A 72,089-nucleotide genomic window follows, 5' to 3' on the forward strand; every position below is an offset into this window, starting at 1 on the left:
ATGGGGAGAGTGTGGGATTCTACAATGGGGAGAGTGTGGGATTCAACAATGGGGAGAGTGTGGGATTCTACAATGGGGAGAGTGTGGGATTCTACAATGGGGAGAGTGTAGGATTCTGTAATGGGGAGAGTGTAGGAATCTACAATGTGGAAAGTGTAGGAGTCTACAATGGGGAGAGTGTGGGATTCAACAATGGGGAGAGTGTGGGATTCTACAATGGGGAGAGTGTGGGATTCTACAATGGGGAGAGTGTGGGATTCAACAATGGGGAGAGTGTGGGATTCTACAATGGGGAGAGTGTAGGATTCTGTAATGGGGAGAGTGTGGGATTCAACAATGGGGAGAGTGTGGGATTCTGTAATGGGGAGAGTGTAGGAATCTACAATGGGGAGAGTGTGGGATTCTACAATGGGGAGAGTGTAGGATTCTACAATGGGGAGAGTGTGGGATTCAACAATGGGGAGAGTGTGGGATTCTGTAATCGGGAGAGTGTAGGAATCTACAATGGGGAGAGTGTAGGATTCTGTAATGGGGAGAGTATAGCATTCGACAATGGGGAGAGTGTAGGATTCTACAATGGGGAGAGTGTAGGATTCTACAATGGGGAGAGTGTAGGATTCTGTAATGGGGAGAGTGTGGGATTCTGTAATGGGGAGAGTATAGCATTCTGCAATGGGGAGAGTGTAGGAATCTACAATGGGGAGAGTGTGGGATTCTACAATGGGGAGAGTGTAGGAATCTACAATGGGGAGAGTCTGGGATTCTACAATGGGGAGAGTGTAGGATTCGACAATGGGGAGAGTGTAGGATTCTACAATGGGGAGAGTGTATGATTCCACAATGGGGAGAGTGTAGGATTCTGTAATGGGGAGAGTGTAGGAATCTCAATGGGGAGAGTGTAGGATTCTGCAATGGGGAGAGTGTAGGATTCTGCAATGGGGAGAGTGTATGATTCTACAATGGGGAGAGTGTAGGATTCTGTAATGGGGAGAGTGTAGGATTCTACAATGGGGAGAGTGTGGGATTCTACAATGGGGAGAGTGTGGGATTCTGTAATGGGGAGAGTGTAGGAATCTACAATGGGGAGAGTGTGGGATTCTACAATGGGGAGAGTGTGGGATTCAACAATGGGGAGAGTGTGGGATTCTACAATGGGGAGAGTGTGGGATTCTACAATGGGGAGAGTGTAGGATTCTGTAATGGGGAGAGTGTAGGAATCTACAATGGGGAGAGTGTAGGATTCTACAATGGGGAGAGTGTGGGATTCAACAATGGGGAGAGTGTGGGATTCTACAATGGGGAGAGTGTAGGATTCTACAATGGGGAGAGTGTGGGATTCAACAATGGGGAGAGTGTAGGATTCAACAGTGGGGAGAGTGTGGGATTCTGTAATGGGGAGAGTGTAGGAATCTACAATGGGGAGAGTGTGGGATTCTACAATGGGGAGAGTGTGGGATTCAACAATGGGGAGAGTGTGGGATTCTACAATGGGGAGAGTGTGGGATTCTACAATGGGGAGAGTGTAGGATTCTGTAATGGGGAGAGTGTAGGAATCTACAATGTGGAAAGTGTAGGAGTCTACAATGGGGAGAGTGTGGGATTCAACAATGGGGAGAGTGTGGGATTCTACAATGGGGAGAGTGTGGGATTCTACAATGGGGAGAGTGTGGGATTCAACAATGGGGAGAGTGTGGGATTCTACAATGGGGAGAGTGTAGGATTCTGTAATGGGGAGAGTGTGGGATTCAACAATGGGGAGAGTGTGGGATTCTGTAATGGGGAGAGTGTAGGAATCTACAATGGGGAGAGTGTGGGATTCTACAATGGGGAGAGTGTAGGATTCTACAATGGGGAGAGTGTGGGATTCAACAATGGGGAGAGTGTGGGATTCTGTAATCGGGAGAGTGTAGGAATCTACAATGGGGAGAGTGTAGGATTCTGTAATGGGGAGAGTATAGCATTCGACAATGGGGAGAGTGTAGGATTCTACAATGGGGAGAGTGTAGGATTCTACAATGGGGAGAGTGTAGGATTCTGTAATGGGGAGAGTGTGGGATTCTGTAATGGGGAGAGTATAGCATTCTGCAATGGGGAGAGTGTAGGAATCTACAATGGGGAGAGTGTGGGATTCTACAATGGGGAGAGTGTAGGATTCTACAATGGGGAGAGTGAGGGATTCAACAATGGGGAGAGTGTGGGATTCTACAATGGGGAGAGTGTGGGATTCTGTAATGGGGAGAGTGTAGGATTCTGCAATGGGAAGAGTGTAGGAATCTACAATGGGGAGAGTGTGGGATTCTACAATGGGGAGAGTGTAGGATTCTGCAATGGGGAGTGTGTGGGATTCTGTAATGGGGAGAGTATAGCATTCTGCAATGGGGAGAGTGTAGGATTCTACAATGGGGAGAGTGTAGGATTCTACAATGGGGAGAGTGTGGGATTCTACAATGGGGAGAGTGTTGGAATCTACAATGGGGAGAGTGTAAGATTCTACAATGGGGAGAGTGTGGGATTCTAAAATGGGGAGAGTGTAAGATTCTACAATGGGGAGAGTGTGGGATTCTGTAATGGGGAGAGTGTAGGAATCTGCAATGGGGAGAGTGTGGGATTCTGTAATGGGGAGAGTGTGGGAATCTACAATGGGGAGAGTGTGGGATTCTACAATGGGGACAGTGTGGGATTCTACAATGGGGAGAGTGTGGGATTCTACAATGGGGAGAGTGTAAGATTCTACAATGGGGAGAGTGTGGGATTCTGTAATGGGGAGAGTGTAGGAATCTACAATGGGGAGAGTGTGGGATTCTGTAATGGGGAGAGTGTGGGATTCTACAATGGGGAGAGTGTTGGATTCTGTAATGGGGAGAGTGTGGGATTCTACAATGGGGAGAGTATAGCATTCTGCAATGGGGAGAGTGTAGGAATCTCAATGGGGAGAGTGTGGGATTCTGTAATGGGGAGAGTGTGGGATTCTACAATGGGGAGAGTATAGCATTCTGCAATGGGGAGAGTGTAGGAATCTCAATGGGGAGAGTGTGGGATTCTGTAATGGCGAGAGTATAGCATTCTGCAATGGGGAGAGTGTAGGAATCTACAATGGGGAGAGTGTGGGATTCTACAATGGGGAGAGTGTAGGATTCTACAATGGGGAGAGTGTGGGATTCTGTATTGGGGAGAGTGTAGGATTCTGTAATGGGGAGAGTGTGGGATTCTACAATGGGGAGAGTGTAGGATTCTACAATGGGGAGAGTGTAGGATTCTGTAATGGGGAGAGTGTAGGATTCTACAATGGGGAGAGTGTGGGATTCTACAATGGGGAGAGTGTAGGATTCTACAATGGGGAGAGTGTAGGATTCTACAATGGGGAGAGTGTGGGATTCTACAATGGGGAGAGTGTGGGATTCTACAATGGGGAGAGTGTGGGATTCTACAATGGGGAGAGTGTAGGATTCTACAAAGGGGAGAGTGTGGGATTCTGTAATGGGGAGAGTGTAGGATTCTACAATGGGGAGAGTGTAGGATTCTACAATGGGGAGAGTGTGGGATTCTGTAATGGGGAGAGTGTAGGATTCTACAATGGGGAGAGTGTGGGATTCTGTAATGGGGAGAGTGTAGGAATCTACAATGGGGAGAGTGTAGGATTCTACAATGGGGAGAGTGTGGGATTCTACAATGGGGAGAGTGTGGGATTCTGTATTGGGGAGAGTGTAGGATTCTACAATGGGGAGAGTGTAGGATTCTACAATGGGGAGAGTGTAGGATTCTACAATGGGGAGAGTGTAGGATTCTACAATGGGGAGAGTGTGGGATTCTGTATTGGGGAGAGTGTCGGATTCTACAATGGGGAGAGTGTCGGATTCTACAATGGGGAGAGTGTGGGATTCTACAATGGGGAGAGTGTAGGATTCTACAATGGGGAGAGTGTAGGATTCTACAATGGGGAGAGTGTGGGATTCTACAATGGGGAGAGTGTGGGATTCAACAATGGGGAGAGTGTAGGATTCAACAATGGGGAGAGTGTAGGATTCTACAATGGGGAGAGTGTGGGATTCTACAATGGGGAGAGTGTGGGATTCAACAATGGGGAGAGTGTGGGATTCTACAATGGGGAGAGTGTGGGATTCAACAATGGGGAGAGTGTAGGATTCAACAATGGGGAGAGTGTGGGATTCTGTAATGGGGAGAGTGTAGGAATCTACAATGGGGAGAGTGTAGGATTCTACAATGGGGAGAGTGTAGGATTCTACAATGGGGAGAGTGTAGGATTCTACAATGGGGAGAGTGTAGGATTCTACAATGGGGAGAGTGTGGGATTCTACAATGTGTGGAGTGTAGGATTCTACAATGGGGAGAGTGTGGGATTCAACAATGGGGAGAGTGTAGGATTCAACAATGGGGAGAGTGTGGGATTCTGTAATGGGGAGAGTGTAGGAATCTACAATGGGGAGAGTGTGGGATTCTACAATGGGGAGAGTGTGGGATTCAACAATGGGGAGAGTGTGGGATTCTACAATGGGGAGAGTGTGGGATTCTACAATGGGGAGAGTGTAGGATTCTGTAATGGGGAGAGTGTAGGAATCTACAATGGGGAGAGTGTGGGATTCAACAATGGGGAGAGTGTAGGATTCAACAGTAGGGAGAGTGTGGGATTCTGTAATGGGGAGAGTGTAGGAATCTACAATGGGGAGAGTGTGGGATTCTACAATGGGGAGAGTGTGGGATTCAACAATGGGGAGAGTGTGGGATTCTACAATGGGGAGAGTGTGGGATTCTACAATGGGGAGAGTGTAGGATTCTGTAATGGGGAGAGTGTAGGAATCTACAATGGGGAGAGTGTAGGATTCTACAATGGGGAGAGTGTGGGATTCAACAATGGGGAGAGTGTGGGATTCTACAATGGGGAGAGTGTGGGATTCTACAATGGGGAGAGTGTGGGATTCAACAATGGGGAGAGTGTGGGATTCTACAATGGGGAGAGTGTAGGATTCTGTAATGGGGAGAGTGTGGGATTCAACAATGGGGAGAGTGTGGGATTCTGTAATGGGGAGAGTGTAGGAATCTACAATGGGGAGAGTGTGGGATTCTACAATGGGGAGAGTGTAGGATTCTACAATGGGGAGAGTGTGGGATTCAACAATGGGGAGCGTGTGGGGTTCTGTAATGGGGAGAGTGTAGGAATCTACAATGGGGAGAGTGTAGGATTCTGTAATGGGGAGAGTATAGCATTCGACAATGGGGAGAGTGTAGGATTCTACAATGGGGAGAGTGTAGGATTCTACAAAGGGGAGAGTGTAGGATTCTGTAATGGGGAGAGTGTGGGATTCTGTAATGGGGAAAGTATAGCATTCTGCAATGGGGAGAGTGTAGGAATCTACAATGGGGAGAGTGTGGGATTCTACAATGGGGAGAGTGTAGGAATCTACAATGGGGAGAGTCTGGGATTCTACAATGGGGAGAGTGTAGGATTCGACAATGGGGAGAGTGTAGGATTCTACAATGGGGAGAGTGTATGATTCCACAATGGGGAGAGTGTAGGATTCTGTAATGGGGAGAGTGTAGGAATCTCAATGGGGAGAGTGTAGGAATCTCAATGGGGAGAGTGTAGGATTCTGTAATGGGGAGAGTGCAGGAATCTCAATGCGGAGAGTGTAGGATTCTGCAATGGGGAGAGTGTAGGATTCTACAATGGGGAGAGTGTAGGATTCTACAATGGGGAGAGTGTAGGATTCTGTAATGGGGAGAGTGTAGGATTCTGTAATGGGGAGAGTGTAGGATTCTACAATGGGGAGAGTGTGGGATTCAACAATGGGGAGAGTGTGGGATTCTGCAATGGGGAGTGTGTGGGATTCTGTAATGGGGAGAGTATAGCATTCTGCAATGGGGTGAGTGTAGGATTCTACAATGGGGAGAGTGTAGGATTCTACAATGGGGAGAGTGTGGGATTCTACAATGGGGAGAGTGTTGGAATCTACAATGGGGAGAGTGTGGGATTCTACAATGGGGAGAGTGTAAGATTCTACAATGGGGAGAGTGTGGGATTCTGTAATGGGGAGAGTGTCGGAATCTGCAATGGGGAGAGTGTGGGATTCTGTAATGGGGAGAGTGTAGGAATCTACAATGGGGAGAGTGTGGGATTCTACAATGGGGACAGTGTGGGATTCTACAATGGGGAGAGTGTGGGATTCTACAATGGGGAGAGTGTAAGATTCTACAATGGGGAGAGTGTGGGATTCTGTAATGGGGAGAGTGCAGGAATCTACAATGGGGAGAGTGTGGGATTCTGTAATGGGGAGAGTGTGGGATTCTACAATGGGGAGAGTGTAGGATTCTGTAATGGGGAGAGTGTGGGATTCTACAATGGGGAGAGTATAGCATTCTGCAATGGGGAGAGTGTGGGATTCTGTAATGGGGAGAGTGTGGGATTCTACAATGGGGAGAGTATAGCATTCTGCAATGGGGAGAGTGTAGGAATCTCAATGGGGATAGTGTGGGATTCTGTAATGGCGAGAGTATAGCATTCTGCAATTGGGAGAGTGTAGGAATCTACAATGGGGAGAGTGTGGGATTCTACAATGGGGAGAGTGTAGGATTCTACAATGGGGAGAGTGTGGGATTCTGTATTGGGGAGAGTGTAGGATTCTGTAATGGGGAGAGTGTGGGATTCTACAATGGGGAGAGTGTAGGATTCTACAATGGGGAGAGTGTAGGATTCTGTAATGGGGAGAGTGTAGGATTCTACAATGGGGAGAGTGTGGGATTCTACAATGGGGAGAGTGTAGGATTCTACAATGGGGAGAGTGTAGGATTCTACAATGGGGAGAGTGTGGGATTCGACAATGGGGAGAGTGTGGGATTCTACAATGGGGAGAGTGTAGGAATCTACAATGGGGAGAGTGTGGGATTCTACAATGGGGAGAGTGTAGGATTCTACAATGGGGAGAGTGTGGGATTCTGTAATGGGGAGAGTGTAGGATTCTACAATGGGGAGAGTGTAGGATTCTACAATGGGGAGAGTGTGGGATTCTGTAATGGGGAGAGTGTAGGATTCTACAATGGGGAGAGTGTGGGATTCTGTAATGGGGAGAGTGTAGGATTCTACAATGGGGAGAGTGTAGGATTCTACAATGGGGAGAGTGTGGGATTCTACAATGGGGAGAGTGTGGGATTCTGTATTGGGGAGAGTGTAGGATTCTACAATGGGGAGAGTGTAGGATTCTACAATGGGGAGAGTTTAGGATTCTACAATGGGGAGAATGTAGGATTCTGCAATGGGGAGAGTGTGGGATTCTGTATTGGGAAGAGTGTAGGATTCTACAATGGGGAGAGTGTAGGATTCTACAATGGGGAGAGTGTGGGATTCTACAATGGGGAGAGTGTCGGATTCTACAATGGGGAGAGTGTAGGATTCTACAATGGGGAGAGTGTGGGATTCTACAATGGGGAGAGTGTAGGATTCTACAATGGGGAGAGTGTGGGATTCTGTATTGGGGAGAGTGTAGGATTCTACAATGGGGAGAGTGTAGGATTCTACAATGGGGAGAGTGTAGGATTCTACAATGGGGACAGTGTAGGATTCTACAATGTGGAGAGTGTGGGATTCTGTAATGGGGAGAGTGTCGGATTCTCCAATGGGGAGAGTGTAGGATTCTACAATGGGGAGAGTGTGGGATTCTACAATGGGGAGAGTGTGGGATTCTGTATTGGGGAGAGTGTAGGATTCTACAATGGGGAGAGTGTAGGATTCTACAATGGGGAGAGTGTGGGATTCTACAATGGGGAGAGTGTAGGATTCTACAATGGGGAGAGTGTAGGATTCTACAATGGGGAGAGTGTGGGATTCTGTATTGGGGAGAGTGTAGGATTATGTAATGGGGAGAGTGTAGGATTCTACAATGGGGAGAGTGTAGGATTCTACAATGGGGAGAGTGTAGGATTCTGTAATGGGGAGAGTGTGGGATTCTACAATGGGGAGAGTGTGGGATTCTGTATTTGGGAGAGTGTAGGATTCTGTAATGGGGAGAGTGTAGGATTCTACAATGGGGAGAGTGTAGGATTCTGTAATGGGGAGAGTGTGGGATTCTACAATGGGGAGAGTGTAGGATTCTACAATGGGGAGAGTGTAGGATTCTGTAATGGGGAGAGTGTGGGATTCTACAATGGGGAGAGTGTGGGATTCTACAATGGGGAGAGTGTAGGATTCTACAATGGGGAGAGTGTGGGATTCTGTAATGGGGAGAGTGTCGGAATCTACAATGGGGAGAGTGTGGGATTCTGTAATGGGGAGAGTGTCGGAATCTGCAATGGGAAGAGTGTAGGATTCTACAATGGGGAGAGTGTGGGATTCTGTAATGGGGAGAGTGTAGCATTCTGCAATGGGGAGAGTGTAGGAATCTACAATGGGGAGAGTGTGGGATTCTACAATGGGGAGAGTGTGGGATTCTGTAATGGGGAGAGTGTCGGAATCTACAATGGGGAGAGTGTGGGATTCTGTAATGGGGAGAGTGTAGGAATCTACAATGGGGAGAGTGTAAGATTCTACAATGGGGAGAGTGTGGGATTCTGTAATGGGGAGAGTGTGGGATTCTACAATGGGGAGAGTGTGGGATTCTACAATGGGGAGAGTGTGGGATTCTACAATGGGGCGAGTGTGGGATTCTTCAATGGGGAGAATGTAGGAATCTACAATGGGGAGAGTGTGGGATTCTGTAATGGGGAGAGTGTGGGATTCTACAATGGGGAGAGTGTGGGATTCTACAATGGGGAGTGTGTGGGATTCTACAATGGGGAGAGTGTGGGATTCTGTAATGGGGAGAGTGTGGGATTCTGTAATGGCGAGAGTATAGCATTCTGCAATGGGGAGAGTGTGGGATTCTACAATGGGGAGAGTGTGGGATTCTGCAATGGGGAGAGTGTGGGATTCTACAATGGGGAGAGTGTGGGATTCTGTCATGGGGAGAGTGTGGGATTCTGTAATGGGGAGAGTGTAGGATTCTCCAATGGTGAGAGTGTAGGATTCTACAATGGGGAGAGTGTGGGATTCTACAATGGGGAGAGTGTGGGATTCTACAATGGGGAGAGCGTGGGATTCTACAATGGGGAGAGTGTGGGATTCTACAATGGGGAGAGTGTGGGATTCTACAATGGGGAGAGTGTAGGAATCTACAATGGGGAGAGTGTGGGATTCTACAATTGTGAGAGTGTGGGATTCGACAATGGGGAGAGTGTGGGATTCTCCAATGGGGAGAGTGTGGGATTCTACAATGGGGAGAGTGTAGGATTCTACAATGGGGAGAGTGTATGATTCTGTAATGTTGAGAGTGTAGGATTCTGTAATAGGGAGAGTGTGGGATTCTGTAATGGGGAGAGTGTAGGATTCTACAATGGGGAGAGTGTGGGATTCCACAATGGGGAGAGTGTAGGATGTTTCTGTCAGGAAGAACTACGAAGGACCAAATGACCTTCCTCACCTGTAATAATCTTGTGATCTCAGGGTCCATTGTGCTTCAGTTGCATTTTCTGTTTTTGTTTCATATTTAGTGCTTTTACAATGGTTTTCTCTTTCTTGTTTATTTCACCTGTGTTTGCTGTACATGGACCTGTGTTTGCTGTACATGGTCCTGTGTTTGCTGTATATGGACTTGTGTTTGCTGTACATGGTCCTGTGTTTGCTGTACATGGTCCTGTGTTTGCTGTACATGAACCTATGTTTGCTGTATATGGACCTGTGTTTGCTGTACATGGACCTGTGTTTGCTCTACATGGACCTGTGTTTGCTGTACATGGACCTGTGTTTGCTGTACATGGACCTGTGTTTGCTCTACATGGACTTGTGTTTGCTGTACATGGACCTGTGTTTGCTGTACATGGACCTGTGTTTGCTGTGCATGGACCTGTGTTTGCTGTACATGGACCTGTGTTCGCTGTACATGGTCCTGTGTTCGCTGTACATGGACTTGTGTTTGCTCTACATGGACCTGTGTTTGCTGTACATGGACCTGTGTTTGCTGTACATGGACCTGTGTTTGCTGTACATGGTCCTGTGTTTGCTGTACATTGACCTGTGTTTGCTGTACATGGACCTGTGTTTGCTCTACATGGACCTGTGTTTGCTCTACATGGACCTGTGTTTGCTCTACATGGACCTGTGTTTGCTCTACATGGACCTGTGTTTGCTGTACATGGACCTGTGTTTGCTGTACTTGGTCCTGTGTTTGCTGTACATTGACCTGTGTTTGCTGTACATGGACCTGTGTTTGCTCCACATGGACCTGTGTTTGCTCTACATGGACCTGTGTTTGCTCTACATGGACCTGTGTTTGCTCTACATGGACCTGTGTTTGCTGTACATGGACCTGTGTTTGCTGTACATGGACCTGTGTTTGCTGTACTTGGTCCTGTGTTTGCTGTACATTGACCTGTGTTTGCTGTACATGGACCTGTGTTTGCTCCACATGGACCTGTGTTTGCTCTACATGGACCTGTGTTTGCTCTACATGGACCTGTGTTTGCTCTACATGGACCTGTGTTTGCTCTACATGGACCTGTGTTTGCTCTACATGGACCTGTGTTTGCTCTACATGGACCTGTGTTTGCTCTACATGGACCTGTGTTTGCTCTACATGGACCTGTGTTTGCTCTACATGGACCTGTGTTTGCTCTACATGGACCTGTGTTTGCTCTACATGGACCTGTGTTTGCTCTACATGGACCTGTTTCTTTTCACCTCCCCATTTGACTGTTCTTTTTATTCTCTCTCTATGCCTCCATTATTTCACTGATGATCGTTTATATCACCTGCTTTCCATCAAACAGTTTGCAGGTCATTTAACGCATTAATTCCCTCTCTGTGATTGGTGTATCTCTCCCCCACCCTCTTTATCTCTCTATTTTTCCAACCTTAGCCTTCTGCCTGATGAAGGTGCACACCTGAAAGATCATAATCTATCTTTTCTCGTCACTGATGCTGACTGACTTGCTGTGCATCTCCAGCATTTTCTGCTTTTTGTACCACATTTTATACCAAGTCCTGCTCATCCACCACCCCTGTGCTCGCTGACCTACATTGGCTCTCGGGCAGGAATGCCTCGATTTTAAAATTCTCAATCTTGTGTTCAAATCCCTCCACGGCCTCGCCTCTCCCTATCTCTGTGGCCTTCTCCAGCCCTGCAACCCTCTGAGATCTCTGCACTACTCCAATTCTGGCCTCTTACGCATCTCCAATTTTCATCGCCCCACCATTGGCGGATGTGCCTTCAGCTGTCTGGACCCTAAGCTCTGGAATTCCCTTCCTAAACCTCTCTGCCTCTCTCTCCTCTTTTAAGACGCTCCTTAAAACCTACCTCTTTGACCAAGCTTTTGGACACGTCCTAATATGTGACTCGGAGTCAAATTTTGATTGATAAGCGCTCCTGTGAAATGCCTTGGGGCGTTTTACTACATTAAAGGGGCTATAGAAATGCAAGTTGTTGTTTACAATTACTCTGCATTTTTTAAAACTGCATTGTTTTTAGACTGCACGCAATATATAGTTAGGAGTCACACAGGAGCTTATATTGATTTCAAAAGATCTGTTCCATTGTCCCCCTGAGATTAGATTACCAGAATTTTCCAGGGGTAACAGTATTCTTAACTCTTGAGAGTTGTCAACACTGGAGAAAGGTTAGGACAGAGGGATATTAAAATCTGAAAGAGTGAGGTAGATTCTCCACCCACTTAAACATTGAGAGTTCCTTTTTCTTTAAAGTGTGAGATTCATCAAAAATTAGGGGCTTTTAAAAACCCAGAAATGAGTGAGACGTGACAGTTAACAAGTCTGCTCTCTCTCTTCCTTCCCAGTGCTGCAGGAAGTCCCGCCCCAAATGATCTTGTGACGAAGGGTTACTATCGGACAAACTCTGAGAGTCAGGTTGCGAGCCAACTGCGAACATGTAGGAATCAGAGAGCACAATATGGCTTTTGATTACAAAGATCAAAGTGAATGGCAGCACATTGCTCCCGTCCCTCTGCTACGTGTTAACACATAATTAAACCTGTGCGTCGAATTTGGACCTTAGCTGCAGCGTTTAGGGGAATTTATGGTTAGCATGATTCACGCACGACACGTGCATCGTGTGCCTTAGATCACAGAGCGATCCACATGTTTGATTTAAGTGGTACAACATAATGAATACAAAAATAATCCAGCCGGATTTAAAGTCGTGAACTATCAGGATTAAAAAATATATAAACAATTGTTTTCCAGACAGTTTACTCTTTACAACGGTGATAAATTAAATTAAATGCATCGCAGATTTATATGCAAAATATTCTCTCTCTCCAGATATATTACACGGGATGAGGTTCAGAATGCTGGACTGTCACTTCAACCTCATAATTTTCTCAAAATGCCATGAAACCATCGCTGAAAATCCAGACAATCCTCAGAATTATATCACAAATGAATTATAATAATTAAAGCAACAGTATTGTAACATGCAACTCAATAAAATAATGTGGAGATGCCGGTGATGGACTGGGGTTGACAATTGTAAACAATTTTACAACACCAAATTATAGTCCAGCAATTTCAAATTATGAAATTCAAATAAAATTGCTGGACTATAACTTGGTGTTGTAAAATTGTTTACAATCATTAAAATAAAACCAGGGTATATTATGATTTAATTTTATCCCGCGTGTTTACATAACTTAATTTCATATGGAGGGGAGAAATATAAAGAAGCAACATTTAAAAAAATAATAATTAAGGGGGAGGGTGGGCGCTAGGACCTACAGGAAATCCTGGCACAATGACCTACATTTTCCTTGGGTTACTGCAGGCCATTGACTCAGGTGATGAGATATTTACTTGCCTGGAACCAGAAAGGCACGTTGCATTTTAAGCAAAAAAAAAATAGGGAGCAGCAGCGACGCTGCGTGAAATTGCAAAAAAAAAAAATTGCTGTGTGTGTGTTTTTTTTTAAAAAATGGACTTAAATATTTTATTGTGAAAGGGGGGGGGGGAGTGAGTCACTGCCCCCTTTTTAATGCACGGTGCAAAAATTGCATTGCGTTGCGCATATATTAGAAATATAATTGCATCTATGAGAGAGTGTTGCAAGCATAACATGCCACCAATGTAGAGCCAATCAGGGCTGGGGTGTGGTGGTACCAAACCCAGCCGGGCCAATGAATGCAATGCAGTTCCGTCTTCCGAAAAGTATCAGCCGGTTGCTTTATTGATCATCTTCGAGCTCCTTTAACAACAGCCTCCTGTCGCCCAGCATCCAGCGAGCAGTGCAGTGCAGTGCATCGCAGCGCAGCGCAGCGGTGCTCCCGGACTTAGGAATCTGCACTCTTTTTTCCAGCATGACCTCCACCTCGACCATCGTCACCGCCCGCAGCCAGAAGCCGGCACCGGCCTCCTCCGCCGCCGAGCCCGCAGCCCCGCCGGAGTTCGTGGATGACCGGCCGCCGGTCGACGATATTTTCGACACCACGTACGCGGAGAAGGAAGGGGCCAAGCCGCCCATGAGGCTGGTGTGGAGGAACATTGTCCTGATGGCGGCCCTCCACCTCTCCGCTGTCTACGCCGTCATTCTGGTGCCTTTCGCCAAACCTTTAACCTGGCTTTGGGGTGAGTGTAATCCTTCCTTCCTTCCTTCCTTTTTTGCAAAAATAAAAAAAATGCAAATTTTTTTTTTTGTTTGTTTGTTTTTCATTCGTTTATTATTCAATTGCATTTAAATCGATGGTGCGTCAACATTTGAAAATGGGTGCAGCGCTTTATATTTTAAAATTAAAAAGGTAAAAATGAAACCTTTTTTTAAAAAAAAAATGAACATGCTTTTTTAAGGCCATTAGATTTAGTTTAGTTTTATTTATGTGAATTATTCTGCATGCAGATCTCTCCAGTGGTGCAGGGTTTTTAATGTAAATGGTTGCTGCGTGTTTAAAGGCCGTGGATGGTGCCTTTGTTCTCCTTCAGGAACGGAATGGACTCCAGGCTGACACAAGAAGGCTGTTTGAACAAGGCTTTAACCGGCTCCTTTTAACACTGTTTGTTTTATATATATATATATATGTGTGTGTGTTTCTGTGCAGCCGCCTTCTGCTTCTTACTCAGCGCCCTTGGGGTGACGGCTGGAGCTCACCGACTCTGGAGCCACCGATCCTACACTGCCTCCACGCCGCTCAAGGTGTTCCTGGCCATCTCCAATTCAATGGCTTTTCAGGTAAAGACACGGAGCTCTGGCTGTGGCCTCGCTTTGTATAACCAGTTGTTGGCTTTGTGGGGTGGGGTGGGGGAAATCAGAGGCTATTCTAGGATTTGAGGAGAGGGGGGGGGGTGTAACACATGGCAAAAAAAAAATTGAAGGTGAGTGGGGGAGGGTTTAGGTGAATCTGTTCCATGTATTCTCCTTCCTCCCTCCAGTGTTTGTTTCTGTAGCATCTCTCTCTCTCTCTCACACACACACACACACACTTAAGACTGCAGGCTTACTGTGATGGAGGATTTTATTTACAGTGATGAGGTGTTTCATTTCCACTGGTGGTTCACAAAGTTTCTGTGTGTGCTGTTATAACAGTCATTAACCCATGTAAAATAAAGTGTTAAAAGATACATAATGGAATTTTACACAAACACATTAACTGGCACACTGCTAGAGGAAATTAAACTCCCATATGTCAAACAAGTGCAGACTTTTATCCATTGTGTTAAACCTATTTTATTTATTACTTATTGCAGAATACCAGTAGTTTATAATACATTGGCTCTTGGTCCAGCAATGCCTCCATTTTAAAATTCTCATTCTTGTATTCAAATCCCTCTGTGGCCTCTCCTCCCTATCTCTGTAACCTCCCCCAACCCTATAACCCTCCAAGATCTCTGGCCTCTTGCTGATCCCTCACATCTAGGCCCTAAGCTCTGAAATTCCCTCTCCTTTTAAGATGCTCCTTAAAACCTAGCTCTTTCCTAATGTCTCTTTCTTTCTATAGCTCGTGTCAGATTTTGTCTGATAAAGCTCCTGTGAAGCACCTTGGGATTTTTTTACTTTGTTAAAGGTGCTATATAGTTGCAAGTTGTTTCTTTGTTTCCCATGAATAATGCAACATAATGTTTTGAGGTGCACATGACCGCCAAGCACCTTAGGAACCGTGATGCCATGTGGCACCCCCAAACAATCTGTTCTCCACAATCTGTACTCAGGTTACAGCGCACACTATCAGTTGATTGATCCAGGAATCCCAAAAACTTTTCTTAAACTGTTTGAAGGATACTAATCTTGCATTCTGTGTTTATAAACAGGATACATAAAATACCCCTTTCATTTCACATACAATATCACTATCTGGCATGATTTGATTTATTCTGTAAATGTGTACAAAAAGCAAAAAAAAACTGCAGCTACTGGAAATCTGAAACAGAAACAAAAAATGGCCTGGAGACAGTTAGCTGGTCAATCAGCATCTGTGGAGAGAGGAGACCACTTCTCATGTGGAAGGGTTGATGTCTGAAACATTAACTTGTCTATTCTCTTGACTGACCTGGTCATTTTCTGTTTTTTGTTTCAGGTTCCCAATGTGTCCTCTGCATAATGGTACAGCATGCCCTGTAATACAGTTTCCCTGTGAAATATACACAGGATTGTGTATTGACTGTATAACATGTATATGATGTACAATATCTCAATATATAATTACAGTATCCCATTATCAGTTAGTCAAATGACAGGACCCCTTGTACAATATTCCTTTTAATATATAGTACAGCACCCCATTTAATGTGTCCTGTATATTGTATACATGGTACTGTAACCTAGTAATAAATTAAAAGCACTGTATACTTGTAAAACATATACAAGAGTACTATATTGCAAGATAGAGGGCATAAATTGGCAATTTGCTGACAGGCTGCAGAGATGAAAAGCAGAAGAATTTATGCTGGTGCAATAGGGATGCTTTCCTGAAGTTAGGGTTAAAGCATATTGTTGGAGCAGAGCTTTAGTCTGGTGTCCAGCCCATGCTGCACCTGTCCTGGGACCGATCATTGGGGAAGCATTGGGAGAGCTTTACTGTGTCTAACCCATAATGTACCTCGGCTGTATGCCATGAAGTCTTGGGAGCCATGTATAATAGGATCATAGAAGTTTACAACATGGAAACAGGCCCTTTGGCCCAACATGTCCATGTCGCCCAGTTTATACCACTAAGCTAGCCCCAATTGCCTGCACTTGGCCCATATCCCTCTATACCCATCTTACCCATGAAACTGTCCAAATGCTTTTTAAAAGACAAAATTGTACCTGCCTCTACTACTGCCTCTGGCAGCTCGTTCCAGACACTCACCACCCTTTGAGTGAAAAAATTGCCCCTCTGGACCCTTTTGTATCTCTCCCCTCTCACCTTAAATCTATGCCCCCTCATTATAAACTCCCCTACCTTTGGGAAAAGATTTTGACTATCTACCTTATCTATGCCCCTCATTATTTTATAGACTTCTATAAGATCACCCTTAAACCTCCTACTCTCCAGGGAAAAAAGTCTCAGTCTATCCAACCTCTCCCTATAAGTCAAACCATCAAGTCCCGGTAGCATCCTAGTAAATCTTTTCTGCACTCTTTCTAGTTTAATGATATCCTTTCTATAATAGGGTGACCAGAACTGTACACAGTATTCCAAGTGTGGCCTTATTAATGCCTTGTACAACTTCAACAAGACATCCCAACTCCTGTATTCAATGTTCTGACCAATGAAACCAAGCATGCTGAATGCCTTCTTCACCACCCTATCCACCTGTGACTCCACTTTCAAGGAACTATGAACCTGTACTCCTAGATCTTTGTTCTATAACTCTCCCCAACGCCCTACCATTAACGGAGTAGGTCCTGGCCCGATTCGATCTACCAAAATGCATCACCTCACATTTATCTAAATTAAACTTCATTGGCCCACTGGCCCAATTTATCAAGATCCCGTTGCAATCCTAGATAACCTTCTTCACTGTCCACAATGCCACCAATCTTGGTGTCATCTGCAAACTTACTAACCATGCCTCCTAAATTCTCATCCAAATCATTAATACAAATAACAGCGGACCCAGCACCGATCCCTGAGGCACACCGCTGGCCACAGGCCTCCAGTTTGAAAAACCACCCTCTGTCTTCTGTCGTCAATCCAATTTTGTATCCAATTGGCTACCTCACCTTGGATCCCGTGAGATTTAACCTTATGTAACAACCTACCATGCAGTACCTTGTCAAAGGCTTTGCTAAAGTCCGTGTAGACCACGTCCACTGCACAGCCCTCATCTATCTTCTTGGTTACCCCTTCAAAAAACTCAATCAAATTCGTGAGACATTATTTTCCTCTCACAAAACCATGCTGACTGTTCCTAATCAGTCCCTGCCTCTCCAAATGCCTGTAGATCCTGTCTCTCAGAATACCCTCTAACAACTTACCCACTACAGATGTCAGGCTCACCGGTCTGTAGTTCCCAGGCTTTTCCCTGCCGCCCTTCTTAAACAAAGGCACAACATTTGCTCCCCTCCAATCTTCAGGCACCTCACCTGTAGCTGTCGATGATTCAAATATCTCTGCTAGGGGACCCGCAATTTCCTCCCTAAGCTCCCATAACGTCCTGGGATACATTTCATCAGGTCCCGGAGATTTATCTACCTTGATGCGCGTTAAGACTTCCAGCACCTCCCTCTCTGTAATATGTACACTCCTCAAGACATCACTATTTATTTCCCCAAGTTCCCTAACATCCATGCCTTTCTCAACCGTAAATACTGATGTGAAATATTCATTCAGGATCTCACCCATCTCTTGTGGTTCCGCACATAGATGACCTTGTTGATCCTTAAGAGGCCCTACTCTCTCCCTAGTTACTCTCTTGCCCTTTATGTATTTGTAGAAGCTCTTTGGATTCTCCTTTGCCTTATCTGCCAAAGCAATCTCATGTCCCCTTTTTGCCCTCCTGATTTCTCTCTTAACTCTACTCCGGCAATCTCTATACTCTTCAAGGGATCCACTTGATCCCAGCTGCCTATGCATGTCATATGCCTCCTTTTTGACTAGGGCCTCAATCTCCCGAGTCATCCAAGGTTCCCTACTTCTACCAGCCTTGTCCTTCACTTCAACAATTAAATCCCTGTGTCCATTAATCAGCATATATCTCGGGTCGCTGCTATTCAGTGATCCAGGTGTATTGTTTCAGAAGTTATTCACCAGTGAGGCAAGAGCATTAAAAATATCCCTTTTCAAAACTAGAGGACAGACCAAATCAGAAATGTGTCTGCTAATAGAACTAATTGGCCTGGAGTTTATGGGTGAGAAGATGAGGTACTTGAGAGCTGTATGTAATTCTATGTATGGGGGACCTGGGGTCACAGTTTGAAGACCTCTGCTATACCTGACCTGAAAGCACTTCATTGACCTCACAATAATGTCCCATACTGCACCAATGTAACATGTAACATTACTCTCGCCAGCACTGCCAGTTTTGTATGTCAGTTTAGATTCATGCCCACTGCAAACTTGGCTTGAGACTGCCCAAAGTCCATTTCACATGTAAGACCATTACAGCTGGCAGAGAGAGGAGTCTTTCATCCTATCAGTCTGGGCTGGATTCAAGCTCAGCTCTCAGCACTGAAAGGGCGCTGTTCTAACCAACTACACAATTCTGGCAGACATTTCAATGCTTAGACCACATTATGAATGTGCTACATACAGAGTGTGTCAGCCAGCGTGATAGGGGCCGGTGAAGAATGATGCACTGTGGGCAGGAATGGCATGTGGGAATGATGTGAGGAGAGATGGCTGCCCCACCCCTGAAGAGCACCATTACTGACACTTTTCCCTTTTTTTTTAGAATCATATTTACGAATGGGCGCGGGACCATCGGGTTCATCACAAGTTTTCCGAGACAGATGCCGATCCTCACAATGCCAAGCGTGGCTTTTTCTTTTCACATGTCGGATGGTTAATGGTCCGGAAGCATCCGGATGTGATAGAGAAGGGGAAGAAGCTGGACCTCAGTGACCTGAAGGCAGACCCTGTTGTCATGTTTCAAAGAAAGTTAGTTAGTACTTGCTTCTTCCAGTATCTTGCAATTTCTTAACATACTGTTAACACTGAACATTTTAGCCACTTCAATCTATGGCCTGGCTTCAAAATCAGCCCAGACTAATGGGACGAAAGTCACCCTCTTGTCTGCTGGCTGCAAGGGTCCTATGTGAAATGGGTTTGGCCCAGTTCCTAGTAGGCACAGGCCTTTGAAACAAAGCTGCCCCTAGTTTGGTGCAGTCAGAGAGGCCACAGGATGGCTGGTGTGGGAAATGGAAGAACCATCACAATGGTGCAGTGGAAGGGGCACTCTTCTGAGTTTAGGGCTGAGGCACATTGTTGGGGTAGAGGGAGCTTTAGTCTACATCCAGATGTGCTATACGTAACCCGGGAGTGCTTGACGCTGATACCGGGTGCCTGAAATGGGTAGCGTTCCGTTCCCTAGGACTAACATTCCTTACTCGATGAGCGCAAAAATAAAGTTAAAATGGCAACCGCATGTTGCCATTGACCCAGCGATGAATCCCAATGTCATATGGAATTGTCACAGTTAAATGCTGAAAAAAGTGATCTATTCTTGGTCATTGGATTAACTGGAACTGATTTGTTAAACTGGATGGATACGGAGCAGCACAGACCAGTATCATATCTGTGTCACACTGGATGGAGTCATAGAGTTATACAGCACGGATAGAGGCCCTTCGGCCCATCGTGTCCGCGCCAGCCATCAAGCCCAGTCTAATCTAATCCCATATTCCAGCATTTGGTCTGTAGCCTTGTATGCTATGGCAATTCAAGTGCTCATCCAAATGCTTCTTGAATGTTGAGGGTTCCTGCCTCCACAACCCTCTCAGGCAGTGAGTTCCAGACTCCAACCACCCTCTGGGTGAAAAAGTTCTTTCTCAAATCCCCTCTAAACCTCCCGCCTTTTACCTTGAATCTATGCCCCCTTGTTATAGAACCCTCAACGAAGGGAAAAAGCTCCTTAGTATCCATCCTATCTGTGCCCCTCATAATTTTGTACACCTCAATCATGTCCCCCCTCAGCCTCCTCTGCTCCAAGGAAAACAAACCCAATCTTCCCAGTCTCTCTTCATAGCTGAAGCGCTCCAGTCCTGGTAACATCCTGGTGAATCTCCTCTGCACCCTCTCCAAAGCGATCACATCCTTCCTGTAGTGTGGCGACCAGAACTGCACACAGTACTCCAGCTGTGGCCTAACCAGTGTTTTATACAGCTCCATCATAACCTCCTTGCTCTTATATTCTATGCCTCGGCTAATAAAGGCAAGTATCCCATATGCCTTCTTTACCACCTTATCTACCTGTTCCGCCGCCTTCAGGGATCTGTGAACTTGCACACCAAGATCCCTCTGACCCTCTGTCTTGCCTAGGGTCTTCCCATTCATTGTATATTCCCTTGCCTTGTTAGTCCCTCCAAAGTGCATCACCTCGCACTTTTCCGGTTTAAATTCCATTTGCCACTGTTCCGCCCATCTGACCAACCCATCTATATCGTCCTGCAGACTGAGGCTATCCTCCTCGCTATTTACCACTCTACCAATTTTTGTATCATCAGCGAACTTACTGATCATACCTTTTACATTCATATCCAAGTCGTTAATGTAGACCACAAACAGCAAGGGCCCCAGCACAGATCCCTGTGGTACCCCACTGGCCACAGGCTTCCAGTCACAAAAACAACCTTCGACCATCACCCTCTGCCTTCTGCCACTAAGCCAGTTTTGTATCCAAAGTGCCAAGGCACCCTGGATTCCATGGGCTCGTACCTTCTTGACCAGTCTCCTGTGCGGGACTTTATCGAAGGCCTTACTGAAATCCATGTATACCACATCCACTGCGTTACCCTCATCCACGCGCCTAGTCACCCCCTCAAAAAATTCAATCAAATTAGTCAGACATGATCTTCCCTTGACAAAGCCATGTTGACTATCCCTGATTAATCCTTGCTTCTCCAAGTGGAGACTAATTTTGTCCTTCAGAATTTTTTCCAATAATTTTCCTACCACTGATGTTAGGCTCACTGGCCTGTAGTTCCCTGGTTTTTCCCTACTCCCCTTCTTGAATAATGGTACTACATTAGTGGTTCTCCAGTCCTCTGGCACATCCCCTGTGGCCAGAGAGGTTCTGAATATGTGTTCGAGCCCCCACAATCTCCTCATTTGCCTCACACAGTAGCCTGGGATACATTTCGTCCGGGCCTGGGGATTTATCCATTTTAAGGCCTGCTAAAACCGTAAATACCTCCTCCCGCTCGATGTTAATATGTTCGAGTATATCACAGTCCCCCTGTCGTATTTCTATGTCGACGTTGTCCTTCTCCATAGTGAAAACAGATGCAAAAAATTCATTTAGAACCCCTCCCACATCTTCCGGCTCCACACACAGATTGCCATTTTTGTCCCTAATGGGCCCTATTTTTTCCCTAGTTATCCTCTTGCCCTTAATATACTTATAAAACATCTTAGGATTTTCCTTTATTTTGCTCGCCAATGTTATTTCATGGCCCCTCCTTGATCTCCTAATTTCTTTTTTAAGTATCCCCCTGCACTTTTTGTACTCCTCTAGGGCTTCCTCCGTCCTTAGCCTTTTGTATCTGCCAAAAGCCCTCCTTTTTTTCCTAATCCATTCTCGTATATCCCCTGACATCCAAGGTTCCCTGGAGTTCTTGGAACCACCCTTGACCTTTACGGGAACATGTTGCCATTGTATGGTCTCAATCTCCCTTCTGAAAGACTCCCATTGCTCCGATGCGGATTTTCCTACAAGCAGCTGATCCCAGTCCATTTTGGCCAGATCCTGCCTTATCCTATTAAAATCGGCCTTCCCCCAATTTAGAACCTTTATTTCCGGCCCCTCCCTGTCCTTTTCCATGACCACCTTAAATCTCACTGAATTATGGTCACTCTCACCAAAGTGCTCACCTACTAGCACTTCTTCCACTTGGCCGGCCACATTCCCTAGAATTAGGTCCAGTACCGCCCCCTCTCTTGTAGGACTTTCTACATGCTGGCTCAAAAAGCTCTCCTGAATGCACGTTAAGAATTTTGTACCCTCGAAGCCTTTTACACTCTGAGTATCCCAGTTAATATTGGGGAAGTTGAAATCCCCCACTATTATTACCCTATTATTTGCACAATTTTCTGAGATTTGCCTACATATCTGTTCCTCTATCTCCCCCTGACTGTTTGGGGGCCTATAGTACACTCCCATCAAAGTGCTTGCCCCCTTTTTGTTTTTAAGCTCCACCCATATGGCCTCATTTGAGGAACCTGCTAATATATCATCCCTCCTTATGGCAGTAATTGATTCTTTAATTAATATTGCGACCCCCCCCCCCCCTCCTCTTATACCTCCCCCTCTGTCTCGCCTGAAGATTCTGTACCCTGGAATATTGAGCTGCCAGTCTTGCCCCTCCCTCAACCATGTCTCTGTGACAGCAACGATATCATACTCCCATGTGTTTATCAACACCTTCAGTTCATCCACCTTATTTGCAAGACTCCTTGCATTAAAATAGATGCCATCCAGCCTTGCTCTTACATATTTGCCCTGTCTTCCAAGCTGACTTTTTTTCTCAATATTTGGCTGCACATCACCCCCTATTGTAGCTCCACTCTGTATCCCATCCCCCTGCCAAGTTAGTTTAAACCCCCCCCAACAGTGCTAGCAAACCTCCCCGCAAGGATATTTGTCCCGCTCTGGTTCAGATGCAACCCGTCCGACTTGTACAAGTCCCACCTTCCCCAGAAGCAGGCCCAGTGATCCAGGAAACTGAAACCCTCCCTCCTGCACCAACTCTTTAGCCACGCATTCATCTGCTCTATCCTCCTATTTCTATACTCACTGGCCCGTGGCACTGGGAGTAATCCAGAGATTACAACCTTTGAGGTCCTGCTCTTTAATCTGCTACCTAGCTCCCTAAATTCTTGATGCAGGACCTCATCTCCCTTCCTACCTATGTCGTTGGTCCCAATGTGGACCACGACCTCTGCCTGCTCACCCTCCCCCTTGAGAATGCCCTGAAGCCGCTCAGTGACATCCATGACCCTGGCACCAGGGAGGCAACAAACCATCCTGGAGTCACGTTTACGGCCACAAACGCCTGTCTGTTCCCCTTACGATAGAATCCCCTACCACTATAGCTCTTCCACTCTTTTTCCTCCCAGCCTGTGCAGCAGAGCTACCCCTGGTGCCAGGAAGTTGGCTGCTGCTACCTTCCCCTGATAAGTCATCCCCCTCAACAATATCCAAAGCGGTATATTTGTTTGAGAGGGGGACGGCCACAGAGGACCCCTGCACTGCCTGCCTGCTCCTCTTACTCTGCCTGGAGGTCACCCACTTACTTCCTGCCTGTGCAACCTTTACCTGCAGTGTGACCATCTCTCTAAACGTGCTAGCCACGACGTTTTCAGCATCGCGAATGCTCCATAATGAATCCATCCGCAGCTCCAGTGCCGCAATGCGGCTTGTCAGTAGCTGCAGCTGGATACATTTCCCGCACACATGGTCGTCAGGGACACCGGAAGGGTCCCTGATTTCCCACATAGAGCAGGAAGAGCATAACACGAGGCTGGGCTGTCCTGACATGACTTACCCTTTAACTAATTAATTCAAATTAAATGAATCCCACCAATTTCTCTTCAATTAAAAGGTCTACACAAGGGCCCTTGCTAAACAGTAGTCCCCCACTACACAACAGAGACCCGAGAATCCACAAACTCTAACCTTAGACAAATTCAGCAGGAAAATACTCACCAACCAATCACTTACCTCTTCCTTGGTGACGTCCCACTTTGGATAAGATGATACTGGTCTCTGCTGAGTTGACCTCCGTATCGTCAGACGAGGGAAAGAGGTGATTCCACCCTTGATCAGTGTTCAGTGACTGCTACTGGAAAGTGCGCGAGTGCAGATGTCTCGTGAATACAGGAGCCTGTCAGATAACCGAAGATAAATGGGCAAAGTAGTGGGAGGGAGGGGGGAGTCTCAGTTACTGAGCCATCTCAACAAGGGTGAGCACCTTCAGAAAAGAGAGAACTTGCATTTCTATAGTGCCTTTCACAGCCTCCGGATATTCCAAATCGCTTTACAGCCGCAAAGTACTTTGGAAGTCCAGTCACTGTTGTAATGTAGGAAACGCTGCAGTCAATTTGCATGCTGCAAGGTCCCACAATGAGATAATGACCAGGTAATCTGGGGTTTTAAACTGATGCTAGTTGAGGGATAAATGTTGGGTACGTTTTTGCATTTGACGCTGTTGAGTTGACACAGTTTTCATTTTAAACCCAACGTCAGCATTGAGGTGTCGAGGTTAGAAATACTGCGCTGGCTGGATGCAAAGTAATGTTCTGGCTGCTGTACCTCATCAAACGCCCCCAGGTCAGGTATAACCTGGATTAGGTGCAGAGTAAAACTTCCCCAGTGTGGCCCAATTAGGTATAACATGGATTAAAAACCCTAGAGTGAAGCCAACCTATCCTAACTCAACATCATGTAGAGAGAGCTAACTCTTATTGCAATATTCTGAGTTGGATTCAAACTCCAGTCGCGAATGTGCACCAACCAGTCTTCTGCATAAAGTAAACCCTTTTTGTGGCCCACTGAACATGGCATTGCGTTTCCTTGAGGGTTATTAAGTGATGCTTTAGAATTTAGTACAATGCATGATTCAGTGCACAGTATCTACGTTTACTTGTGGCCCACTTAAAGAAGGTCCTATCACTGATTAAGACAAGCACCAAATGACTGCAATACACTGGCAGAAACGGGGCGGTAGCAAAGTTAAAATTGAGATGGTTGAGTGACTTGCCTGCCCCGCTGTCATATTCCTGGGGACTTCTGTGGGTTGAACCCAGGCACCCGGCTTGAGCCTTGGGAATCCGTTGCATCTCTGAGGGCCGATATGTGATGCCTCCTGCTTTTAGAATTTAGCACGAGCCATGATTCAGCCCTAGGGCCACACACCGCGGACTCTCCGCACAGTTAAAACCTGGCGGGCAAGAGGAAGAGGCTGGAAATGGTAAGGATTAAAATTAATTTTGTGATGGGAGACAGGAGGAGCAGGAGTGCCTCTCCAGCCTCCACAAGAATATGGTGGGCAGCTGCTGCCCTGGGCTCGCCCCGGCGGGAGGTCTAGTTCCAATTTCCCTCTACAGTTGAGTTTCAGCTGCACTCGGTTACTTTACGGCTGAGTTTTTCTTGCTCTCGGGATGAGGCCATATTTAATGCCGATCCCTAGTCACCCCGATGCCTGTGGCTGGAAGTCTGGGCCATTTTGAGGATCCGTTTGCATGGATTCCTGAGGCTTCCTCTAAAACGCAAAATTTAGACTATTCAAACTTGAATCTAGAGTTCCAGCTGATAGAATTCCCCCCTTGCCCAAATTTCCTTCCACATTCGAGTTTCAGCTGCTCTGTTACTTTATGGGTGAGTTTTTCTTAATGTTCTCAGGATGAGGCCATGTTTATTGCCCATCCCTAGTTCCCCTGAGAAGATGGTGACAACTACCTTGTTAGGCTGCTTCAGAAAGAAAGCCTTCCATGACCTCGGGACGTCCCAAAGTTTACTTGTAGGAAACGCGGCAGCCAATTTGCACACAACAGGGTTCCACAAACAGCGATGTGATAATCAGATAATCTGTTTTTGTAACATTGGTTGAGGGATAAATATTGGTCAGGACACCTGGAGCACTCCTCTGCTCGTCTTGAAAATAGTGGGATCTTTTCCGCCCACCTGAGGGGGCAGACGGAGCTTCAGTTTAACGTCTCATCTCAAAGGCAGCACCACCGACAGTGTAGCACTCCCTCAATGCTACACTGGATAGCCTGGATTTTGTGCTCAAGTCTCTGGAGTGGGACTTGAACCCACAATCATCTGATTCCAAGGCGAGAGTGCTACCAAGTGAGCCACGAGCACATTGAGTCAACCACAATAGTATGAGATGAGAATCAGTGACAGCTGGTAGGACGTTAGTGAACCTGTTGGGTTTTTAAAACAAACCAGCAGCTTTAATGCAAATTTTTTTCTTTGCTACTGCACAAATTACCAGATTTATTAAATTCAACTTTATAACCTTAGTGGGATTTGAACTTATGACCGCTGGGATACTAGTCCAATATCATAACCAATACGTTACCGTACATAAGTTCTGGCTCTATAGCGATGCAACACTCTGTTCAGAAGAGTAGGAAGAACAAATTAAGCAGGAAATTATGAAAGATTGGACAGGGTAGATAGAAGCAGACTGTGTCCAGTAGGTGAGGGGTCAAAAACAAAGATACAAGATTAAATGTAAGAGATTTAGAACAGGAGGGTAGGAGAAGCTTCTTTACACAGAGAGCTGAGACTGTGGAATTCACTACTAGGGTTAGTGGTTGAGACAGAAACTCTGTCAACATTGAATAGGTGGATGAAGGGGTATGGGAACAAGGCAAGTAAATGTGATTCAAACTATTTGCCCATATGGAGGGTAACGGGCGACATGTGCATTTCTATATATGAATAAAGTTTAATGCTCTGTTGGCTGAATGGGGAAAGGCAGGTTCAACATTGGCCGACGGGAAGCGTGGCTATGCCCCCAACTATGGCATTGCCGCAATAGTCAACATGTAGTTCCTTGAACCAATAATTGAACCGTGTCTGTTAATCTTCTTTTTCATTTCCTTGTAACTGTTGCTTTTCTCTTTTTTTTCTTTCAGATACTATAAACCCTCCGTGGTGCTAATGTGCTTCGTCCTCCCCACATTTGTTCCCTGGTATTACTGGGGTGAGACATTCTGGACTGCGTACTTTGTTGCTGCCATCCTGCGATACACATTGGTTTTGAACGCCACCTGGTTGGTGAACAGCGCAGCCCACATGTTCGGCAACCGGCCATACGACATATTTATCAATCCCCGGGAGAACCGGTTCGTCGCATTCGGGGCGATAGGTGAGAGCCCTGTTTTAAGCCTGATGTTACGTTGACGCATCTGGTCCCATAAGGAGGGCAATGCCTATGTTCCCATCTTAATGCGAGCTTTATTTCAGCTCTTTGCAAATCCAGTTTCTGCTGAGGTTCACCCGCCCCCATTTCTAACCAGTTGTTCTTTTCATTCCTGTTTTCCCTTTTTCCGTCAACAACAACTTGCATTTATATGGCGCCTTAAAACGTCCCAAGGCGCTTTACAGGGGTGTTATCAAACAAAATTTGATACCAAGCCACGTAAGGAGGTATTTGGACAAGTAGTCAAAAAGGTAGCTTGAACGAAGGGGGAGAGAGAAGTCGAGAGGCGAAGAGGTTTCGGGAGGGAATTCCAGAGCTTGGGCCCTAAGCAGCTGAAGAAATGGCTACCAATGGTGGAGCAATGAAAATCGGGGATGTGCAAGAGGCCAGAATTGGAGAAGCACAGAGATCTCGGTGGGTTTAGGGCTAGAGGAGGTTAGAGATGGGGGCGAGGCCATGGACCGATTTGAAAACAAGGATGAGAATTTTAAAATGGTGGCGTCGCCGGACTGGGAGCACAGGGGCGATGGATGAACTGTACTTGGGGTGCATGTTAGGATACGGACAGCAGAGTTTTGGATGAGCTCAAGTTTGAGGGTTCAAGGTGGAGGCCAGCCAGGAGATCATTGGAATAGTCGCATTATGAACCAATTCCATTCGGAGTCTGGCAAGCAGACAGCCTTATCCCAGGCCTCTGGCAGGTTGGAGTGGCTTGACAGCAACGACTGATTGCATTCTTTCGACTTCCTTCCTTAGGAAAACAGATTTTGCTCATACCCTTCCCTCACAATGCAGCCAAGGTTAAAGATTTGCCATGTAGGTGAAAGGTGACATGCCTGTAACTGCGTGTCGCAGTGTCACCTCCATTAAACCCACTGTTGAGTATCAGGTCTGTGAAGGTTGCAAGAAGGAGGGAAATGGAATGTGAGAAGCCCATTTTATTGTTCAAGCTTGCTCCTTCCACAGTCGGTGTTCTCTGTCATACATTCTATACCACCCAGTTAAATCTCTTGAGGAACGATCTGCATAAATATTCCCTCAGCCCCCAAGGTAATCCAGCAAAACTCTAGCATATTCATCTATTATTGCATCTTAACTGACGTTGGCCTCTGCTTGAATAGACCAATGTTTCTCCACTTTTTTTCTCTCTCTCTTTCTCTTTTTTTTTTCCCCCCCCCCCCCACCAGCTGTTGTGCCCATGGCCAGTAACACAAAAGTCCCTTTATTGTTCAAGGCAAACTACTTGCGTTTAAAAGCTGGATTGATTTGATTTTACTCTTAATTGAGTAACCTTGCCTGTGGAATGTAGCTGCCCCTCCTCCGCTTTACCAAGAGACGACAACAACTACTTGCATTTGTATAGCGCCTTTAACATTGTAAGGCGCTTCACAGGAGCGCCTTCAGACAAAATTTGATACCGAGCCTCGTAAGAAGATAATAGAACAGGTGGCCAAAAGCTTGGGCAAAAAGATAGGTTTTAAGGACCATAAAGGCAGAGAGGTTTAGGGAAGGAATTCCAGACCTTAGGGTCTAGACAGCTGATGGCACGCCAATGGTTGGGTGAAGGAAATTGGAGGAACGGAGAGTTGAGGGTTGTAGGGGCTGGATTTACTTACCAAAAGACAATTTTTAAGAATCCAATAATGTAAACCGTAATTGATAGGCTCATTGGTAGGAAGCTTAATCCTTCACACAGCTGTATCCCAGTCAAAATATTTGAACTAGGAAATTATTAACCATCAAACCATTGACCGTGAGTCTGAACGACTCCCTCTGAAATGACTGTACCTCAAGGTTAGGCCAGCCCTGAGCCCTTTCACTTATTTACTCTTCCATTGGCTAAATCTTGTTTTTATGGGCCAGGCCCTGAGCCCATTAACCAGTTGTGCTAGGATTTTATGTATACATAAGGGGTGGGGGAGTAGTTGTCAGGTTGCGTGTAAAATGCAGTTTCCCTAATGAGTACAAACACCAACGCCTGGTGTTGCCCTAGGCAATACAGACCTCAAGTACCTGAGTCCCTTATCTGTGCTCAAGTCACTGATCTTGTCTGGGATAGTGGTGACAATAGTATTGACAAGCAATTAGCAAAATACTTCTTCCTCCAATTGGTTGTGAGTGTCCTTTTTTTTGAAAGCGTGTTGGGTCGTAATCAGTGAACGATGCATCAGGCTGAAATAATGTGTCCATTGTCCCATTGTTGATCACTGAAGAGTGCAAGAAGGGACATGTTATCAACAGTATCACTGCTCTCATCTCCCTTTGTTACTCAGAGTATGAGAGCAGGCTTGTTATAAACAGTATTCATTGTCTGTACAGTGCAGTTAGTTTAAAGTTTAGTCGGTGGTATCAGTCAACGGTTGCTGTGCTTCAACACATTTTCTGTCACATAGCGGGCTTCCCGCTGGTCTAGTGCTTTTTCACTAGTGCAGTACTGTGGGACCTGAGCACATAATCCAGGCTGACACTCCAGTGCAGTGTTGAGGGGGTGCTGCAGTTTCGGAGGTGCCGTCTTTCAGATGGGACGTTAAAACTGAGGCTCCTGTCAGTTGGATGTAAAAGATCCCAGGACACTATCCAAAGAAGAACAGGGGAGTTCTCCTGGAGTCCTAGCCAGTAATTTATCCCTCAACCAGCACCTGAAAACAGATTATCTGATCATTGCCTGTTTGTGGGACCTTTTTGCTGTGCAGAAATTGGCTGCTGCATTTCCTACATAACACTGACTACACTTCGAAAAGTACTTAGTTGCCTGTAAAGCGCTTTGGGACATCCTGAGGTTGTGAAAGGCTATTTGGAAATGCAAGTCTTTTCTCGACTCTGAAAGATTCTAATTCTGAGATGTTCGAACGTTCCTGTTTGGGTTTTTTTTTTAATTGGTGTAAATTATGTCGCCCATCGTTGGCATAGTGGTGACCGATTTCCCATCGTACTTTATTGCAGGAGAAGGGTTCCACAACTACCACCACACGTTCCCGTACGACTATTCGACCAGCGAGTACGGCTGGCGAGGAAACCTTACCACCTTCTTCATCGACACCATGTGTTGGCTCGGGCTGGCCAGTAACTGTAAGAAAGTGTCCCAGGAGGTGATCCTGGCCCGCAGGAGGAGAACTGGAGATGGCAGCATCAGGAGTGGCTGAGCCCGCCAGACTGTCAACTCACTCTGATGCTCCCCTAATGCCAAAGACGCCACCGGTCATGAAGGCAGTTTTGTCAGCAGCTGTACGATTTTTAAGGTGGAATCTTTTTTAAGATAATAAAGTCTCGTCTGTCCACGTACCAGTAAAGCAATGAAAGACTGAGAATAGCGGGACAGCTTTTAATATAACAATTGTGCTTCATTGTTGACTGTAGACATGGTTCATTCTGAATTTTGGAATTAACATTTTGCTGAATGGTAATCTTTGGGGTCACTTAGTGTAAACCCTCCCTTACTGTTGTTTTTACTGGAGTTGTTTAGTACCAGTGTTAGTGTTCTGAATCCGTGGAGTAACCCCCACTCCCATACACACACACACCTACCCCAAAGATTCCTTACACCAGTAAAGATTCCACCTTAAACGATTCCATCTTAACTCTCGCCTCAGCCAAGCACTAAGATATAAATAAACACCAGAACCCTGAATGAGAGGGAAGTGCTTTTGCAGATATTTGGCGCTATATGCAGACACCAGTGATGCAGGAATAATTAAATCAAGACAGCGGGGCCACTCAATTCTGGCTATTCCTCCTTGAAATTTTTTTTTTGTTTAAAGGAAAGTCAATTGGCAACGCCACGCATTCTAGTCCGTCGCCCGTTTCAAATGCGAGGTTGGGTACGATAGCCGCACAGTATACAGTCTGCCCGTTGCCTTCCGTAAATTAATAAGCCAATGGATTTTAAGTTGAGTCACTATAAACTGCGCGCCCTGGATCGACAGCCTTGTGCCTTTTTTCCTCGGTGTTCAAGTCATGTATTGGCAGCAACCAGGACCCCAACAAGCTCATCTCCTTCCAAACCACAGCCTCAATCCATCTCAAGTGCTGACCAGTAATATTCTATACTTCTTTCCACTCATAAAAGATTTAAAAAATGCCTAGTGACTAATTTTGTGCATAATAATTTGTTTCAATGTTTAACATATTAGTGTTTCCCTCGCCCCCTCCACTGTAACCTCTCATTAACACAAGTAACTACTCTTAACATAACTGAAAATCAGAAACTAGCCTCCTTTTATGTGGGGGGGGGAGAGGAGAATCATTTGTTAGCACACGTTGTGCTCCTTTAAACTGCTGAATATTGACTGATTAAGTTACACGATCAGCAAGCACGAGACTATACCTACACCAATCAAGGTCCTTATTTCAAATAATTGAATGGATTTGTCTATCGTTGTACAAGGTTGCCGACAGAATTTTTCTGGAGGTGGCATTTTAGATGATTGGGACTGTACCGTATGTGAAGTTTGCATTGAAAGCCTCTTATTCTGAGGTTTTTCAGTTTTCAAAATTTCTGTTTTGGTGTACGGTGTGATGCCATTGTTGTATTGGTGTGACTGAATGTCCCTGTCGTGCTTCAATAATCATGCTGAAAATTAATAGTAATATAATTAAACACACTACAAGAGAAAACTGTATCAAACTATCGCCATTGAGACTGTCCCGAGTATCGGTCCGATTTAGCTTGTCCAAAACCACCTTGCGACTCTGCACTGCTAAAGCAACACTTCAGAAACTTGGATAGACTTAAAATGAAACGGCTAAACTGGGGTCTTGCCTTCTCCCCGACTACATTGTGCTCAAAAGGTGAGCTACCGTCTATACAAACCGGCCTTTTTTTCATCCAAATCCCAGAAGCCAGGTAAACGGGTGACTTCCGGTGAAAGCTTGCCCTCCGTGAAGAGTTATAATGTTGTCTCGGTGATTAGATTTTACCGTGTGCTTCGAGTCTCTCTTGCTGGAGGTCGCAGGGTGGGTGTTCCTGCATTACGTGGGGCCCCTTTGACACTCTTGTGCTCCTTTGACACTCTTGTGCGCCGAAGGAATGACCCAACAAGGTCGATCCGCTGACAATATTCCCTCACCCCTTGGCCGTGGATCAGAACACGCGTCAACTCTCAAAAGCTTCAAACCCAGCTCGCTGCTCACCGGATTACTGTAAATTGAACTCCCGAAAGCAGGCCTTGCTAAACGGAGGTTTGCGGCAGATAATGTCGGCATTTGATCCGCAGCACGTTTTACGTTCAAAACCGTTGGGAACTTTTGTATTTCAAAATGGCTTCACCTGAGGGAGGGGGCATGACCTTTGCCCCTTTCTCCCTTCCCCCCCCCCCCCCCCCCCAAAATGAAGTCTCACAATAAACTTGGTTTGAGTTCACACCACTTGAGCCCAAACTAACTGTTGTATGTGGGTCAGGAGTTGCTATATCCTATGGCTGATTTAAAATGTCCACCTGATTAGTGAAGACTGCCAGCCCTATTTATTAATGTCACCTGCACGCCTTAATGATTGACATCTGAATCCTAATTCAATTAAGGGGGGGGGGGGGGATTAAAGGTTCCAGATCATTACTCGCCAAATCCCAGCGACGTTGACGTGTGCCACCCTAGCTCAGTCACGGGTTCTACTTTATTTAAAGAAAATTGTTTCCACTTAACTTTCCCTCCCTTTCCTGCACCCCCCACCCCCCCCCCACCTCCTGAAAGCACTGAGTCACGTTTGAAACGGGTCTGCAGGTGTCCTTCTGCCACTTTTTTGGCCAAATGGCCCTTGTCCGAGCCTAGACAGTGAGTCGGGCCAGCTGTTGAACTATGGGAGGAATCAGGCCCTTGCCTGATGTGCGCACTTAGCCAGGAGCCTGAACAGTGACTGATTTCACCCCACTGCTTGTCCAGCTGAGATCAGCTAACTCCGAACACAATTGTCTGCGCTTTATAACGATCGGTGTCAGTAATCTGTAGAAAAATCCTGTTCACCAACACTGTAGTCTGGAATGTGCTGTGAGTCATGTTATTGTACAGATCCTTGATGCACTTGTACCAATGTCCGCTGTCGCCTATTTTAACAGAGGCATTGGCCCATTTAAAATAAACAGTTTAACTTTCTCTCTTTCTCCATCTTTCTCTTTCTTCCTGTTTTTTTTTTCTCTTTCTCTCCTCCACTCTCTCTCTCTCTCTCTGTATAGCATTGCTCATAATAACATCTAGATCTCTAGGTTGGGGAATGTGACTGGGCCCTGAGAACAGGAACGCAGGGTTAGTTTAGCCTTTTAATGGGCTGTGTTCTGCCAGAGCATTGTGCTGGGGCTGGGAGGAGCAGGCGTTTGGAGCAAACAGTGCTCAATCTCAAGCACACCTTATGGCATGGTGTTGGAGTAGATCTGTCCTCTTAAACGCTTCAGCAAACAGGAATTTGAATGTTTTATTTTCTGACTTTCTTCCCCCCCGGGCCGCGGTGATGCTGCTCTTGTCAGGCACCCCTGTGGGTTTTGTTAACCACCCTCGTGAGCCTTTACTCGTATGAAAGCTGAGCATGCCTGTAAATCAGCTAAGAGGCAGTAAATTTGCCATGACTTGCTGCAGTAAATTGAGCCTGACGCAAAGGTGATTCTGTTCAGTGTAGTTCTGGAAACAGCGAGCACCGTGCCTTGGAGCAGTGTAATCTTTGGAGCTGCGGTGAGAGTAATTACAGTGAACTCTGCTGCCAGGCAACCTACTTTTACTTTCAAAAAGATCCAGTTTTGATAATGGGCAGATGTTTGGGTGGTGACTCCACTTTCTCTCTCTCTCGTGCGCATGTGCACACACACACACACACACACACACACGTGTTCTTCTCTGTTTATATTACAGGATATAAATGTCTAAATTCCCTTGGAAAGGAGTATGTTCACTTGAGCAGACTAACTAGTCGAACGACATCCCTAATAACCTTGATCCCACAAGCAGGTGCTCCTGAAGTTTAGATCAGCACACTTTCATTTTATGCCTGAGACCAAGTTTCAACAAGAAGTTTAGGACTATACACGTAACAGGATTTTTTTCTTTTAATATATCAGGATATTTCTAACAGAAAGCAGTATTGTGCTTGTTGGGCAATGTTTCCACGTCTAGGTAGCGGCGAGTGCATGCCAGGGCAGGGACTGCAGACGTAGGCTGGCGATGTTACATCCTGGGAAAGCGGGAGAAGCCCAGCGTAGACTGGAGAACGTAGATGGGGCATTGGAAAGTCTGCTGTTTCCCTCACAAAAGCAAACTGTAAGGGAAATGATGATGATAGCTGTCTGGCTGACTACAAAAAGACAGTGTGGACAGGGTGACTAAAGGCCCGGGCTGTCCATTGGACCATTCTGTAACACGTGAGGGGAAATAGTCTCACTGAAGGCACTCAAGCCAGCTGGGCCCCATGAGTCCTAAGAGACGATTCTGATGCTAGCATCACACGTGGAGCATGTGAGAAGGCAGAAATGTAGGTTTAATTTTTTTTCCCCTCTCCACTAGAACCTTCCAGCCTAGTCCTAGGGATAGTTTCAAAATAACCTTTAACTACTAAAAAAAAACTCGGCATTTTTCTTTCCCGCTGCAGCCAGGTGAGAAAGGCATCAAGCCAAGTTTGAGCATCAAGTGGCAACGTTTCCCTGAGCTGCCCTTTCATCTTTATTTACTACAGCCAAAATAACGAAAAATCTGAAAGAAACTACTGAGGGGGTCAGTGAGCTGGACTTTGCTCAAAGTTTCTTTTTCTTTTGATTTGACATAGTACGTACAGGTCTATGTCTGTGTTTATGCTCCACAGGAGCCTCTGCCCACCCTACTTCATCTAACCCTGTCGATATATCCTTCTAGTCCCTTCTCCCTCATGTACTTATCTAGCTTCCTCTTACATGCATAAAGATAACGTCTAATTCCTTTTAACAGACTGGGAGGGCTGGGTTCGTTCACATTTACAATGGCAGTGCCCAGGCTGGGACTCACACTTGCTATCCATTCAGCGACTGGCTCACCCTTTATGGGGATGGAGTTTGTGGAATGCTTTTATTTTAGAATTATTTAACAGTGTAATTGGTACCTCCTGACCTGCAGATCCCTGTTAGCACTCGTTTTTAGAAATGAAAGAGGTGTATTTTACTGGAAGACATTGATCTAAGAATTGTAAGCCCTGAATGGAGTGGACAGGATATACTAATACCAAAGCACTCAAAGTGTTTTGATCATTTTCACCCTTTATTCTAATCTAATGGTTTACCTCAGGCTTTCGACACGGAAGATCGGACTATGGCTTGTTCAGAAGCTACGGGGAAAGATTAGTGCTTTGCACCAATTCAGATTAATCGCCCCTCCCCCCCAACCGTTCTTTCCCTTCCCCCACCCACAAACCCCACCCCCCTCCAAACACCGTCCCAAAGGTTTCTTGAAACTTTAACTGAGCCAGATCGACCTAACCGGCCCATTAGAATGAAAGGATATACTATTTATAATATTATTTAATGATGCACAGTAAGTCAGCAAGTTTTTAAGTGAAACAGCCACAAACACGCATACTACGATGTGTGCTCGAGTTCGTTGTATATTCGGGGCACGACCTAAGGGCTTTATAAGAATATACAGCTGTAGCAAAAGCCAAACCAGGCACCATATAAGAAAAATGGGATCAGCTGATCCCTGGAAACAAAGAATACATAAAATCAAGGTCCACACTCGACAACACATTCCGGACCCAATTTAGAAGCAAATCCATGGAGTAATCGATTAATGGATTGCAGAAAATTGAGTGAGCAAAGCATGTTCTTTGATGTGAATGGGCTTCTCTCTATGCATTGTGTGCAGCAGTGTTCCCATGACAGCAGTGTTCCCATGACATGATACATGAGTAACTACGCAGTTACTCGACACTGCTGCTCTTGGCCGTAAGCCACTGTTTTGTAATATTTTATGTGGTGCTTTTAATTTTGTTTAAGTGTTGCTAAATTTCACTTTGTTGCCAACGTTACTGAGGGGGACACCTCTGCCCTGGACTAGCGCTAGGTTCAGACCTGCGGTCGGCCAGCCAGCGCGGAGATGGCGGTAACGGTGCGCTCGCGAACGCAGGCGGCTACTTGGGGCCGAAATTGAACGCGGGGCGAGGGGCGCAAAACAAGCGGAATCGCATCTGTACACGAGGGAGAAAGGAATAGAAGGATAGGGTGAGATGAAGTAAGACAGGAGGTGGCTCATGTGGAGCATAAATACCAGCATAGACCAGTTGGGCCGAACGGCCTGTAAATTCTATGTTATGCGACACGCCCGATATTGAAGTCAGCGCAACGGGCGAGCGATGCAACTACCGCACGTTTTACATCCCCCCGCCCGTGTCCAATTCCACCCGTGCGTCGCACGGGCCAGCTCGGCAGAAGTCGCTCATTGGCGGTAACGGAAAGATTTCAGCCCAAACGAATATTGTTAAACAAAAGAAAAACCCCATGAAAATAATACAAATAAAAATTAAAACAATTCACATCAAACCCACCAGTGGTGGAAACAGACTCCACCCAGCTGAAGCCTTTCAAAGAAGAGATTTTGGCGCCGGTGAGGAAGGCCCATCGAACTCGTGTTTGTTGCCCGTGGGAATTTTACTGTCAGCCTCACCCGCGGATGGAAATTACATCCAATGCCACCGTGTGTTGGGAACACTTTTTAAATATAGCCCAAGAATCCTGCTTCGAAATGTTTTTGCCATTTTGCGTGTGATATGAACTGAAAAAATAAAATTATAGAGGGGAAAATTCAGTCGAGTCTTCATTTACTGCCCTCTCTCACCCGAAGCACATCCCATTTGTTAGTTTATTTATGGAACATTATCCTGTTTCATCCCTGGGGAGCGGGAGGAATTTGCTCTACACTAGCTCCAGGAAAATCACAAACCCATTCCTTATAAACTGATCCATGATTTCACTGCAGCTCCCGCATAGAGGAAATTTTACCTAAGGTGTCGGCATCAAGCATTTCCAGGTCAGGTGTAGTATGGGCGTCAGCTGTGGCTCAGTGGTAGCGCCCTCACCTCTGAGTCAGACGATTGCAGGTTCAAGCCCTACTCCAGAGACTTGAGCACATAATCTAGGCTGACACTTCAGTGCAGTACTGAGGGGGTGCTGTCATTTAGATGAGACATTAAACGGAGGCCTCATCTGCCCTCTCAGGTGACTGTAAAAGATCCCACAGAAGAACAGGGGAATTCTCCCCGGTGTCCTGGCCAATATTTATCTCTCAATCAACATCACTAAAACAAATTATCTGGTCATTATCACATTGCTGTTTGTGGGAGCTTGCTGTGCCCTAAACTGGCTGCCACGTTTCCTACATCACAACAGTGTCGACACTTCAAAAAGTACTTCATCGGCCATAAAGCGCTTTGGGATGTCCTGAGGTCGTGAAGGGTGCCATATAAATGCAAGTCTCGATGCAGAGAAAAGGCCTCTCCGGCCCAACCCTTCGACAGAGCTCTCCGATTGCACCAGTGTGATGATTCCATTCTCAAACCAGCCATCCTTGTCTTCTCTCTGAGTGCGATTGCCAATTTAAGGGCAGGCTTCAGATAATCAGCCATGCCCACTAAGAACTGGATTGAGGCTGCCCAAATTCATTTCACTCACAACCAACAGACAAAGCAGAATTTCACACACGCACATGGTTTTGTTAAGAAGGGATATGCACTGTAGATGTGGCCACAGGAATGTTTTGGGGTGATGGGGCACAACAGCCATTTCTTGAGGGCTTTTAAGCATAATTTCTACGGTAATTTCAACATAAGATCAGGAGTAGGCCATTCAGTCCCTCAAGCCTGCTCTGCCGTTCAATCAGATCATGGCTGATCTGCACCTCAATTCCATTTGCCTGCCTTTGCTCCATATCCCTTGATACCCAATAAAAATCTTTCGATTTCAGTCCTGAAATTTTCAATTGTCCCCCAGCATTCACAGCCTTTTGGTGGAGAGAATTCCAGATTTCCACTAGCCTTCGCGTGAAAAAGTGCTTCCTGATTTCGCTCTTGAATGGCCCAGCTCTAATTTTAACTTTACGCCCCTCTTGTGGAATCCCCCTCCAGAGGAATATATTTTCTCTGTATCCACCCTATCATAAGACGATAAGAAATAGAAGCAGGAGTAGGCCATATGGCCCATCGAGCCTGCTCCACCATTCAATACGATCATGGCTGATCTTCGACCTCAATTCCACTTTCCCGCCTAATCCACATATCGCTTGATTCCCCTAGAGTCCAAAAATCTATCTATCTCAGCCTTGAAATTATTCCACGACTCAGCATCCACAGCCCTCTGGGGTAGAGAATTCCAAAGATTCACAAGCCGCTGTGTGAAGAAATTCCTCCTCATCTCAGTCTTAAATGGCCAACCACTTATCCTGAGACTATGCCCTCTAGTTCTAGGCTCTCCAGCCAGGGGAATCAACCTCTCAGCATCTACCCTGTCAAGCCCCCTCAGGTGTTATATGTTTCAATGAGATCACCTCTCATTCTTCTAAAAGCCAGAGACTATAGGCCCATTATACCCAATCTCTCCTCATAGGACATCCCTCTCATCCCAGGAATTAATCTAGTGAACCTTTGTTGCACCGCCTCCAAGACAAGTATATCCTTCCTTAGATAAGGAGACCAAAACTGTACACAGTACTCCAGGTGAGGTCGCACCAAAGCCCAGTACAATTGTGGTAAGACTTCCTTACTCTTATACTCCAACCCCCTTGCAATAAAGGCCAACATGCCATTTGCCTTCATAATTGCTTGCTGTACCTGCATGCTAACTTTTTGTGTTTCTTGTACGAAGACAGCCAAATCTCTCTGAACATCAACATTTAATAGTTTCTCACCATTTAAAAAATATTCTGTTTTTCTATTCTTCCTACCAAAGTGAATAACCTCACATTTCCCCACATTATACTCCATTTGCCACCTTCTTGCCCACTCACTTAACCTGTCTACATCCCTTTGCAGACACTTTGTGTCCTCCTCAGAGCTTACTTTCCCACCTAGCTCTGTATCGTCAGCAAATTTGGATACATTACACTCGGTCCCTTCATCTAAGACATTAATATAGATTGTAAATAGCTGAGGCCCAAGCAATGATCCTTGCAGCACCCCATTAGTTACAGCCTGCCAACCTGAAAATGACACGTTTATCCCTACTCTCTATTTTCTGTCCATTAACCAATCCTCTATCCATGCTAATATATTACCCCCAACCCCATGAGCCCTTATCTTGCGTAACAACCTTTTATGTGGCACCTTACTGAATACCTTTTGAAAATCCAAATATACTACATCCACTGGTTCCCCTTTATCTATCCTGCTAGTTACATCCTCAAAAAACTCTAATAAATTTATCAAACACGATTTCCCTTTCACAAAACCATGTTGACTCTGCCTAATCATATTATGATTTTCTAAGTGCCCTGTTACCATTTCCTTATTAATAGATTCTAGCCTTTTCCCAATGACTGATGTCAGTTTAACTGGCCTATAGTTCCCTGTTTTCTCTCTCCCTTCTTTCTTGAATTGCCGGGTTACATTTGCTACCTTCCAATCCACTGGGACTGTCCTAGAATCTAGGGAATTTTGGAAGATCGCAACCAGTACATCCACTATCTCTGCAGCCACCTCTTTTAGACCCCTCGGGTGTAGGCCATCAGGTCCAGGTGATACATTGGATTTTAGTCCCATTAGATTCTCAAGTACATTTTATCTACTGATATTAATTAGTTTAAGATCCTTACTCTCATTAGCCCCTTGGTTCCCCATTATTTCTGGTATGCAGAATCACTTATCGAATCCCTTAATCATTTTAAACCCCTCAATTAGGTCACCCCTCAATCTTCTAAACCCAAGGGAATACAAGCCAAGTTCATGCAATTTTAAACAAGAATGCTGTCATTCTGAGAGAGCTGGCTGAGATCAGCAGGCTCGGGAATTGGATCATTTCCTGTCAACCACAGTGAGGAAAAGAATCAAACTCATTACAGTTCATTAAATTACTTTTCAAACAGCTTCACGCCCATGCTGCCTAATAGACGTGATCTGAGAAACAGTGCGCATGAGGAGAACATGTTCATCTTTCTTTTAAAATTGGATTAGAGCTACGTGCTACGACCAAGTGAGGACGGTTGAATCATCAGTGAGCAATTCCAGGTGGGTGTTACATAGAATTACATAGAATTTACAGCACAGTACAGGCCATTTGGCCTAACTGGTCCATATTGGTGTTTATGCTCCACACAAGCCACCTCCCGTCCCTCTTCATCTAATCCTATCAGCATATCCTTCTATTCCTTTCCCCCTTGTACTTATCTAGCTTCCCCTTAAATGCATAAGACCATAAGAGATAGGCCATTCGGCCCCTCAAGCCTGCTCTGCCATTTAATGAGATCATGGCTGATCTGATTTTTATCTCAACTCCACTTTCCCCATATCCTTTGACTCCCTTGCTGATCAAAAATTTGTCTAACTCAGCCTTGAATGTATACAATGACTCAGCCTCCACAGCTTTTTGGGGTAAAGAATTCCAAAGATTCACGACCCTCTGGGAGAAGAAATTCCTCCTCATTTTCATCTTAAACGGGCGACCCCTTATTCTGAGACTATGCCCCCTAGTTTTAGATTCCTCCATGAGGAGTAACATCCTCTCAGCATCTACCCTATCGAGTCCCCTCAGAATCTTGTATGTTTCAATAAGATCTCCTCTCATTCTTTTAAACTCCAATGAGTATAGACCCAACCTGTTCAATCTTTCCTCATAAGACAACCCTTCCATACCCGGAATCAACCCAGTGAACCTTCTCTGAACTGCTTCCAATGCAAGTATGTCCTTCCTTAAATAAGGGCACCAAAGCTGTATGCAGTACTCCAGGTGTGGTCTCACCAGCACCCTGTACAGTTGTAGCATGACTTCCCTGCTTTTATACTTCATCCCTGTAGAAATAAAGGCCAGTATTCCGTTTGCCTTCCAGATTACCTGCTGCACCTGTATGTTGAATTTTTGTGTTTCATGTACGAGGACACCCAGATCCCTCTGTACCGCAGCATTTTGTAGTATTTCTCCATTCAAATAATATTTTGCTTTTTTATTTTTCTTCCCAAAGTGGATGACTTCACATTTTCCCACATTATATTCCATCTGCCAAATTTTTGCCCATTCGCTTAACCTGTCAATATCCCTTTGCAGACACTTTGTGTCCTCATCACAACTTGCTTTTCCACCTTGCTTTGTATCATCAACAAATTTGGCCACAAGACACTCTGTTCCTTCATCCAAGTCATTGATATATATTGTACATAGTTGAGGCCCCAGCACTGAGCCCTGCGGCACCCCACTAGTTACAGATTGTCATTTTGAAAATGACCCTTTTATCCGACTCTTTGCTTTCTGTTAGTTAGCCAATCCTCTATCCATGCCAGTATATTACCCCCAACACCATGCGCTCTTATCTTGTGCAGTAAGCTTTTATGTGACACCTTATCGAATGCCTTTTGGAAATCCAAATATACTGCATCCATTGGTTCCCCTTTATCCACCCTGCCCGTTACTTCCTCAAAGAACTCTAATAAATTTGTCAGACATGATTTCCCCTTCATAAAACCATGTTGACTCTCCTTGATTGTATTATGAGTCTCCAAATGTCCTGCTATTACTTCCTTAATAATAGATTCTAGCATTTTCCCAATGACAGATGTTAGGCTAACTGGTCTATAGTTACCTGTTTCTGTCTCACTCCCTTCTTGAATAGGGGAGTTACGTTTGCGGTTTTCAAATCCACTGGGACCTTTCCAGAATCTAATGGATTCTGGAAGATTACAACCAATGCATCCACTATCTCTGTAGACACTTCCTTTAAGACCCTCGGATGCAAGCCATCAAGTCCAGGGGACTTGTCAGCCTTTAGACCCATTAGTTTATCTAGTACTTTTTCTCTAATGATAATGATTGTTTTTAGTTCCTCCCTCCCCTTTGCCCCTTAATTTTCTACTATTATTGGTATGTTATTAGTGTCTTCTACTGTGAAGACAGATACAAAATATCTGTTCAATTCCTCTGCCAATTCCTTGTTTTCCATTATTATTTCCCCAGTCTCATCCTCTAAGGGACCAATGTTTGCTTTAGCTACCCTTTTCCTTTTTATATACTTGTAGAAGCTTTTAATGTCAGATTTTATATTTCTTGCTAGTTTACTCTCATAATTTATTTTCTCCCTCTTTATTATTCTTTTAGTCATCCTTTGCTGGTTTTTAAAGTTGTCCCAACCTTCGGGCATCTATGCTATTCGCCTCAACTACTCTTTGGGGTAGCGAGTTCCACATTCCATCCACTCTCTGGAACCAACCAGGGAACAGGCTATTTTAGATCTTGATTTGTGTAATGAGACAGGGTCGGTTAGTAATCAGTAGTAAAGGATCCTCTGGGAAAGAGTGATCATAATATGATAGAATTTCACATTGAGTTTGAGAGTGACATACGTAAGTCCGAAACTAAAGTCTTAAACTTAAATAAAGCCAATTATAAAGGTATGAGGGGCAAGTTGGCTAAGGCAGATTGGGAAATTAGATTAAAAGGTACAATGATAGATAAGCAATGGCAAACAGTTAAAGAAATATTTTAAAATTCTCAATGAATATACATTCCATTGAGAAATAAAAACTCCACAGGAAAAGTGATCCATCCATGGCTAACTAAAGAAGTTTAAGGATAGTATTAGATTAAAAGAGGCTTATAATGTTACGAAGAAGAGTAGTAAGGCTGAGGATTGGGAAAGTTTTAGAAACCAGCAAAGGATGACCAAAAATTTGATAAAAAGGGAGACAATAGAATCTGTGAGTAAACTAACAAGAAATATAAAAACAGATTGTAAGAGCTTTTACAAGTATGTAAAAAGGAAGAGAGTAGCAAAAGTAAACGTTGGCCCCTTAGAGACAGGAGAAATTATAATAGGAAATAAGGAAATGGCAGAGATGTTAAACAAATATTTTGTATCTGTCTTCACAGTAGAAAATACAAAAAGCATACCAGAAATAATGGGGAACCAAGGGGCCAGTGAGAGTGAGGAATTTAAAGTAATTAACATTAGTAGAGAAAAAGTACTAGAGAAACTAATGGGACTAAAAGCCAACAAATCCCCTGGACCCGATGGCCTACATCCTAGGGTTCTAAAAGAGGTGGCTGCAGAGATAGTGGATGCATTGGTTGTGATCTTCCAAAATTCCCGAGATTCTAGAACGGTCCCAGCAGATTAGAAGGAAGCAAATGTAACCCTGCTATTCAAGAAAGGAGGGAGAAAGAAAACAGGGAACTACAAGCCAGTTAGCCTGACATCAGTCGTGGGAAAATGCTGGAATCCATTATTAAAGAAGTGGTAACAGGGCACTTAGAAAATCATAATATGATTAGGCAGAGTCAACATGAAAGGGAAATCGTGTTTGACAAATTTATTAGAGTTTTTTGAGGATGTAACTAGCAAGGTAGATAAAAGGGAACCAGTGGATGTAGTATATTTGGATTTTCAAAAGGCATTCGATAAGGTACCACATAAAAGGTTCTTATGCGAGATCAGGACTCATGGGTTTGGGGGTAATATATTAGCATGAATAGAGGATTGGTTAATGACAGAAAACAGAGAGTAGGGATAAAAGTGTCATTTTCAGGTTGGCAGGCTGTAACTAGTGGGGTACCGCAAGGATCAGTGCCTGGGGCTCAGCTATTTACAATCTATATTAATGACTTAGTTGAAGGGACCGAGTGTAATGTATCCAAGTTTGCTGACGATACAAAGCTAGGTGGAAAAGTAAGCTATGAGGAGGACACAAAGAGTCTGCAAAGGGATATAGACAGGTTAAGTGAGTGGGCAAGAAGGTGGCAGATGGAGTATAATGTGGGGAAATGTGAGGTTATTCACTTTGGTAGGAAGAATAGAAAAACAGATTATTTATGAAATGGTGTGAAACTATAAAATGTTGGTGTTCAGAGAGATTTGGGTGTCCTCGTACAGGAAACAAAAAGTTAACATGCAGGTACAGCAAGCAATTAAGAAGGCAAATGGCACGTTGGTCTTTATTGCAAGGGGGTTGGAGTACAAGAGTAAGGAAGTCTTACTACAATTATACAGAGCTTTGATGAGACCATACCTGGAGTACTGTGTACAGTTTTGGTTTCCTTACCTGAGGAAGGATATACCTGCCTTAGAGGCGGTGCAACCAAAGTTCACTAGATTGATTCCTGGGATGAGAGGGTTGTCCTATGAGGAGAGATTGAGTAGAATTGGCCTATACTCTCTGGAGTTTAGAAGAACGAGAGGTGATCTCATTGAAACATGTAAGATTCTGAGGGTGCTTGACAGGGTAGATGCTGAGAGGTTGTTTCCCCTGGCTGGAGATTCTAGAACTAGGGCGCATGGTCTCAGGATAAGGAGGTGGCCATTTAAGACTGAGATGAGGAGGAATCTCTGCACTCAGAGAGTTGTGAATCTTTGGAATTCTCTACCCCAGAGGGCTGTGTATGCTCAGTCACTGAGTATATTCAAGACTGAGATCGATAGATTTTTGGACACTAAGGAAATCAAGGGATATGGGTATCCGGCGGGAAAGTGGAGTTGAGGTTGAAGATCAGCCATGATCTTATTGAATGGCGGAGCAGGCTCAAGGGGCCATATGGCCTACTCCTGCTCCTATTTCTTATGTTCTTATGTTCTGGGTAAAGAAGTTACTCCTGAATTTCCTATTGGATTTATTAGTGACTATCTTATATTTATGGCCCCTTATTTTGGTCTCCCCCACAAGTGGAAGCATCTTCTTTACATCCACACTATCAAACACTTTCATTATCTTAAAGACCTCTACATCCACCCCTCAGCCTTCTCTTTTCTAGAGAAAAGAGTCCCAGCCTGTTCAATCTTTCCTGATAGGTACAACCTCTCAGTTCTGGTATTATTCTAATAAACCTTTTTTGCACCTTCTTCAGTGCATCTATATCCTTTTTATAAAATGGACACCAGAACTGTGCACAGTTTGACCACGTTGTGACTTTCAAAAACAACAGAGCAGCCTAAGTTATATGGCAGAGTAACGTGAGGTAGATGCCAATCCAATATACGCCTGGAACATATATTGTAACATGTATGAGATCCAGTTAGAAACATAGAAAATAGGAGCAGGAGTAGGCCCTTCGAGCCTGCTCCGCCATTCAATATGATCATGGCTGAACCTCTATCTCAATATCATATTCCCGCTCTCTCCCCATATCCCTTGATGCCTTTTTTTGTCTAGAAATCTTTCTAGCTCCTTCTTAAATATATTCAGTGACTTGGCCTCCACAGCCTTCTGTGGTAGAGAATTCCACAGGTTCACCACCCTCTGAGTGAAGAAATTTCTCCTCTTCTCAGTCCTAAATATCCTACCCCATATCCTGAGACTGTGACGCCTCGTTCTGGACCCCCCAGCCAGGGGAAACATTGTCCCTGCATCTAGTCTGTCTAGCCCTGTCACAATTTTATATGTTTTAATGAGATCCCCTCTCATTCTTCTGAACTCGAGTGAATACAGGCCGAGTCGACCTAATCTCTCCTCATATGACAGTCCTGCCATCCCAGGAATCAGTCTGGTGAACCTTCGCTGCACTCCCTCTATGGCAAGTATATCCTTTCTTAGGTAAGGAGACCAAAAATGCACACAATATTCCAGGTGTGGTCTCACCAAGGCCCTGTATAACTGCAGTAAGACATCCTTGCTCCTGTACTCAAATCCTCTTGCAATGAAGGCTAACATACCATTTGCCTTCCTAACTGCTTGCTGCACCTGCATGTTTGCTTTCAGTGACTGGTGTACAAGGACACCCAAGTCCCTTTGTACATCAACATTTCCCAATCTATCACCATTTAAATAATACTCTGCCTTTCTGTTTTTCCTTCCAAAGTGGATAACTTCACATTTATTCACATTTTATTGCATCTGCCATGTATTTGCCCATTCAGTCACCTTGTCTAAATCACCTTGAAGCCTCTTTGCATCCTCCTCATATCTCACGATCCGACCTAGTTTTGTGTCATCAGCAAACTTGGAAATATTACATTTGGTTCCCTCATCCAAATCATTGATATATATTGTGAATAGCTGGGGCCCAAGCACTGATCCCTGCGGTACCCCACTAGTCACTGCCTGCCACCCCAAAAAAGACTCATTTATTCCTACTCTCTGTTTCCTGTCTGTTAACCAATTTTCAATCCATGCCAGTATATTACCCCCAATCCCCAATTTTTATTGATGTTTTAAAAACAAGTTGTGTGCAGCAGCCTTTCCAAAGATGCATATTGATAAATGCTATGTAAACATCTACTTTCCAAATCTTAAGACATAAAAAAGTTACATAGAAGCATACGGCACACAAGGAGGCCATTCAGCCCATCGTGCCTGTGCCGGCTGTTTGAAAGAGCTATCCAATTAGTCCCACTCCCTCGCTCTCTGGACACTGTGACAAAGAAGGAGAGATTAGGAGGGGTGGCCAAAACCTTGGTTAAAGAGATGGGTTTTAATGAGCATCTTAAAGGAGGAGAGGGAGGTGGCGGAGAGGTTTAGATAGGGAATTCCAGAGAATTGGACCTAGGTGGTTGAAAGCATGGCCAGCAATGGGAGGGGTTTGCACAAGAGGAACAAAGAGTTTGGGAGGGTTGTAGGAGGTAGCAGGGATGGGAGTGGTGAGGGATTTGGAGGGATTTGAAGATGAGGACAAGAACTTTAAATTTGAGCGGACCAAATGATTGCCTGATTGCTGAAAATGTAACAGTATCTGCTTAACATCAGCTACACGGGAATACAAGGTTTACTTAGGTTGCCAGCTACAGTTCGCCAAACAGATTGGTTCCATCACCAATCTGTCAAAGACACTGGTCCGTACCAGCCATCCTTCTCTGTGTAGGCGCTCAGAGCACCTCGGAATCCAGAGACAGCCAACACGGGATTGTGGGAAGTCTTGAATGTCAATCTTGCTGATGTGCCATTTCTGTCAGAAGCTCACCCTGGTGGGGCCTGTCTAGTTTTATCACATTCAGCAGGTGTTTGTTAAAGTCAAACCTCTTGCATTGTGAGTAGTTTATATTACACATTGCTTAGAAATCTTAAAATTTACCTTAGATTGCAACGCAGTGAATGTTAGAGTTCCAGTTGTTCAATGAATCACAGCACATGTTAGGTTAGCTGAAAATATTTGGGAACATAGGAACATACGAAAATAGGAACAGGTGTAGGCCATTTAGCCCCTCGAGCCTGTTCTGCCATTCAATGAGATCATGGCTGACCTGTGACCTAACTCCATATACTCACCTCAGCCCCATATCCTTTAATACCTTTGGCTAACAAAAATCTATCAAGCTCAGGTTTAAAATTAACAATTGAGCTAGCATCAACTGCCGGTTGCGAAAGAGAGTTCCAAACTTCTACCACCATTTTCTTGTAGAAGTGTATCCTAACTTCACTCCTGAAAGTCCTGGCTCTAATTTTTAGGCTATGTCCCCTAATCCTAGACTCCCCAACCAGCGGAAATAGTTTCTCTCTATCTACCCTATCAGTTCCTCTTAATATTTTGAAAACATCGATTAGATCACCCCTTAATTTTCTAAATTCCAGGGAATACAGCCCTAATTTATGTAATCTCTCCTCGTAATTAGCCTTTTTGATTTATTTTCTGTACCTGTCCATGACATTTAATGATCTTAGTACATGGACCACTAAGTCTCTTTGGGCCTCCACTGTTTCGAGCTTTTCACCATTTACAAAGTACTCTGATCTATCCTTTTTAGGTCCAAAGTGGATGACCTCACACCTACCTACATTGAAATCCATTTGCCACAGTTTTGCTCATTCACTTAATCTATTAATATCTCTCTAATTTTATGCTTCCATCTACACTGCTTACAATGCTGCCTCTCTTTGTGTCAATGGCAAACATGGATATGTGGCTCTCTATCCCGTCATTAAAGTCATTAATAAATACAGTGAATAGTTGAGGCCCCAACACAGATCCCTGTGGGACACCACTAGTCACATCCTGCCATTACGAGTACCTGCCCATTATCCCTACTCTCTGTCTCCTGCCGCTCAGCCAATTTCCTAACCAGGTCAATAATTTGCCCTCAATTCCATGAGCTTCAACTTTAGCTAATAGTCTCTTATGAGGGACTTTATCGAATGCCTTCTGGAAATCCATATAAATAACATCCATAGACATTCCCCTGTCCACTACTTTAGACACCTCTTCAAAAAATTCAATCAGGTTCGTCAGGCATGACCTACCCTTTACAAATCCATGCTGGCTCTCTCTGATCAGCTGAAAATTTTCAAGGTGTTCAGTCACTCTATCCTTAATTATAGACTCGTAATTTCCCGACAACAGATGTTAGGCTAACTGGTCTATAATTCCCTGGTTTCCCTCTTTCACCTTTCTTAAATAGCAGAGTGACATGTGGGAGATTTATGCCTGAGTGTTTTCCAAACAGCTCAGCATGTATTACTTTGGTTTACTGGTAGCATTCTTGCCTCTGAGTCAGACGGCTGTGGGTTCAAGCTCCTCCACAATGACTTGACTACATAATAAGAACATAACAACATAAGAAATAGGAGCAGGAGTAGGCCAATCAGCCCTTCGAGCCTGCTCTGTCATTCAATAAGATCATGGCTGATCTGATCCTAACCTCAAATCTAAATTCATGTCCAATTTCCTGCCCGCTCCCCGTAACCCCTAATTCCCTTTACTTCTAGGAAACTGTCGATTTCTGTTTTAAATTTATTTAATGATGTAGCTTCCACAGCTTCCTGGGGCAGCAAATTCCACAGACCTACTACCCTCTGAGTGAAGAAGTTACTCCTCATCTCAGTTTTGAAAGAGCAGCCCCTTATTCTAAGATTATGCCCCCTAGTTCTAGTTTCACCCATCCTTGGGAACATCCTTACCGCATCCACCTGATCAAGCCCCTTCACAATCTTATATGTTTCAATAAGATCGCCTCTCATTCTTCTGAACTCCAATGAGTAGAGTCCCAATCTACTCAACCTCTCATCATATGTCCACCCCCTCATCCCTGGGATTAGCCGAGTGAACCTTCTTTGTACTGCCTCGAGAGCAAGTATGTCTTTTCTTAAGTATGGACACCAAAACTGTATGCAGTATTCCAGGTGCGGTCTCACCAATACCTTATATAACTGCAGCAATACCTCCCTGTTTTTATATTCTATCCCCCTAGCAATAAAAGCCAACATTCCGTTGGCCTTCTTGATCACCTGCTGCACCTGCATACTAACTTTTTGATTTTCTTGCACTAGGACCCCCAGATCCCTTTGTACTGCAGTACTTTCCAGTTTCTCGCCATTAAGATAATAACTTGCTCTCTGATTTTTCCTGCCAAAGTGCATAACCTCACATTTTCCGATATTGTATTGCATCTGCCAAATCTCCGCCCACTCACCCAGCCTGTCTATATCCCCTTGTAGGTTTTTTATGTCCTCCTCACTCTCTACTTTCCCTCCCATCTTTGTATCATCTGCAAACTTTGATATGTTACACTCGGTCCCCTCCTCCAAATTGTTAATATAGATTGTAAAGAGTTGGGGACTCAGCAATGACCCCTGCAGAACACCACTGGCTACTGGTTGCCAGTCCGAGAATGAACCATTTATCCCAACTCTCTGCTTCCTGTTAGATAACCAATCCTCCACCCATGCCAGAATATTACCCCCAATCCAGTGATTCTTTATCTTGAGCAATAATCTTTTATGTGGCACCTTGTCGAATGCCTTCTGGAAGTCTAAATACACTACGTCCACTGGTTCCCCTTTATCCACCCTGTACGTTATGTCCTCAAAGAACTCAAGCAAATTTGTCAGACATGACTTCCCCTTCATAAAGCCATGCTGACTTGGTCCTATTAAATTATGTTTATCCAAATGTTCTGCTACTGTCTCCTTAATAATAGACTCCAAAATTTTACCCACCACAGATGTTAGGCGAACTGGTCTATAGTTTCCAGCCTTCTGCCTACTACCCTTTTTAAATAAGGGTGTTACATTAGCAGTTTTCCAATCTGCCGGGACCTTTGCCGAGTCCAGAGAATTTTGGAAAATTATTACCAAAGCATCCACAATCCCTACTGCCACTTCCCTCAAGACCCTAGGATGTAAGCCATCAGGTCCAGGGGATTTATCCGCCTTGAGTCCCATTAATTTACTGAGTACCAATTCCTTGGTGATTTTAATTGTATTTAGCTCCTCCTCCCCTAGAGCCCCCTGTTTGTCCAGTGTTGGGATATTCTTAGTGTCCTCTACCGTAAAGACTGAAACAAAATATTTGTTCAGCATTTTTGCCATCTCCATGTTTCCCACCATTAATTTCCTGGTCACATCCTCCAAGGGACCTACGTTTGCCTTAGCCATCCTTTTTCTTTTTATATAACTATAGAAACTCTTCCTATCTGTTTTTATATTTTTTGCTAATTTATTTTCATAATCTATCTTCCCTTTCTTAATCAATCCTTTAGTTACTTTTTGCTGTCTTTTGAAGACTTCCCAATCTTCTATCCTCCTACTAAGTTTGGCTACCTTGTATGTCCTTGTTTTTAGTCGGATACTATCCTTAATTTCTTTACTTAGCCACGGATGGCTGTCATTTCTTTTACACCCTTTTTTCCTCAGTGGAATATATATTTTTTGAAAGTTGTAAAATAACTCCTTAAATGAACACCACTGCTCATGTACCGTCTTACCCTTTAATCTATTTTCCCAGTCCACTTTAATCAATTCCGCTCTCATACCATCATAGTCTCCTTTATTCAAGCTTAGTACACTTGTTTGAGAACCAACCTTCTCAGCCTCTAATTGGATATGGAATGTAACCATGTTATGGTCACTCATTCCAAGGTGATCCCTAACTAGGACATTATTAATTAATCCTGGCTCATTACACAGGACCAGGTCCAAGGTTGCTTGCCCCCTTGTAGGATCAGTTACATACTGCTCAAGAAATCCATCCCTAATACACTCAATAAACTCTTCCTCAAGGCTGCCCTGCCCAATTTGATTTGTCCAGTCAATATGATAGTTAAAATCCCCCATAATTATAGCTGTTCCCTTATTACATGCCCTGACTATTTCCTGATTAATACTTCTTCCAGCAGAGTTGCAACTATTAGGAGGCCTATATACCTCGCCCACTGGTGTTTTTTCCCCTTATTATTCCTTATCTCTACCCAAACTGTTTCATTATCCTGATCCTTTGTCCCAATATCATTTCTCTGTATTACAGTGATTCCTTCCTTTATTAACATAGCCACCCCACCTCCCCTTCCTTCCTGCCTGTCCTTCCTGATTGTTAAATACCCTGGCATATTTAATTCCCAGTCGTTGTCACCCTGCAGCCATGTTTCTGTAATGTCCACAAGATCATACCCATACGTAGTTATTTGTGCCGTTAACTCGTCCATTTTGTTACGAATGCTACGTGCATTCAGATAAAGAACTTTCAAATATGTTTTGTGACACTTAGTTCCTGCTTTTTCCTTTTTTAACACTTTACCTTTTACTCCATACCTTCTGTCCCTTCCTGACACGCTTTCCTCTGTCTCCCTGCTCAGGTTCCCAACCCCCTGCCACAGCTTTGATGCTGGGTTAATCGCCTTACGCCTTCTAGTTTTTATTTTATCTGTCGTGCCTAAAGTACACTTTCTTTCCGCTGCTCTACGCTTTTCCCTTTCACTTGTTCACTTAATCTAGACTAATACCCCAGTGCAGTACTGAGGGAGTGCTGTACTGTCGGAGGTGCCACCTATTGGATGAGATGTTATACCTGAGACCCCGTCAGTCATAATCTAATCACTGGTGTAACTTATGTTTGATTATTCTAGCTTGATCTGTAAATAAGTTTATGGTTAAATACCCCATGGTATTATTCGAAGAACAGCAGGGGAGTTCTCCCCAATGTCCTGGCCAATATTTATCCCTCGATCCAACATCACTAAAACAGATTATCTGGGCATTTATTTCACTGTTGTTTTTGAGACCTTGCTGTGCACAAATTGGCTGCTGTGTTTCCATATATTACAACAGTGACTACACTTCAAAATTCTTAATTGGCTGTGAAACGCTTTGAGATGTCTCAAGATCGTGGAAATGCAAGTATTTCATTTCAGTATGACTTAGCGAAACATTTCAGATACAGAAAGAAATGGAGAGAATGGCAACCTGCCTTAATTTATTCAGGTCAATCCCCTAAATTATTGCTTTACTCATTGTACACTGATATATTCCAGCTGGATTTCATTCAGAGCAGGAATGCAAACATCACTTCGGCCTCCAACATAAACTCTGGTCTCCTTGCCATTGATTTCATTCCCTTCCCCAGCCGCTGTCCAAGGTTGAACAAACCTAGGCTTCCAGCTCGACCCTGAACTGAGTTTCAGATCACATATTCTGCAAGACCTCCTAATTCCATTCCCACCGTTACCTCAGCAGAAACAATATTGACTCTTCCTGGGTATAAAGGGAGCAGGTTGCCAGGAGCTGAGAGGAGGTTTGGGTCTGGGCCCTGTGACTGGACAGGAGCACAGGGCTAGGGCCTGGGGCTGGGGCTGGGTTGTAGGTGGATGCCTTTTCTCACACTGACACAGAGACATGATCCAACTGGAACTAGCGCTTCTGGAAGCTGCTACAATTGCGTGGCCAAGTGAGCGAGGGAGGCTGAGGGCTTGGGGCTGGGAATGGAAGGGAGCCGTTGACTGGGCTCCGAGAGAGAGCAGAAGGGCTGAGGCCTGAGAAGGAAGGATTTGGGGGAGGCAGAACCTTGGGTTAGTAGGGAGCATGAGCTAGGTCTGACCCAGGAGAGAGTGGGAGCATAGAGATGGGAGCAACTGGGAATGATGAGGTCTTACACTTATACTGGGAGAGGGCAGGAAGACTAGAGCCTGGCTCTGGGTCTGGATCTGGGTCTGGGAGGGCGCAAGAACACTAGAACCCGACTTTGGATCTGGATCTGGATCTGGGTCTGGGTCTGAGTCTGGGAGGGAGTAGGAAGACTAGAGCCTGACCCTGGGTCTGGGTCTGGATCTGGGTCTGGGAGGGGAGCAGGAACACTAGAGCCCGACATTGGGGCTGGATCTAGATCTGGGTCTGGGTCTGGATCTGGAACTGGAAAGGGAGCAGTGACACCAGGAACTTCTTTGGCTCAACTGCAATTCTCTTTTCATTCCGCTCTCATCTCGTGAGGGCACTGGCACATACTGAAGAAAAGTTCCATGGATGCCAGCAGGCTCATGTATCTCCTCCAAATGCTCATTCTTCTTATACGATCCTAGACAGTGAGTATCTCAACACTGTTAGACTTTTTGAGGTGTCACAGCCGAGCTTAATCCTGTCCTTACTGGATATGCACACATGCAACGAGTTATTGGAGAGCATTCATGAGAGAGAACCCTTGATGATTTTTTTTTCTCCTCTCTAGCCTGGGACGCTTTGAAGTATTTGAAGTGCCCTCATCAATGCCCTGGCTGAGATCAACGAACTCACACCAGACCATGCATCAAAAATGGGACCTTCCCGATTTGTAGAGGACAGTATCTCACCAGGCAGTGCCCATCACATCCTGAATCATCTTTGAGTAGATTATTGAGGAACACGTCAACAGAAACTTTTTCAAATGGAGCAGTTTTATTGAGCAATGTTGACGTAGGCCGAACAATGCAAAGGGATCTTCTGATTACATTCAAACCTGCTGCAGAAATACCTGGGTGACAGATAGGCAACAAAACTGTTTAACCTTTAACCTTAATTGTGTGCTATTTGGATGTTGAGATTTCTCATTTCTGCATGGGCCCGTCCTACTGGGCAGTGTCTGTCACTGTGCTTTCTATGATTTGCTGGCTGTGGCTGCCTCTCCCTCAAAAAGCTGTTGAGTCTAGGGATCAATTGAAAATTTCAAAACTGAGACCGATGGATTTTTGTTAGGCGAGGGTATTAAAGGTTACGGAACCAAGGCGGGCAAATGGAGTTGAGGTACAGATCAGCCATGAATCTAATTGAATGGTGGAACAGGCTCGGGCGGCTGAATGGCCTGCTCCTGTTCCTATGTACCTATAATATGGGTTGGGAATGGGTTGGAGTTTGGGGGCGGACAGGGAAGAGGGCAATAGTCCCAGCCTGCCGGAACTCTGACCCGACGAGGAGAATCTCTCCCAACTCACCCCACCCCCCGATGAGCTCTGGAGTTGGCTGTTTGCTGCAAAATTCCTGACCACTTGGGCTTTTTTTGAAGAGGTTGTCAGAGTGGAGAGTGACGAGGTCATCCAGGAGAGTGCGCTCCTGTGTTACTGAGCTTCCTGGGTCACGTTGCTCTGTTAATGAGTCCTTGGGTTGGGCTCACTGAGCCTTTAATATATTGTTGCTATGCTACTGAGCCCCCGGACGGTGTTATGGTGTCTCTGGGGTGCTGCTGTTGTGTTACTGAGTCCCTCGTGTTGTGTAGCTATGCAGCTGAGCCCATGGGGAGTGAGTAAAACTGTTGTTTCCTCCTAATCGAGTGATGGTACCTCTCGGCAAAAACAATTTTCTTCTTGAACCTTTCACCTGTCGTCCGCTAAAAAAAAAAAATGGCTCTGGCCCCGGTTCGGTTTTGTGGCCGCCCTCCGACACCTCGTCCGAGTGGCCACGCTTTAGACGTAAGCCCAGAGAGCTAATGGGTCATGAAGGGCATCGCAGCCGAACATGATCCAAACCTCACCCAACACTCGCACACTTTCCAAGAGGGGTCAAGGGCTCTAGAACTCCCGAGACTCTATTAATAAAAGGTTTGTACCCGATGGCTGTGATCCCCAAAGCACCATGACCAATTAAACAAAGTTAAACGTGTGGAAGTATTATGTGGCATAAAGAAAGCAACCAGTGTACTGGGGAGACCTGAAGATTCCAAGTTCAATTGCCAGTCTGTGCTGGTGATCACGCCCATTAGATGGTGTATCCAGTGACTCCCATACTGGAAAGTCAGACTGTGGACTGCAAGTGAGGGCGGGATCAGGCCCAGCTGCGATGCCACACAAGGTCGAATAGCTTACCAACCCTCCCTGTCTAGTCTCACACATAACTTGGGCACGATAACATCAATGGAGGGGTGATGCCCATGAAACCAGTGTGACAACACACTCAAACAATGTGCAAATCCAGTCAAACCTTCGTCACTACGTTAAAGGCGCTACATAAATGCAAGTTGTTGTTGTCACCTGTTATGGAGTTTGTGTAACAGGTCAGGCTTCCTCCTAACACTTTTGCGTCTCAAGACAAAAAGGCTTTTTCTATAAGCAGATCTACTCTCCACAGTCCGAAACCTAGATCCAAGAAATGAATAATGTGCCCAGGATTAATAATTTAGGTGCCAGCCTTGGCTCAGTGAGAGCATGCTCACCTCTGAGTCAGGAGATCATGGGTTCATAGACCCACTCAAGACACTAGAGCACATAATCTAGGCTGACACTTCAGTGCAGTACTGAGGGAGTGCTGCACTGTCGGAGGCGCTGTCTTTCGGATAAGACGTTAAACTGAGGCTCCGTCGGCTATCTCAAGTGGACGTAAAAGATCCCATGGCACTATTTAAAGACCAGGGGGGTTCTCCCAGGTGTCCCGGCCAATAATTATCCCTCAACCAACATCACTAAAACAGATTATCTGGTCATTATCTCATTGCTGTTTGCTGTGTGCAAATTGGCTGCCACGTTTCCTACATTACAACACTTCAAAAGTACCTCCTTGGCTGCAAAGCGCTTTGGGGCGTCCTGTGGTCATGAAAGGCGCTATATAAATGCAAGTTCTTTCTTTCCTTTCCTGGTATGTCTCGGAGACCTTACCCTGAGCGATTGGACTGTCTCTCTGCGACTTGTTTAATATCACAGCTCAAACCCACCAATGTGGTGCAGGGAGGACTGCAAGCCGATGGATTGTGTTTATACTGCCCACCTGCACTCGGAAACAGAGTTTTGAGCGGTGCTAAAATGCAGTACAACAACAACAACTTGCATTTATATAGCGCCTATAACGTCGTAAAACATCCCAAGGCGTTTCACAGGGGCGTCATCAGACAAAATTTGACACCGAGCCACATAAGGAGACTTTAGGACAGGTGACCAAAAGCCTGGTCAAAGAGGTAGGTTTTAAGGAGCGTCATAAAGGTGGAGAGAGTGATAGAGAGGCGGAGAGATTTATGGAGGGAATTCCTCCCTCGGCATGGCCGCCAATGGTGGGCCGAAGGAAATTGGGGATGGGCAAGAGGCCAGAATTGGAGGAGCGCAGAGATCTCGGAAGGATGTAGGGCTGGAGGAGATTACAGAGATAGGGAGGGACGAGGCCACAGAGGGATTTGAACACAAGGATGACAATTACAGCTTCAGTCTGTATGTGGTTCTGCTCACTTGCATCTGACGGTGAAATCTATAAAGGTAGAAAAAAGTCAAATGGAAAGCCAGACTCTTGGTAACATTGCACTGGCCAAAGAGGCAGATTCCACACAAAACATTGTGTCACAGTGACACCAACATGTACGGTTAATGCAGTATCAGACCAGGACCTAAATGGTAACTCTTTATTTTTCTGATTCTGTGCCGATCTTGGGGCTGTAATTAATAAAGACTGTATTCGTAGGGCTCCTGGGTTAGTGCTGATGAGTGGTGTGTTTTACATTGGCCCTGCTCTCCTCCCAGCAGTCTGAAGCTAAATTGCTTTAGTCTGAGTAACCAGAAGCCAGGCTCCACCTTCTCGGAGAGGCCTCTGCACTTTGATTTGCCTGCCGCTTGTTGGCCTCCTCCAAAGGTTACTTGAAGTCATTGCACTGACACAGTAATTGCCGGGGAACGAAAGCCACAGGCAGAGGCCATGTCGAGGCAGGGGTGGGGGAGGAAGAAAGGAAAGGGGGATCGACAGACAGGCTGGATTACTCAGAATCGCCTGATGTTTCGGAGCACAAACAACACCGCCCTTATCGTACCTTGTGCTGCGCCTGTAACAGTCTAGTCTCTCCAGTAATCTGTGGCCAAATTGCACAAATCACTGACTGCATAATCCACCAGAATGAATAAAGTTGCTTTAGTGGACTTGAGAAGGCTGTAAGTGTGTGCTGTAACTGTGGGGTAGCTGTAGCCCCTTTGTGGAATCACAGTCTCGCTGTGTGTAAACAGATGTGGTCGGATCTACAGCAGGAGAAAAAGTAACTGGGAATTATACCGGGCAACTGCTGAATTTACTGGAAGCCCTGGGACTGTTTGTGTGAGATTAATAACAGCAGGCAACAGCTGGAGCCCCTGACATGTTGTTTATCCCCTTCCATGGCACCCCGAGTCCTGAGATTCTCCATAATGCCACATTCTGTGCCCTGTTCGTTTTCCTCCCCTTTTTTCTCTGCTGGATTGTACTGACGCTTGCTGGGGTACAGTCCCACAGGCACCCTCCAGCACTTCACCCAAATGGCTATTCTTCATTTGCAGGCCTAGAGTGTGGCCAACCTGCTCCACCACGTTCCAGCGGAGACAATGGGAGTGGGAACCCTGGATGCTTCTTCACGTCCCCCTGCCCGCAGGGTCCTGAGGCCAAGTTAGCGATCCCCAACTACCACCCCAGGAAGCTATTCAACCATGGAAGGCTTCACGAGCACGTCCTCACCCACTTCCAACAGGGGTTGCTGGACAGGTCAGTAGTGGGACCCCGAGTTGATTTTTTGACTCCCGAACTCATGGGTGCCGAGGCCAATTTAACGACTTAACCATCACCCCAGCTGCGATCATCTTTCCGGCCTGCGTGCTACACCAAAGAGTGCCTGTTCCATTCATTTTTAAAGATAAAACACATTTAAAGGACAGCACATTCAACTGAATCCACCTTACTATGATGTAATGTGCCAACAAAACCAAATGTACCTGCAGAAAGCAGTTTTATGTTCTCAATAAAAGCACTGGTTAGAGAACTGACCGATACTCCAATCCCTCCATCTATCTCTGTAACATCCTCTAGCCCTACAACCCTCCGAGATCTCTGCATTCCTTCAACTCTGGCCTCTTGTGCATCCGCATTTCTTTCACTCCACCATTGGCGACCGTGCCTTCAATCATCTAGGCCCTAAGCTCTGGAATTCCCTTTTTCTTCAGCTCGGTGTCAAATTTTGTTTGATAATCACTCCTGTGAAGCACCTTGGGGTGTTTTACTACGTTAAAGGTGCTATATAAATGCAAGTTGTTGTTGATACACACATATACCAACAGGCGCCCATACACATATTCACATATACCAACTGGCGCCCATACACATATTCACATATACCAACAGGCACCCACACACATATTCACATATACCAACACACAACCACACACATATTCACATATACCAACAGGCACCCACACACATATTCACATATACCAACAGGCACCCACACACATATTCACATATACCAACAGGCACCCACACACATATTCACATATACCAACACACAACCACACACATACACCAACACACCACATACATATACCAGCACGCATCCACACACAAATGCCAACACACGCCCACACACATACACCAAGTATCCACACACATATACCAACATGCATCCACACACATATACTAACATGTGTCCACACACATATACCAACATGCAATCACACACATGTACCAACATGCATCCACACAAAATATACCAACAGGCACCCACACACATATACCAACACACATCCACACACATATACCAATATATGCCTACATGCATATACCAACACACAACCACACACATATACCAACACACAACCACACACATATACCAATAGGAACTCACACACATACATCAGCACGCACTCACACACGTATACCAACACGCACCCAGACGATTATACCAACACGCACCCAGACACATATAGACATATGTACATACATACACGTATACCAACACACATCCACACACATTCCAGCTGGAGTTGCCGAGCACTGATCGATCCCTGTAATATTGTCTGGCTCTCTCTGCCTAACCCAGCGTGCTGAGGCTAATTGTAAACTTCACCCTGACTGAGATCAGTGATCTCATCACTGACCCGGGGGACTTTCCAAGTGTGCATGAAAATAGAAATCAGTTTCTTTTCCCGCACTGACCATTGCCCTGACTTACAGAGTGGTTTTTAATGACCAATCAGATCTGCAGCCATGACTTCACGCTCATCACCCCACAAAAGTTGCTTTGTGCCTGACTAAATTGGCCACATAATAGGGCTGGGATTTTTTGTGAAAAGTATTATGCGAGGAGGGTGCTCTGTAGCAATAGCTGCACAAAACAAAACCAGCACTGTTTCTGTCATGCAGTTTGTGCTGCTGATAGACTTTAACATCTGGCAACTTCACGCAGCCTGCCTTAAAGGGAGAATCTCGTTCTGTGTCCTCCCCCTCCTCCTCCTCCTCCTCGTCCCCTTCCTCTTCCTGCCCCCATTTCCCTGGTGGAAATGTTGCGTCAGCTCGCCTGCAGGGTTACTCCAGGTCATTCATGCTTTCACTCGAGTTCACACTGGCTGACAGAAAGCACGAGAGCTCCTGATGAAACCAGGGCCAATGAGGAAAAGGCAGGGCACCTTGTCTGATTTGCCTGAGCCAATCCAAGCGGGCCTGCTGACGGTTTTTTTGAATGTAATGAATATGAATCAGGTGTTGCTGGTGTGATAAAGGGTCAGGATGATGCAGCCCTGTGGGGATGTCAGCAACTGGTAACATCTGACCGGCGAAAAAGTGATTGCTCCATTTAAAAGGACGAGCCCTGACGGCTGAGTTGGAATCAACTGCTGATTAATGCTTTCGAAACCAGCCGCAGCTCTGTGCTGCTTCCAGATATTTCAGGAGAGTTGCTGCCTGTGCCCCGGGTAGTGGGTCAGCATTGTTGGATGACGGAGGGATTTAAAAGCCCACGTGTTGGTTTATTCCGAAGCTGCCAGCACTCTTCTCCCGTGTGAACCACCCAACTCTCAATCTGCGTTTTGTTCATTGTTAACGGGGTTTTTTTATAACCTTCCCCCCTTGGATTTTTCCCGTTTAAGTATTTCTGCCAATCTGTTGCTTCTTGCTATATCTACGGCTGTGTTTATGTGTGGGAGAACCCCCTGTCTATCGACACACATCCAGGACCCCAGGGTATATACACACGGGCCCTGGGATCCCAGAGTCTAGACGCAGGCCCGGGACACCCAGGGTATATACCCACGGGCCCTGGGATCCCAGAGTCTAGACACACCCAGGACCCCAGGGTATAGACACAGGCCCTGGGATCCCAGAGTCTAGACACAGGCCCGGGACCCCAGGGTATATACACACGGGCCCTGGGATCCCAGAGTCTAGACACACCCAGGACTCCAGGGTATAGACACAGGCCCTGGGATCCCAGAGTCTCGACACAGGCCCGGGACCCCAGGGTATAGACACAGGCCCTGGGATCCCAGAGTCTAGCCACACCCAGGACCCCAGGGTATAGACACAGGCCCTGGGATCCCAGAGTCTAGACACAGGCCCGGGACCCCAGGGTATAGACACAGGTCCTGGGATCCCAGAGTCTAGACGCAGGCCCGGGACACCCAGGGTATATACACACGGGCCCTGGGACCCCAGTGTCTAGACACAGGACCAGGACCCCCAGTGTATATACACACGGGCCCAGGGATCCCAGAGTCTAGACACGCCCAGGACCCCAGGGCATATACACACGGGCCCTGGGACCCCAGAGTCCAGACACAGGCCTGGGACCTCAGGATATATACACAGGCCCAGGACCTCCAGGGTATATACACATAGGCCCTGGGATCCCAGCGTCTGGACACAGGTCCAGGACCCCCAGGGTATATGCACACGGGCCCTGGGACCCCAGAGTCCAGACACAAGCCTGGGACCCCAGGGTTGCAGGTGGTGACTAGGTGGGGTACCACTGGGATCAGTGCTTAGGCCCCAGCTATTCACAATCTATATCAATGATTTGGATGAGGGAACCAAATGTAATATTTCCAAGTTTGCCGATGGCACAAAACTAGGTGGGATTGTGAGTTGTGAGGAGGATGCAAAGAGGCTTCAAGGCCATTTAGACAAGTTGAGTGAGTGGGCAAATACATGGCAGATGCAGTATAATGTGGATAAATGTGAAATTATCCACTTCGGAAGGAAAAACAGAAAGGCAGAGTATTATTTAAATGGTGATAGATTGGGAAATGTTGATGTCGAAAGGGACCTGGGTGTCCTTGTACACCAGTCACTGAAAGCAAACATGCAGGTGCAGCAAGCAGTTAGGAAGGCAAATGGTATGTTGGCCGTCAATGCAAGAGGATTTGAGTACAAGAGCAAGGATGTCTTACTGCAGTTATACAGGGCCTTGGTGAGACCACGCCTGGAGTATTGTGTGCAGTTTTGGTCTCCTTACTTAAGAGAGGATATACTTGCCATTGAGGGAATGCAGCGAAGGTTCACCAGACTGATTCCTGGGATGGCAGGACTGTCGTATGAGGAGAGATTGTGCGGACTAGGCTTGCATTCACCAGAGTTTAGAAGAATGAGAGGGGATCTCATTGAAACGTATAAAATTCTGACAGGGCTAGACAGACTGGATGCAGGGAGGATGTTTCCCCTGATTGGGGTTCTAGAATGAAGGGCCACAGTCTCAGGATACGGGGTAGGACATTTAGGACTGAGATGAGGAGAAATTTCTTCACTCAGAGGGTGGTGAACCTGTGGAATTCTCTGCCACAGAAGGCTGTGGAGGCCAATTCAATGAATATATTTAAGAAGGAGCTGGATAGATTTCTAGACACAAAAGACATCAAGGGGTATGGGGAGAGAGCGGGAATATGGTATTGAGATAGAGGATCAGCCATGATCATATTGAATGGCGGAGCAGGCTCGAAGGGCCAAATGGCCTACTCCTGCTCCTATTTTCTATGTTTCTATGGGGCAAGGTGACACTGAGATCTATAGAGACAACAATGTTCTTGGTTTGCTCAGTGATAATCACCTACTCTGCTGCCTGTATGCTATCTTGCACCAAGGCCCATTTACCCATCATCCCTATGCTCGCTGACCTACATTGGCTTCTGGTCCAGCAATGCTTCGATTTTAAAATTTTCATCCTTTTTTTGAAATCTCTCCATGGCCTCTCTCCCCAATGTTGTAACCTCCTCCAGCCCTACAACTCTCCGAGATCTCTGCGCTCCTCCAATTCTGGCCTCTTGCGCATCCTCGATTTTCATCACTCCACCAAATATAGAAACATTTGGTCTCCTACCTCTTTCCCTCCTCCCCCACCCTCCAAAAAATATTGGTTAAAAATATTTGCACAAAATCTACAATCTATTTGCAGAAAGGGTTCTCTGCAGGTTTAAAGGGGAAAATTGTTTCAGTGCCCATCGCACCTGTGTGGAGGTTGCTGGAGTGCTGAGAATGGGGGTGTGGGGGTAGGGAGGGAATCTATTTCCTCTCCCCTTCTTTCTGGACCCTAATTTGCAACTCTTCAGGACGCATGCATATGCATCTCTTTGACCAGATTAGAGAGCATACAAGATACTACAATCACTCCACTGACTTGTTGCAGGCAATACCACAAGGCACTACCATAGAAATCCAAACATCAGAAACGCAACTAGTAAAATTGGGTATTGCTCTCCAGCCAGTGCAACCTGTCGCTATTGAAAGTGATGTATGCTGACACGTGGTGGAAAAAGGCACCTGTAACCTCCGGTGACCTCAAGTGATGCATCCTGTTTGTGCCTGGAAGTACTGAATGTAGAAGTTGAGTGAAGCAGTCACTTTCACTTCCACTGAGATTGACCTCTGATGTTAGAATCATCGAATCATAGAAGTTTACAACATGGAAACAGGCCCTTCGGCCCAACATGTCCATGTCGCCCAGTTTATACCACTAAGCTAGTCCCAATTGCCTGCACTTGGCCCATATCCCTCTATACCCATCTTACCCATGAAACTGTCCAAATGCTTTTTAAAAGACAAAATTGTACCCGCCTCTACTACTGCCTCTGGCAGCTCGTTCCAGACACTCACCACCCTTTGAGTGAAAAAATTGCCCCTCTGGACCCTTTTGTATCTCTCTCCTCTCACCTTAAATCTATGCACCCTCGTTATAGACTCCCCTACCTTTGGGAAAAGATTTTGACTATCTACCTTATCTATGCCCCTCATTATTTTATAGACTTCTATAAGATCACCCCTAAACCTCCTACTCTCCAGGGAAAAAAATCTCAGTCTATCCAACCTCTCCCTATAAGTCAAACCATCAAGTCCCGGTAGCATCCTAGTAAATCTTTTCTGCACTCTTTCTAGTTTAATAATATCCTTTCTATAATAGGGTGACCAGAACTGTACACAATATTCCAAGTGTGGCCTTACTAATGTCTTGTACAACTTCAACAAGACATCCCAACTCCTGTATTCAATGTTCTGACCAATGAAACCAAGCATGCTGAATGCCTTCTTCACCACCCTATCCACCTGTGACTCCACTTTCAAGGAGCTATGACACCTCTCTGTCTGAACACGGTGATTGCCTTGGCAACGGGCAGTTGCAGAGGCAGTCTGTAAACACCATGTATTATTCAATATGTATAAATGCGTAGGCTTCAAGGAGATCTTGAAACATTTACCTGAGGAAGGAGAAAATCTCCGAAAGCTTGTGAATTTAAAATAAAATTGCTGGACTATAACTTGGTGTTGTAAAATTGTTTACAATTGTCAACCCCAGTCCATCACCGGCATCTCCACATCTGTACTCCTAGATCTCTTTGTTCTATAACTCTCCCCAACGCCCTACCATTAACGGAGTAGGTCCTGGCCCGATTCGATCTACCAAAATGCATCACCTCACATTTATCTAAATTAAACTCCATCTGCCATTCATCGGCCGACTGGCCCAATTTATCAAGATCCCGTTGCAATCCTAGATAACCTTCTTCACTGTCCACAATGCCACCAATCTTGATGTCATCTGCAAACTTACTAACCATGCCTCCTAAATTCTCATCCAAATCATTAATATAAATAACAAATAACAGCGGACCCAGCACCGATCCCTGAGGCACACCACAGATTGTCTTCTGTCGTCAATCCAATTTTGTATCCAATTGGCTACCTCACCTTGGATCCCGTGAGATTTAACCTTATGTAACAACCTACCATGCGGTACCTTGTCAAAGGCTTTGCTAAAGTCCATGTAGACCACGTCTACTGCACAGCCCTCATCTATCTTCTTGGTTACCCCTTCAAAAAACTCAATCAAATTCGTGAGACATGATTTTCCAATATACACAGGCCCAGGACCTCCAGGGTATATACGCACGGGCCCTGGGACCCCAGAGTCTAGACACAAGCCTGGGACCCTAGGGTATATGCATACAGTCCCAGGGCCCATAGTATCTAGACACAGGACCGGGACCCCAGGGTATGTACACACGGGCCCAGGGATCCCAGAGTCTAGACACAGGCCCAAAGCCCTCAGTGTATAAACACACAGGCCCAGGGCCCCCCTGAGAATATCAACACACTCCCAGGACACCCAGCGAGTATTGACACAGACCTGGCACTCCCAGTGCACATCCCATTCTTCACCTGCAGCCCAGACGCTGATTGTTAGCAGCCTATTGACCATGGTGGTCGTTGCAGCCAAAGCTGATCCTGTCCCTCCCCCCTGATAGCCATGTAACGCACACTTTACAATAGGGGACAGAGGACAGCGATCAGAAGCACACACCCTGGCTGGTTTTCCCCTCCCCAGGATCACTGGGGGCCAACTGTAGCGGCTCCCAACTCCTAGCCTGGCTGGGCTTGGCTAACTCGGCACAGTCTGGAGTCAAACCTGAGACGTCCTGGTCTATATGACTGGACCGCACTCAGTGATGCCTTCCCCACGGGGCCTTTAGGATGGGTTAGTTTGCTCTTTTTGTTCTGCCGCCCCTACTACATGGAGTCACAAGACAATCACAGATGAGGAAGGCCATTTGGCCCATCCTTTGGTTCATCCCTCCACAAAGACCCTACTGCCCACCCCACCCCCAATTGTTTCTTCAATGGTTCCAGGGTTTTTGTCTTCCTGATATTAGTCTTGATTTGCCTTTTCTCAGTTTGAACCTGTCTCACCTTGTCCTGCTATCTGTCCTAGTATCATTGATTTCAATAATTTCAGATCATAACCACTGCTCCCATTTTTTCGGACAACAAGTGCTGGTAATGGTTCTGCTGCTGCCATTCTACCACCACCTTCTCAAGGGCAATTAGGGATGGGCAATAAATGCTGGCCTCGCCAGCGACGCCCACATCCCATGAGCGAATAAAAAATTTTTTTACAGCTACTCCTGACCAATCTTTTGTTTCTTAACCTGTCCCATGACCACCCCCTTTGCCTTGCACCATCATTCCTTTTGTCATTTAATCACTCCTGCCCTCCACCCTATCACAGACCTTCCCTTTTGTTCTTTCCTTCACCACCCCCCTGCTCCCCCCAACCTTTCCCTGACTCTGTACTTGCTTAAAAACTTTAACTTTTTTAACATCTTCCAGTTCTGATGAAAGGTCCTCGACCTGAAACATTAACTGTTTCTTTCTCCACAGATGTTGCCTGACCTGCTGAGCTTCTCCAGCATTTTCTGTTTTTATTTCAGATTTCCAGCATCTGCAGTATTTTGCTTTTGATTTTGTCCTGGTATCAGTTTAGTTTGAAGTCATTTTCTGATGGACCATTACTATGCCATCTACTATCTCTATGAAGTTAGCTCTCAGGCACTTTCTTTCTCTTCAAGTTTCTGCTCATAACTCATTCATCTGATGCCAAGGACCTGCCTTATCCTTGGCTTTATTTCCACATTGTTGCCTCCTTCGCACTTGGCTGATTTTTGATTTTATTTTCTCTGCACAGTATTCCCCATTCTCATGCACTATCCTCTCCAATTCTCTTCTACAAATAAACGAATCTTTCTCACTTCTCACGAACTGATTCCCTTTTCTACCCGTTTCCTGATAATTCTGTCTCCACTCCTGCTCCATTTGTTTCTGCTCCGTGTCCTTCCTGCCTTCTTCTCTCCTCCTTCCGCGCTCTCTTTCGCTCGCACTGTTTGCATTCTCTGCTGGATACTCTAAATTCTCACCTCTGTCGAAAGCTGTTTGTCAGCCTGTGTCACTCACACCGACTGGCTCCCAACGAATCTTGTCCTTATCCTTAAATAATGTCTGTTCTTTGCCTCCTAATTATTAATTCATGTATTTTGACAAGTGGTCGACTGGTGAACCCAATGGGTTACAGCCGTCACCTGTAAAATTCTCATCATCATGTTCAAATGGCCATGGCCTCGCCCCTCCCTGTCTCTGTGACCTCCTCCAGCCCTACAACCTTCTGAGATCTCTGTGTTCCTCCAATTCTTGCCTCTTGCACATCCCTGATTTTAATCACCCCACCATTGGCGGCCGTGCGTTCAGCTGCCTGGGCCCTAAGCTCTGGAATTCCCTCCCTAAACCTCTCCACTTCTCTCTCCTCCTTTAAGACACTCCTTAAAATCTACCTCTTTGACCAAGCTTTTGGTCACCTGTCCTAATATCTCCTTCTCTGGCTCGGTGTCAATTTGGGTCTGATTTACGCTGCTGTGGAGCATCTTGGGGCGTTTTACTACGTGAAAGTCCCTGTGGTACAGCTGCAAGTTGTTGTAGTACAGGCCAACTGCCGAGTGAACAGTGAGATGGCCAATCCACTTGAGAGCTTGGTTCCACAGACCAAATAGATTTTCTTCAGGTGTCACCCCAGACAGTTAATGTCGGGCGGCTATTCGACTAATGGGGGCATCGCAGCCATGCCTGAACCTGACATCCACATTCATTCAGGGGCAGGAACCCTCTCTAGCTCAGAGGCACTGAGGCCCGTACTATCACCCGTACTACCTGCCCAACTAAGATCACCACAAGCCTGTGTGGCTGTTCATTTAAAGCAGATGCGAGCTGCCATAATCCTCATCCACACCTTTTAACATTGTCCTGAGTACGTAAAGTATGTTGAAAAAAACTGACTAACTCATTTCTCCTGGACTCTAACCATTTACATCTCTGCAATCGTGGTTTGGGGTTTTGGCGCTATTTTAAAAAGCACATCCAGCCAGATATATGGATCATGATTTCAGCAATAAAGCTGCTTACTACCAGTGGCAAATTTAAATAAGTTGCCATTCAAGTAGCTCAGGCAGGTGATGAAGAGTTCCAGACGGAGAAGGGCTCCATACAGTAAACATAGGAACAGGATCAGGCCATTCAGCCCCTCCACCAATCGATTAGATTATGGCTGATCTGCACCTTAACTCCATTTATCCGCCTTTGTTCCATATCCCCTGATACCATTATCTAAGAAAACTACTGATCTCAGTCTTGATCATTTCAATTGACCCCCAGCATCCACAGCCTTTTGGGGGAGAGGGTTCTAGATTTCCACTACCCTTTGTGTGAAGAAGTGCTTTCTGATTTCACTCCAAATGGCCAAGCTCTAATTTTAAGATTATGCCCTTTTGTTCTGGATTCCCCCACCAGAGGAAATAGTTTCTCCATATCTACCCTAGCAAATCCCTTTTAACATTTTAAAAACCTCGATCAGATCACCCCACAGACTCCTAAACTCAAGGGAATACAAGCCAAGTTTATGCAACCCGCCCTCACAATTTAACCCTTTAAACCCTGGTATCATTCTGGTGAATCTGCACTACAAGGCCAATATATCCTCCCTGATGTGCAGAGCCCAGAACGCAGTACTCCAAGGCTCTGAACAACTGAAGCATAACTTCCTCACTTTTGTATTCCAGCCCCCTTAAGATAAAGGCCAACATTCCATTAGCCTTTTTGATAACTTTTTGTGCCTGTGCACTTATAGTTATTTGTGTACATGGACACCTAAATCTCTTAGTTCCTTCCCAGTTCCTAGACTCTCACCATTTAGAAAATATTCCGATTTGTCTTTCTTGGATCCGAAGTGGATGACCTCACACTTCCCCACATTAAACTTCATCTGCCACAGTTTCACCTGCTTACTTAATCTGTCTTTGTCCCTTTGTAACTTCCTGCTCTCATCCATATGTTTTACTGTTCCTCTTAATTTAGTGTCATCTGTAAACCTTGGATATACAACTCTCTATTCCTTCATCCAAGTCACTGATATATATGATGAAAAGCTGAGGCCTCAGGACAGATCCCTGGGGAACATCACTTATCACATCCTGCCAATCAGAGAACATTCCCTTTATCCCCACTCTCTGTCTTCTATCTCCCAAACAATTACAAGCGACTCCAGGGTGGTATGTTGCCTCCCTGGTGCTCGGGTCAAGGATGTCACAAAGTGGCTGCAGGGCATTCTGGAGGGGGAGGGTGAACAGTCAGTAGTCACGGTCCATATCGGTACCAACGACATAGGTAACAAAAGGGATGAGGTCCTGCAAGGTGAATTTAAGGAGTTAGGAGATAAATTAAAAAGCAGGACCTCAAAGCTAGTGATCTCAGGATTACCACCAGTGCCACGTGCTAGTGAGTATAGCAACAGGAGAATAGACCAGATGAATGCATGGCTGCAGGGATGGTGTAGGAGGGAGGGATTTAGATTCCTGGGACATTGGGACCGGTTCTGGGAAAGGTGGGTCCTGTACAAGCGGGACAGGTTACACCCAAGCAGGACTGGGACTAATGTCCTCGTGGGGGTGTTTGCTAATGCTGTTGGGGAAGATGTAAACTAGAATGGCAGAGGGATGGGAACCTGAGCAGGGAGACGGAGGAGGGGGAAACAAGGATAGAAACAAAAGACAGAAAGGAAAGAAGCAATAGTGGAAGGCAGAGAAAACAAGGGCAAAAAACAAATATGGCCATAGTGCAAAATAAAACTATGCTGTCTAGCAATCTTAAAAAGACAAGTCTAAAGGCATTGTGCCTTAATGCACGGAGCATTCGCAATAAGGTAGATGAATTAACAGCGCAGATAGATATTAACGGTTATGATATAGTTGCGATTACGGAGACATGGCTGCAGGGTGACCAAGGATGGGAACTGAACATCCAGGGGTATTCAATATTTAGGAAGGACAGGCAAAAAGGGAAAGGAGGTGGGGTAGCATTGCTAGTAAAGGAGGAAATCAATTCAATAGTGAGGAAGGATATTGGCTCAGAAAATCATGATGTGGAATCTGTATGGGTGGAGCTAAGAAACACCAAGGGGCAGAAAATGTTGGTGGGGGTTGTCTATAGGCCCCCAAACAGTAGTGGAGATGTTGGGGAGGGCATTAAACAGGAAATTAGAGATGCATGCAAGAAGGGTACAACTATAATCATGGGTGACTTTAATCTACATAAAGATTGGTCAAACCAAATTAGCAATAACACTGTGGGGGAGGAATTCCTGGAGTGTGTACATGATGGATTTCTAGACCAATACGTTGAAGAACCAACTAGAGAACAGGCGATCCTAGACTGGGTATTGTGCAATGAGAAAGGATTAATTAACAATCTTGTTGTGCGGGGTCCCTTAAGGAAGAGCGGCCATAACATGATAGAATTCCTCATTAAGATGGAGAGTAAAGTAGTTGAATCCGAAACTAGGTCCTGAATCTAATTAATGGAAATTATGAAAGTATGAGGTGTGAGTTGGCTGTGATAGATTGAGGAACTTTACTAAAAGGGATGACGGTGGATAGGCAATGGCTAATATTTAAAGAACGTGTGCAGGAATTACAACAATTATTCATTCCTGTCTGGTGCAAAAATAAAACAGGAAAGGTGGCTCAACCGTGGCTTACAAAAGAAATTAGGGATAATATTAGATCCAAAAAGGAGACATACAAAATTTCCAGAAAAAGCGGCAAGCCTGAAGATTGAGAGCAGTTTAGAATTCAGCAAAGGAGAACAAAGAGATTGATTAAGAGGGGAAAAATAGAGTATGAGAGTAAACTAGCAGGGAACATAAAAACTGACTATAAAAGCTTCTATAAATATGTCAAGAGAAAAAGATTAGTGAAGACAAATGTAGGTCCCTTACAGTCAGAAATGGGGGAAATTATAATGGGGAACAAAGAAATGGCAGAACAATTAAACACATACTTTGGTTCTGTCTTCACAAAGGAGGACACAAATAACCTCCCAGAAATGTTAGGGAACCAAGGGTCTAGTGAGAGGGAGGAACTGAAGGAAATCAGTATTAATAAAAATAATAGTGCTCGAGAAATTAAAGGGGCTAAAGGCTGACAAATCCCCATGGCCTGATAATGTACATCCCTGAGTACTAAAGGAAGTGGCCCTGGAAATAGTGGATGCATTGGTGGTCATCTTCCAAAATTCTATAGACTCTGGAACAGTTCCTACAGATTGGAGGGTGGCAAATGTAACCCCACTATTTAAAAAAAGGAAGGAGAGAAAAAATAGGGAATTACAGACCAGTTAGCCTAACATCAGTAATGGGGAAAATGCTAGAGTCTATTATAAAAGATGTGATAACAGAACACTTGGAAGGCATTAATGGGATTGGACAAAGTCAGCATGGGTTTATGAAAGGGAAATCATGCTTAACAAATCTACTGGAGTTTTTTGAGGAGGTAACTAGTAGAATAGATAGGGGAGAACCAGTGGATTGGTGTACTTGGATTTTCAGAAGGTTTTTGATAAGGTCCCACACAAGAGGTTAGTGTGCAAAATTAAAGCACATGGGATTGGGGGGAATATACTGGCATGGATTGAGAATTAGTTGATAGACAGGAAACAGAGAGTAGGAATAAACGGGTCTTTTTCCGGGTGGCAGGCAGTGACTAGTGGGGTACTGCAGGGATCAGTGCTTGGGCCCCAGCTATTCACAATATATATCAATGATTTGGATGAGGGAACAAATGTAACATTTCCAAGTTTGCAGACGACACAAAGCTGGGGGGCTCCAATGTGATTTAGACAAGTTGGGTGAGTGGGCAAGAACATGGCAGATGCAGTATAATGTGGATAAATGTGAGGTTATCCACTTTGGTTGTAAAAACAGAAAGGCAGATTATTATCTGAATGGTGATAGATTGGGAAAAGGGGAGGTGCAACGAGACCTGGGTGTCCTTGTACACCAGTCGCTGAAAGCGAGCATTCAGGTGCAGCAAGCAGTTAGGAAGGCGAATGGTATGTTGGCCTTCATTGCAAGAGGATTTGAGTACAGGAGCAGGGATGTCTTACTGCAGTTGTACGGGGCCTTGGTGAAACCACATCTGGAGTATTGTGTACAGTTTTGGTCTCCTTATCTGAGGAAGGATGTCCTTGCCATGGAGGGAGTGCAATGAATGTTTACCAGACTGATTCCTGGGATGGCAGGACTGACGTATGAGGAGAGATTGGGTCGACTAGGCCTATATTCACTAAAGTTTAGAAGAATGAGAGGTGATCTCATCGAAACATATAAAATTCTAACAGGACTAGACAGACTAGATGCAGGGAAGATGTTCCCGATAGCTGGGGAGTCCAGAACCAGGGGTCACAGTCTCAGGATACGGGGTATGCCATTTAGAGCCAAGATGAGGAGAAATTTCTTCACTCAGAGGGTGGTGAACCTGTGGAATTCTCTACCACAGAAGGCAGTTGAGGCCAAGTCATTAGATGTATTCAAGAAGGAGATAGATATATTTCTTAATGCTGAAGGGATCAAGGGATATGGGGAAAAAGCGGGAACAGGGTACTGAGTTAGACGATCAGCCATGATCATTTTGAATGGTGGAGCAGGCCCGAAGGGCCGAATGGCCAACTATTGCTCCTATTTTCTATGTTTCTATGTTTCTATATTACCAACCCATATCACAAGGTTACCGACAATTCCGTGCACTTTTATTTTTGCTAATAGTCTCTTGTGCGGAACCTTATCGAATGTCCTCTGGATGTCATATAAACAACATCCATAGACACTCCCCTATCCAACATGTTAGCAACCTCCTTAAAAAAATCAACTAGATTAGTCAGACATGACCTACCCTTCACAAATCCAT

The 72,089-nt window shown here is 45.3% G+C and overlaps 2 protein-coding genes across 2 annotated transcripts; both read left to right on the forward strand.

The window, feature by feature from the left end:
• The first annotated feature begins 10,091 nt into the window (after positions 1 to 10,091).
• Positions 10,092 to 10,775, forward strand: LOC137303926 (ATP synthase subunit a-like). Its single transcript, XM_067972337.1, has one exon. The coding sequence runs from the start codon at positions 10,092 to 10,094 to the stop codon at positions 10,773 to 10,775; it is 684 nt and encodes a 227-aa protein (XP_067828438.1).
• A 2,345-nt stretch (positions 10,776 to 13,120) lies between these two features.
• Positions 13,121 to 33,140, forward strand: LOC137304160 (acyl-CoA desaturase-like). Its single transcript, XM_067972662.1, has 5 exons — positions 13,121 to 13,612; positions 14,080 to 14,210; positions 18,854 to 19,059; positions 26,767 to 26,999; positions 29,997 to 33,140. Exons 1-5 carry the CDS (start codon positions 13,345 to 13,347, stop codon positions 30,194 to 30,196), a joined length of 1,038 nt encoding a protein of 345 aa, XP_067828763.1. The 5' UTR covers positions 13,121 to 13,344; the 3' UTR covers positions 30,197 to 33,140.
• The last annotated feature ends 38,949 nt before the right edge of the window (positions 33,141 to 72,089 follow it).

The sequence above is a fragment of the Heptranchias perlo genome, chromosome 36 (genome assembly GCF_035084215.1).
Source record: "Heptranchias perlo isolate sHepPer1 chromosome 36, sHepPer1.hap1, whole genome shotgun sequence".
NCBI lineage: Eukaryota > Metazoa > Chordata > Chondrichthyes > Hexanchiformes > Hexanchidae > Heptranchias > Heptranchias perlo.

What these genes read in the sequence shown, in the direction of transcription:
- LOC137303926 (XM_067972337.1), top strand. Translation starts at nt 10,092, where the DNA reads ATGGACCTGTGTTTGCTCTACATGGACCTGTGTTTGCTCTACATGGAC.
- LOC137304160 (XM_067972662.1), top strand. Translation starts at nt 13,345, where the DNA reads ATGACCTCCACCTCGACCATCGTCACCGCCCGCAGCCAGAAGCCGGCA. An exon ending in CCAATTCAATGGCTTTTCAG is followed by an intron (nt 14,211 to 18,853) that starts GTAAAGACACGG and finishes CTTTTTTTTTAG; the next exon opens with AATCATATTTACGAATGGGC. An exon ending in CGTCGCATTCGGGGCGATAG is followed by an intron (nt 27,000 to 29,996) that starts GTGAGAGCCCTG and finishes ACTTTATTGCAG; the next exon opens with GAGAAGGGTTCCACAACTAC.